This window comes from Scleropages formosus, chromosome 2, assembly GCF_900964775.1.
Source record: "Scleropages formosus chromosome 2, fSclFor1.1, whole genome shotgun sequence".
NCBI lineage: Eukaryota > Metazoa > Chordata > Actinopteri > Osteoglossiformes > Osteoglossidae > Scleropages > Scleropages formosus.
In genome coordinates this window covers 15,943,531-15,995,627 of record NC_041807.1, presented here as the reverse complement: position 1 = coordinate 15,995,627, position 52,097 = coordinate 15,943,531, and the positions used below count along the sequence as shown (strand labels likewise).

Genomic DNA, 52,097 nt, shown 5'->3' with positions numbered 1-52,097 from the left:
TCTCCAGATCCCTCTTAGGTTCTCCCTCAGGAGGCCATCCAACTGCCTCTGCAGATCAGACTCATCGGCCTCCAGGAGCTTGAGCACCATCTTTTTCAGCAGGATCACAAATTTCTGGCATTTGTGCCAGCAGGCCTGCCAGATAAAGCATGCAGGACACTGATCCCCCAGCCATGACCTCCATGTCATAAAACTCATTGAAGTCCGTCAGTCTGAAGTGCTGCAGGGAGATGTTTGACCCGCGCGTCATACACACTGATCCACAGACTCTAATGTTATCTGGATGAGCTGAATGCAAGCATGGTGCCTTGAGACAAACAATGCTACAAAACAATGGTTGATATGGCTTTTATTGATAGATAAAATATTTTTCTTAATCTATTATCTCAGCTGCATCTGCTAGAGGGTAGAATGTAGCAATTTATGATTTTCAGGAGTTACCAAATTAATATTTTCCTGCCGACATAGTCTGTGTATGTTTGGCTGTTACTATTTACATCAGAAAATGTAAACGTAAAATTAAAATATTGACAATACAGTTAGTTAGGGGCGTGGTGGCACAGTGGCGCAGCGGGTTTGATCAGGTCCCGCTCTCTGGTGGGTCTGGGGTTCGAGTCCCGTTTGGGGTGCCTTGTGACGGACTGGCTTCCTGTCCTGTGTGTGTCCCCTCCTGTGTTGCCGGGTTAGGCTCCTGCTTGGGACAAGCAGTTTCCGACTATGTATGTAGAATACAGTTAAAAAATAAACAAATATGCCCTGCCCTGAATAATAAAGCACCCCTTAAGTATTTGTGCTTTCTAATACTTTTTAAAACTCAAACATTGAAATCTTGTTTCATTATCCACATTTACATTTATTTATTTAGCAGATGTTCTTCTCCAAAGTAACTTCCAATGAAGTCTATGTAGTGTCATCAGCCCACACACCTTATTCACTGTGGTCACTCATCCATACATCAGTGGAACACACTCTCTATGGCACTCACACACTATGGGTGAACATGAACAGCATGTCTTTGATCTGTGGGGAGAAACCAGAGCATCCAGAGGAAACCCATGCAGACACGGGGAGAACATGCAAACTCCAAACAGGCTGAGCGGGGATCGAACCCATGTCCTCTTACACCACCCAGACTGTGCTGCCCAAAACAAGTTAATTTTTACTGGAGCACTTCATGAATACTACCATGATCAAGGGTACAGAAGAATATGAGACTCAAACCTGCAATCTTTGGGTCCAATGGCAGCAGTCTAACCAGCACACTAAACGCAGCTCTAAACAAAGCATGTAAAAGTATGTAAATGTAAGGGAGATTTTTAAGGCCTCCCTGGGTTGGAAGAGCAGGAGAACAGGTGGGTGAACACATAAGAGGGAAGGACATTAAAGCCTTCTAGCAAGCAGGCGAGTTATTTCGCACCCACACATTACAGCCTGTGCGGTACGACCAGATTCACCACCACCCACGGCGGCCACTGAAGAAGTGCCATAAAAGCCAAGGCAGTGATGGTCCCAGGTGCAGTCTGTCCAAGTCCAGCACTGTTCTGTCACAGGAACGCACCCCACCGCAAGGTGTTTACACAGCACTACGGGGGGCCTCGTGTAACAACCCTGAATGACAGGCAGGAGTGTTCACCTATTGAATGTGTGATGTAATGTGGGGGTGAGATAAAGAGGGATCAAGCACCATGCCAGGGTACAGCCAATGACATGAAGACGGTGAAGTCATGTGACTGAGACCGCAGCTCCTGTCCAGGCCTGATTGCAAGCCATTTTGGATGCCAATGAAAACACAGTAACAATGATCTTTCTCTCCAAGGTGGAATAATACCAAAGGCAATGGCTTAACAAGACCTCACAGCGGACTGCTGGAACAGGGGAGTTTCCTCTTTCTGGTTTTACGATCTGTGATCTGGTGCGCTGCCGTTCCCCTCGTGCAAGAACGACGGTGATTCGCACCCCTGAAACGCGACGGACTCATGAGCTGACATGAACTAACCTCTCCCCACCTTAGACCTGGTAATTAAACGTTCATTAGAGGAAGCAGGGTGTCTGCAGTCATCCAACGAGTCCCTGCATGCCGCCAACGCGGGCCTTGCCATTTTCCCACGGCCGTAAGTCACGTTGCACGGTCGGTCACTGCTCGGGGCCTAGCGAGGCTACGACCGGCAAGGCGCAGGAGGAGACGGCATGCATGCAGCTGGAGGGAAGAAACATGTTTCAAATAAAAGTAAAATTTTTCCTCATCACGGTAATTTGCATTTGAAATGTGAAATGAAATGCATACAGCCCAACCGCCAGAAGGTAGAGCAGGGAGGAAGAGACTTGTTTTACAGCACAGAAAGCAACTCAGGGAAGAAGACATTTCCCTAATTAACAACCGAACGAATGGAACAAATTTAGAAAATACACAGTGGAATCCAAGGCAGGTGCTAAGAATATTTATCCTCCGTTTTCCCAGTCTAAACCTTTTAAACCTCCATGTTAAGCAAAGTCACAAAACAAGAAAATGATACCCTATCTCAACTGAACGTTTTTGTACCAGCTCACTCTGGGAGAATTTCCACTGCTTCTGAAGCACGAATCACAGTCATATTGTATTTTATCAAGTTGTGCCCCCACAGGTTAACGTTGTTATGGTGACCATAAAAAAGTTTCATGCGGTGGCTGATTGAGTTTGTGGTCTCCAGCCAGCTGTGAGCACTACTAAGTGCTCTTCTGCTTCTCATTGTCCTGGAACTTCCTACCCTGACAGCAGATGCAATTCACTGTGGTAAACGCAGCAGGGTACCCTCTGGAAGGTGCTGGGTGAGTGAGTGAGGGCATGACTGGAAATGACTGATGGTGGGTCATTTGGCTGAGAGAAAGAAGGTAACCGAAGTAAAACTGCAAAACTACAAGACCATGAATCCTTCCCGATACCTTTCGGACCTGATCCTTTGCTACACCCCAACAAAAACCCTACGGTCCTCCACCTCTGACCCCTTGGTGGACCCAGGCACAAGAGGTCCAGAATGAAAAGTCCAGAGGTTCTTGTTTCAACGCAATGGATTGAGCTCACTCACTCATTCAGAATTGCTGAATCCCGATTATTCAAGAAGCATCTCAAAGTACATGTTTTGGACTCACTTTTCTCCTATCTGCTCCATAAACAGTCATTACATCATCTGTTATAAAAAGAAAAACCTCCCTATCAATTGTATAAATTATATGGCTATATGTGCAAAGTATGCTCACAAAACGGTGGACTGTACATCTAGGATCGGGTGTCTGTACCTCTCCGATCTTGGTGAAATGCACTTTTGTTTGAGTTTTACATTACTTTGGAGAAAAGAGTCTGCGAAATGAACGCATGTAAAACTACGCTATAGGGCAAGAAAAAATACAAATGATGACACTATAGGAACAAAAAGAAATTAACCAACAGCAGACTGCACTACGAAACATGGCAGAAACACGCAATAATGTTCAGAACACTTAATAATGCACTTTATGTGTAAAAGACCAAATCAGACTAACAGTAGCAAGACTAAACGATAACATTTCACTGCTAGGTAATTTTTTGAAGCTTCCCCCCCCGCTGTGTACAAGACATAGAGACAGATGGCACATGGCTTAAGATGTGGGGAAGTCAAGGATATCTGGTTTTCATGGCTTCGCTGGAGAGCATCCCTGCCAAACCAGTCTTCCCACTAATGACCACCGTCCGACCCGGACTTCTGGGATCTAAGGAAGGAGAGCGATTTGTGTGGCCCAGCCGTCGCTGTCCTGCACAGGCCGCGTGGAGGACATCGGGGAAGAATTCCTGAGAAGGATGGATCGTACGTTGCCCCTTTCCGGAAACTCCCCGCTGAAACATAAACACTTTCTATTTTAAGGCCCAGGCGCTGTTAGAAGAATATTCTAGAACTTAACATGTTTGTGTTTCCCTTCTGATTGTGAGGACCAAGAGTAAAGGTCAGGTGACGCGCAGGACACAAGAGAATGACAAAAGGAGTGTAACAACAATTCCTTTGAACCTGTGACATTTACCTTCCATTTACCTCCCTAAGCAAAATGCCAGCCTCAAGAGGAAGTCTCGCCCAAAGTGAACGTGCGCGTGTGCATGCTGAGAATGCTGGGAAAGCGTCTCACGGACCACGCCATACATTCAAAGCGCCATACTTGCAACTTTAGCAAACAGGAAGGGCGTGTTTGAGCTACGGCTGCTCTTTGTCTCGACGCTGTCGTTGCGTACCTTCCCGCCGGCTGCAGCTGGGAGATTGGGCCCAATCTGGAGACTCGATTGCCAGCAGGACCCACACAGGAAGGGCTTTATTTGAAGCCTGGGGGAGACAGCAGGACAAGGCCAACCGTACGAGTCCAACTGCACGGCTCTCCAAGGGAGACCTATAAGGGGGGGGTCATACAGGCCATGCCCAACCCCACATAACAGTGCAGCAGAAAAGTGTCGATGCCTCCTACTAGGGATGTGAGAATAACTAGTTGAAGACTAGAGCACACTAGGGAATAATAAAAGAAGCGGTGGCTATTTAATCACGCATGCTGTGAACCCAACCCATCAGTACTGAGCCTAATAGGCCGAGTGTTTCTTTTAGACCCATTTAAATGATGAATGAGCTCATTAGTAATCAATCTGCATAGTTATGTTCTGCTATTTTGTTCAGATTAAACTGCAAATTCCATCTCTACAGAAAAGAGCCCCGCTGACTATACGATCGAATGCAAAAGCAAACAAGGCCAGAAATGTGACTGATAAACAACACAGCTCTTAGAATAAATAAAGCAATGGCATTGGCAATATGGAGATGTGATCTGATTGAGAACGGTTCCTTCCTGTCAATCGGCCAAGCTGTGCCCGTGTAGAGCGCCTAGATTAGAACATCCCAGCTCAACCATGACACAGGAAATGAGCGGCTTGACGAGCAGGAAAATTCCCTCGGAGGGAAACAGGAGATTGGCAAGGACGCAGAGTTAATGTTTCATATAGTAAATCATCTGTTTCGGTGGCAATCGCCTGTGTGTATCCTTAAGAAAAGTGGAGGGGAAGATGAACCATTTCCTGATCCTCATTTCAGACAAGCACGGTTCGATAGTCAGACCTATTACTTCCGTCATGTCAAAGTACCAAAGAAAAAAAAAACGTACGCAGGTGGTCCTCGACTTACGATAGGGTTATACACTGTGTTACATGAACCATGAGGAAATAGGGAGAACTAACACACAGGAATGCTATGTTGTACAAATGGGCTCTGTTATGGTTTTCACTAATTTCACACACACAATAACAATATAAATACAATACACAAACACATATTGTCTGAAACCGCTTGTCCCAAGCAGGGTCGCGGCGAACTGGAGCCTAACCCAACAACACAGAGTAGAAGGCTGAAGGGGGAGGGGACACACCCAGGACGGGACACCAGTCCGTTGCAAGGCACCCCAAGTGGGACTCGAACCCCAGACCCACCAGAGAGCAGGTCCCGGCCAAACATACTGCGTCACCGTGCCCCCGAATACAGTACAATATAATTCAATCTTCATGCATTACTTTTCTTTTCAGGACCCCAAGAACACTCAGGTTTTCACTTTGTAGGATATTTAAATAAAAAGCAACTTGAAGACGATCACAGACTAAAAGTTTTGTTACTCAAACTCTGACAGAGAACCAAACAAAAAGAAACATGGCGCCTTTACAGCATGTTATCGCACAGCATATGGAGCAGTCATTATTAGATGTTACAACCAAACGTCGGGATTTAAAAAATAATACAACAAAGGTAATGCAACGGCCCTCGTAAGACCAGCTTGTGATAAGCTGGCGAGTTTTAAGTGAAAGAGTACCTGTACATCTCATAACGCCAATATTTCCAACTATGCAAAACCTTCCAAAATGTATTGAATAAACAGTCCATCCAGCACCTGCAGTCACCACACTTTCTGTTTACGTTGTACACTCTCAGAATACCATCGCACTAGCGCAATCCCACAAACACCTCCTTGCACCACAAGCTTCCCAAGGCCACAGCTCCAACAGAGGAGCATTAGACCAAGCACAGGTGGCAAGGACCCCAAAACGTGACTGCGATCCTGCGGTCGGGAACAGAGCAGGTGCAGAGCTCCTCAAAGCCCAACATGCGCAAGACCTCAACCGCGTGGACTTTAGGTCAGAACAGCAGACGGATGGGGCCGTGGTGCGCTGCAGAGACAACGCCAGGAGGAAAACACGGGAAACACGGCTGCAGTGCAGATGGAAATGACTGCTGACGCATGGAGCCGAAACATCAAAGACGGCCTGCGGAAGACCGCCGGGCCCTGATTAGCAGCTATACGTCCAGTTAACCATGTATATTTCTGGGTCAGCGACTCAGACGTCAACTTCAACAAATGTCGTATTTTAGAGGAGAGCGAAGAACATCTCAAGCGTCGCACAGATGACATTTCGTTGCCGTTTAAAACAGCAGGAGGGGTTAAGAGGCAGAAAATCAGATGCGGGAGAATCAGAGCAAAAATCAAATTCGCTTCATGCCAAGTTTACAAGGTAGTCATACAGAGGCGCGTGAGGGGAATGAAAACGGACTAGAGGTGCAGGGATGGAGAACATGTTTAATCTCTCCGTGTACTGCCCATTTATACAGACCAAGTTCCACGTGGTTAACGCTACAGAGCAGCCGAACGTTGGAGCCCCAGTGGAAGTAAAATGGCGAGGAAGCAGTCCAGAACCTATTCTGAAATCACTGGGTTGGTACGCCCTAAATGGGATGCCAGTCCACCACAGGGTAGGCATACGCACACTCACTCACACATTACAGACATCTTAGCGTTGTCAATTCACCTGAACTGCAGGTCTTTGGACTGTGGAAGGAAACAAGAGCACCCAGAGGAAACCTATGCAGACCAGGTAGAACATGCAAACTCCACACAGTTTAAGGTGGATTCAAACAGCCTGTGCTGAGCCAGCAGCAATATACAGCGATGCTGCAGCATCATGTCATCCATGACCATAACTGAGGAAGTTAAACTCGGACCCTTGTGACTTCCTCAACTTCGCCTGGGATGACCTGGGACTTTCACCTGGAAGATGTTCTGCCTCTCAGCGGTTTTATCTTGGGTTAACACCCTTTCCTCTTGTAGCTCTAATGTGTTGGCTTTCTCCTGTGAAGGCAAACACCCTAGTGGCATGAAAGAACTCACTGTCCAGTGGTCTGTAGGTTCAAATCCCAGGAAGTTTATATCTTCACTACTGCAGTAAAGACCAGTAGGAGTGTGTGAGCCGCCAAACAGAAGCTCAAATGGTGTGTCCATTTTAAAAATCAACAAGTTAGTTTCAAAAACCACAAAATCTCTCTAACTCCTAACCAGTGAAACTGTGTGTGTTTCTCATTTCTGGCAAGCATTCAACTTTTCATGCTGCTTCACTGGATTTAGGGAATTAATCAATTTATCTCAGAGTATGACAAAATATTCATTTATGCATTCTTTTATTGCATTTACATTTTTATCATCCAGCAGCTTCTCTTACCATGCACTGATTATTGGGGCATCAGGAATGCACAAAGCCAGAGCACCATGGTAACATGACGGAAATTTGCCCCAACTTGTGTATAAGATAGAAATATTCATTATGAATAAGATCACAGAACAGGAATAGAAAAACACCACAGTTGGCAGTTTGTCAGAAAAATGAAAAGACCAAGAGCAGAAGCACTGTAACAGATTTCAGGAATACAACAGCATCCTTTGTACAAAATTAAAAGGTAATATCACATAACTATCCTCATAAGATGCCTTTTTCCAAAGCACTGAATGCATGGAGTAAAATCACACTGAAATATATGGTAAAGGGAAAAACAACAATCTGGACAAAATACCACAAGTAGCTGATGACCCTTTTATTCATACTACTTGGTTCTTTGGTGATGACAAAATATCAGATCTGACCACTGTCCATTAAATGTGCTGTTTCCCAAAAATTTTTACATTTTTAGATGGCCCAGAAAAAAAAGGTCTTCACACTAAGACATCCCCCAGGGGGAATTAGATTAACTGCACCCAAATGCTTTTTCCTTCTACTTTTTAGGTAAAAAATGGCAACACCCAGAGCCCCTAACTGAAAGTGACTTTGTGCTTGTATTTTTTCAAAGTATATTGAAAGAATTCTCTTCCTTTTTTGAGGGCTATCAAGAAGAGACTTTATAATATACATATAAACAAAACTCTTTTCTCCAGAGAAAAAGGATGGCAGTCGTGCCTACATAGGGTTACCTATAGAGCCTGAACAGCTTTTACCGGCTATGCCTGTCGCATGCCTGTGCCAAAAGATGTGATTGTATGTTGAAAAAACTGTAAGATCAAGCGTTTGCCAACAGAGGTTATAAATCTAGTACTTTACTGTCATTGATATAAAGTATTAAATATCACCAAAATCCTTAGAACATCACCTTTTCAGTTCAGAAGTGAACCCAACTTATTCAGTCTTTGTAATTATGCTGTTTAATTATGCAGGACAAAAAGCATGACAAACTCAACAGAAGACATTAACCAGTAACCAGCAAGTCTTTTGCGCTAAAGAACTGAAGTCATTCTCACAATGCAGAGAAGCACTCAGAGGCAATTTAGGCCAGGCTACTTTCATCAAAGCAGTTTCTTCCTTTCCTCCTTCTCTGGAGAAGAAGGTGTATCTCATCCAAGCTGGGTCCATTAATCTCAGGAGGCCAAAGAAGTGGTGAATCCTACTCCAAGTACCATAAAGACACAAAGTGTACAAAAACTGATTGGAAATATTCATCCTGATAGGTAACCCTGAAGATAGTGTTTTCCTCAGGGCTTGGGAAAAATCATTAAGTTTGATATGACGGTCAACAGAGACTTCCCAGACATTCTTGCTACGGCTGGAGGGCTCGCCTGCACAGAACAGAGGATGGTCTTTCAGAAAACAAACTGCAGCGTAAATATTTTTAAGAGTTTAACTCAACAGTGAAGACGAGTAGCTGTTCTGAATAGTTGATCTTTGCGGACACACTGTGGGAACAACATGCACTGGTCCTAAACAAGGTAAAAATAAATAAATCAGAGTTTACTCTGTACACTTCTGCAGGAGTACAGCTGACTGGTTGAGACTGAACAGAACTTAAAAATATACTCTGAAGGCTCGAGCATGTCATAAAGGACAAATACTGGCAAGTTGGAAATATTTTTTAGTCTCTTTCAGGCATCTCCCATGGAGTTGAAAGTGAGCCAAGAAGAAATCAGCAACACATTGTGCTGCAGCAAAGGGTTGTGATGGGTGGTCATGCATTAGGCCACTAGGCCTCTGCCACCCTCTAGTGGTTACAAAGCCCCCAGTGAAGTTAAGCAAGACGAGGCTGAAGGCACACACACACACACACACACACACACACATTGTCTGAAACCGCCTGTCCCATGCAGGGGTCACGGCAAACTAGAGCCTAACCCAGCAACACAGGGTGCAAGGCTGGAGGGGGGGGGCACACCTAGGACAGGATGCCAATCTGTTGCAAGACACCCCAAGCGGGACTCGAACCCCAGACCCACCAGAGAGCAGGACCTGGCCAAACCCACTGCGCCACTGTGCCACCACACCCCCCCCCCACGCAGCTAAAGGTAGCACATTTCAATCACAACGGTTCCATACACTGGACTTTGAGGTACGCCCAGCAGCTGGAAATCTAGCTAGACTTCATTAGTAGACTTCTCATGACAGACACTCAAAAATAAAGGCAAACAGTGCAACATAAAAACAGCCCTAGAAATGCTTTACACTGCGACAAAATTCAGGCAAAAGTTAAAAGAGGGTGCATGCTTTTCTTTATGACATCATTAATGTGAAAGGGAGAAAACCAACTAGCCTTCTTCTTAGTCTGAGAGTGAGAGCAAGGGAACCATGAACCGGACATAACAAAATCAGTCCCTAGTGGAGTGCGGAGACTGTAGAGCCACAAAACTCAAAACTTTGTTTATTACTGTCAGTTGAAAGATTTTTCGTCTTTGTTGTAACATTTTAACCAGATCTGCTGCGGCTGTTTCTACTGCGGTTTTTCTGAATATGAGAATGGGTAAATAAAACATTTGCTTACACTGGAGGCTTTTTGAGACAGTTCCCATACATAATAAGCACAGACTATGATTTTGGAGGATAATAGCATAACTTCTAACATATTTTTGGAAAGCAGTCCAGGCTTTCCCGTCTCCGTAGGACACACCGCCTGATTTTTACACAATGTGACAAACGACTAAGATGACAAAGCATCTCTCAGCTGTCAATTATTATGACAGAAAATGAATAAACATGAACACAATATACGATGTAAAAGAAGAACCCACAGACACCTGGAAAACTCACAAACACTTTAACTGAAACATACGCATTTAAAACAGCATGTTGTAGGACGGAGATATGTTTTTCTGACTATGTGTACTCATACAAGCTTATGGAAAAAGAGCAAGTGCTCTGCTTAGACACAAATCTAGCTGAATACTAAGTCGTTGGATTTAAAAAGATCTCAATCAGTAAGGAGGGAATAAAATCAATAATTCACTAATGGGATTGTACCAAAATTACTGATAGGAAATACTTTTAAAGTCCTCATGATGTTGGACAGGTTGGAACCACACATCAGACGACAACTATAAGCTCACATAAGTCTTTGCAAAGCCATGACACAAACCCTGTGTAGAGGCAGCATCATGTTGGGGTGGAGAACTGATGCCAGAGTAAACCCAAAATTCAATTGCATTTGCTCTCCAAATGCATTCTCTAAAATTATTCTCTAAAAGTTTGCAGTGGAGTAAACATAATCTGTTTTTTTATGCACCTGGTCAATAAACATCAATAAAACACACCCAAAACAAACAGGAGTTTTGGATTGATTTAAGTCACTTCCACTGTGTCTACAGCTTCTGTCTGGTGTTCCTGAGTTAATGAAGAACAAGATGAGGAACAGTGTGTAATTTTACGGGATGAATTGGTCAGCAATTGGCATTGAATAGGAGTTCATGGAAACAACATGTTTATTTCCAGTGAATTTACAGTTTTATTTGAAAGTTGTTTGTACTAATTTGAATGCAACTTGAAGATAAAATGAAGCTTGAAAGTAAAAATATTAGAACAAAAAGTCTAATGGTGTTGTTTCTTTTATTTATTACAGTTGTATCCAAACATTTCTTGCCATAAAACAAGGGATGGATGCATTACTGAGCTCGTGGTGGTAATAGTGACTGAATTTACAAACAAATCAACTTATGAACACACTTCTGGTCTCAGTTGCGTTAATAAGCCGAGGAGCCAAAGTAAGGAGCAAAGTTTGATGTGTCGACAGTTCCTACTGAGACAGCAGACTTCTGTGAGCCTCAGAGCTCAGCTGCTCTTAACATAGCATTTTTACTGCACCCTAAAATGTGCCCTTCTATTGTATCATATGTATTCATCACGTGATACATGTGTACAAAGCGAAGATGGAGATTCCCTTCTGGAAACTGCAAACAATTTTCACTCAAAACACCAACCCTGTTGGTCTTCCAAGAACATGCATCTTCCATCCCAAAGTCGTCAAAGTCTGTTTAAAGACACACTCTAACAAAGTATAAGTTTCAAATAATTACTGAAAGCAACACTTCCTTTTCCACAGATGTTCATGAATTGCAAATGGATGATGAATAGGGAACGAGATTTCATCAAACTTAAATTAAATTAAATGCTTTCCATGCTGAGGTGACTAAGCAGATCCAAACTCGAACATGCAACGAAACCTAGAAAGAATTTTAATACGCTGTTGTCCCACGGGAATGAAACACCTCAGATCACTAAGACCATTTCTACTTATGAACTAACTACTAAGCTGAAATTATTCACATTTTTATTTTATTTTTTATTCAACTTTGAGATGATACAACAACCTATACTTTTCCAATAGGAATAAAAATAGGGAGCTGGGGAGGAAATGAAAGAATATCAAATGTGACAGTTATGCAGATTGCCCACCCGCGCAGGAAGACCCCACAGGTCCGCCCGCACCGCAACCCCAGCTCCTCCGGTGTGACTGATTCCAAACCGGGCAGAAAACACATCCACCACCGAGCTGCCATTGCTTACATTTTAGGGCTCCGCAATCAAATCACATGAAGCTGTCTGCAGGAAACATCATTACCTGCATAAACCCAAATATGATTAATTTGGCGGAAATGTGGAATCAAAGAGGAATAAACAGCACATGATGCTGATACACCCAACCAGTTTCAAAGTGGAAATATTTCAGCACACATGTATTGCAGCACCCATGCCCCCCCCAACACACACACACACACACCCCAAGGCCTAAAACCACACGTTCAATGTACTTTGAAGTGTTTGTTAATTAGTATGGCAGACAGGGGGAAAACTTCTGCTTGCTTGGGGTTTTATTAGAGCTTCAAAGGCACAAGGGCATTAATGCAAAAAGTGGGGCAACAGCAGCATTCAAATGCTCCTTCTGCGTTGACCTCCTCTGCCACAAATTTAAAAGACTACATTTACTGACTATGTATTGTGGTGCAGAGATAAAGTCTACGAAATTTAATGCACTGAAGAAAATAAATCAAATAAGATTATATGAAAGAAATGCACCTTGAAGCAAACTCACCCAAGTGGTTATACGGTGCTCTGCGATGTAATGGATGCAATGGGATTAGTCTGGAGAAAAAGAGATCAACCGCAACGGCTTTGCATATTTCAGAACACCACCAGTTTTTGGTCATGCCAGCCACAAGCCATGACCATTCCTTGACCAGGAGCAACGAATGAATCTCGTTTGGTGCAAGAAGGGAGCCCTGCCTGGCCACCAACTACACAAAGTTCCTTACAAATAGCGCCACTATGACTGATCACCCTAAGGCAGCTGCTGAACCTTGAAGTAAATCTAAAAAGGGAATCCATTTTATCTCTGGTTTGGATACCTTGGATGGTCAGATCTGTCAGAACCCACACAAACACTGACTGAAACTGCTTACCCCACGTGGGGCTGCAGTGAAACCGGAGCCTAACCCGGCAACACAGGGCGCAAGGCTGGAGGGGGAGGGGACACACCCAGAGCGGGACACCAGTCCGTCGCAAGGAACCCCAAGCAGGACTCGAACCCCAGACCCGCCAGAGAGCAGGATCCAGTCAGGCCAGCTGCGCCACTGCGCCCCCGCGCCCCCCTCTCTCAGAACCATCATCTTAAATAAGCCACATCCCTTTCCCTCAGCCTCCAGCTGCAATAAATGGGTTAGTATGTTCCCAAAAATCCAGTGTCTGTATCAGATGGCCCACAAACGCGCTGTTAATGAGCGCCGCCAACAAGGCCCTGTTTCCTCAGAGACCTCCTCTCGCGGTGCAGAGCCCTTTGTTTCGCCTATTGCTGCTACAGGGGCCTAAAGGCTCTCTGAGGATGTGGTAGTCGTGGGTGCAAATGTGTGTTCAACCAAAGAAATTGCATAAAGCATCACCCACCCACATTTACATTTAACATTTATTCATTTAGCAGACGCTTCTCTCCAAAGCGACCTACATCTCATACATCTCACTTCTTCTACCTGGCGCTCGCAATCAGTCTGTGCGCAGTAAAACACACGATTGCTGTTCACAGTTTGCCGCTAAGCCAGGACACACTCGGGGGGGGGGTGCGACCCTAAAGCAGCATGAGCACTCTTCTCAGAACTACAACAGCAGAGCTCCTCTGACGCGGCTTCGCCAAGCACTGAGAACTTTCAACTCCGTGCTACGTGTAGCTAACCTATACGAGCATATAAAGTACGTCCTGCTATGGGAAGCTTTACAGAAATAACAAACACAAACGGCAATAAAACAGGAAAAATAGATACACAGCAGAGGATGGGGAGGGGTTGTCTGTCTCAGAAAGGAGCACCTACTGGTCTTCTCAGAGCCATGGCAGGGTCACAGGTACTTCAGCAGCACACACTTCTGTCTCCGGGGAGCGGGCAACACTCTTCTCCTAACGCCTGGCCCCTCCTGGGGGAAAATGGTCGGAAAGTTCTAGCAAATGCCCGTTTCGCTATCACAGTTACACATTTGAATTCATGACCGCAAAAGTGCTTCAGTGGCATCCGAATCACACCAGAATAACCGAAGCTTCATTTTGACTGTCCTTTGTTACGTCCCCACAATGCGCCGGGCCGACAGACGTACCGTGTGCTCAAGTATGGAACAGGAGAGCGTGAGTGCATCATCTTCAGCCGAGGCTTGTGGACGGAGATGCATCCCCGGAGCTCTGCTGAACTTCCTCAAAAGTAAAGAAAAGCAAAAATCTATCATCAAGCATCACATCACATCACAGCCAGTGTCACCTGTGGGATTTTGCCAGCTTTAGGTAAGCGCTCTTTTATGCTGACACTTGGGATGTCAGATCTCTAAAGCTTTTTTTTTTTTTTTATTTGGACTGAACGGAACATGAGGAATGCGGAATGGTGCTGGAACGAAGACAAAGGAATATATTCACAATGTGATTCCGAGCAACATTCCTTGTTATGTACACATTTTTTTTTGTGGAACCAAACAAAGGGAAAGGTGTAAAAGTCTTAGAAAGTAAGAGGAGCTGAAAGGAGGCACCACGTAAGCACAAGGTGATATTGCCTCCGAATGGCTTCTGCATCCAGCTGACGGTTTGGAAAAGATCATCCAAGTGAGCGGATAAGGTCAGCTTGGTCCAGCCTACGGGCAGAACTCGTTCACCTGTGCGCTCGATGTGGAACATGCTCCCAGCACTCATACCCTGCTCAATTGTGTATGACAGATTAAACTAAAGACAATGAACTGCAAGCACTGCAGTGCTCTCAAGGATAAACCACAGGTTAATAACGGCTTAAACGGATAAACAGCCAGTCGAAAACAGCTTAACAGGATAAAGTATCCAGCTGTAAATACAATCTGCACACCCTCTTAATAAAAAAGCAATTCCTATTATCCTCCTTCAGTTATATCACACTGCAGTGTGTATGCAGCAACAGCAGGGAAGAACTTATGACTATACGCATTTAATTATTTAGCTGATGCTTTTCTCCAAGGCGACTTACAGTTATTTACCCATTTATACAGCTGGGTAACTTACTAGAGCAGTTTAGGGTAAGTACCTTACTCAAGGGTACTACAGCAGAAGGTGAGATTCGAACCGACAACCTTTGGATCCGGAGGCAGCAGCTCCAAGCACTACGTGAAGAGCAGCCCCTGTAGACTTCCATTGCTGTGAGCTGAGGATTTTCGGCCGCAGCATTTTCAACGTACGGCAGTACACCTGGGTCATAAGGGACACTCTCTGTTAGTGCAGCCTAATTGTTTATTTCCATAACTTATAACCTGGCTACAAAAGTACAGCAAACACCGGGGTCTGCAAAACCGCAGGACGCGGGTACAAGATCCATTTGGGAGGGGGAACCGGCCCAGGATGGGACTCACATGTAAGGACAGGCCTCATGTGAACCAAATGGACCATGTAAAGACGAACACCCGAGGCTCCCATTCAACACAAACGAGTAAGAGTCTAAGCCCAGGTAAGGGACTGGAGGTCACATTTTTGTTACAGACATGCAGTAGATCTCCAGCCCGAAGGCAGAAAGTGAACCTTATTTCCTCATAAGTGGCCAGAGACGAAAGAGCTGTTAATGATACTAATAATAGAAGACAGTAATGTGTGGAGCAACTGTATCAGCCTCATGCAGCTTTCACTGTCCTGCATAGTAGAATCAGTTTTCTGCATTGTTTACACACACTTGTGCAAGCTACAGTAAAACCACCAGTTTGTGAGCTCGATGCCCCTGTTCTGACTGTTACCACAATGCTCCATACTGATTATCCACCACTAAATGATGCCCCCTGATGTCCCACAGGGGTGCGAAGAAATTAAAGGCACCTGGTCACAAGAGCTTTCTCCTGACCTCGGGTCTGACGCGACCTTGCAAACTTTAATGACTTTGGGTTTCTTTGATGTAGCTGCCTGTGTAAATGATCACTCCCCTTTTCCACTTTTACATCTTTTTCCTAAACATATAAACCGATTTCATGGTACCAGACTTTTGGAAATTACACCTGGGATCACCTTTAAGAAATGAACACTCCATGAAACGAGCCCTGATCCGCACGTCAACCTAGAACCTATAGAAATAAGAAGGTCGAAGAACTATGGGGTTTTTGATTAAGATGTTTACTTTTGCACCTACATCTCTCATCTAAAAGGAACTGGAGAGAAGGATGTAATGTGACTTCCAGAGTTGTGGTTCTCATGTTATTTTTCATTAGCTCACAGATTTCGAGAGGGGTGTTAGAAACATTTGGGTGAAACACACTGTCCTGCTTCACCCAGACATTTTTACCTTTAGAAATTTGCTGAAATATAGTACATATTCCAGTCGGAATTAATTAGTCTAATGTAACATAACACATGAGAACAGCTACAAACAATTACCATAAAAACTGGGAACGAGAAGTACTGCAATAACCCTCCAGATGTCAGACTGGATAAAAGCTTTTCCCTTCAACATATTACAGCTCTACCTCCAACATGACATCTTAAAAGAATTTTGTCGTCTTTCACTGCTAGCTAGGTGAACAAAGATTTGGGTGGACTCTGACAAGACAAGGCGGCTGGACTGGCCAGTAAAAGCCCAAAACTGCTTAAGGCAATTACGTGCAAGAGACATCAAGAGACAGTCCTGGCTCCCTTCATGTTCACCTTGTACACCTCTGAGTTTAGAAAGCAGTAGACCACCGAGGCTGCGGAAGTTCTCACATAAGACAGCAGCAGTTGGTTGTATCAGGGAGGGACGGGAGGATGAGCACAGAGGCTTGGTGAAGGACTTTGTTGAGAGGATGCAAAATGAACCAAGAGCAAGTGGACATTAGAAAGACTAAGGAGATGGTTGTGGACTTCAAGAGGCCTAAGGGTTTGGTGTGTCCAGTGACCTGTAAGTACCTGGGGGTGCACCTGGAGAACAGGCTGGAGTGGACATGGAACGGTGAGGTTCTGTAGAAGAAAGAAAAGAATCACTTGTATGCTCTGAGAAGGCCCAAGTCTTTAGGAGCGCGGAGGTCACTGGTACGGATGTTGTGCCAGTGTGTTCCAGCTGTGCTGCTCCAAAGAGGGCTACCTGAGGCCATTTCTTCAAGGAGTCATTAGGCTCTATAAATGAGTCCTCCCGCTACCAGGGTGGTGACCTGTTAACGACTGACTGGTGCTGAGCTACCTAATTTCACCCCCCACCCCCACTGCTTCTACGTTCACTTGGCGTGTTACTGCCAATAAGGTATATCTTGAAGATTGTGTGCATTAAAAATCATCAGACATTTTTATCCTCTAAAGAACTGAAAGCATTCAAGTTTCTTGCTGTCCCAACATGATCCTGCAGAACCACTCAGAACTGATGATCCACACCAATATCCACAAACACCCGGGGGAAAAAGGATGCAGAGCAGGCACTACATTTACAGGCCATTGAAGTCATAAGGGACTTTGATGGCTTGGCCAGGAGGAGCCCACGGTCGACTCAGGCTCCCTACGAGGGCCGGGCCACCGTAGAGTTCATTACTGGAGATCTGTCGCAGAGTCAAACGACACTAAACAGCAGCAGACTGCGGGGGCTCACGTGCCTCCACAGGGGTGGCAGACCGTCTGCCACGCATGCACCCAGCCACACTGCATCACACCGCACCACAACAGGCCCGGTGCACGATGACCGCACTCACAGAGTCACCCTGCAGTGCCCCCTGCTGGCTAGGGCCATTAGACCCCTATTAGAGCCCTCACCACAGCCTTACCTGCAAAGTGGGCCCAGATGGGCTCTCCACATGTGGCCTTGAGCCTCCCCTCCACTGCCATCCTGGGACAAGGGTGGTCTATATTTCAACTTCAAAGCTCTCCTGGGACTTTTATTTGCTCAGAGCCTAATAAAAAAGCAGCACTAATCATGCAATTAGAAGGAGTTTAAGAGAACGGCTATCATGTTCACGGAAAAAGCAGCTATGGCGGTAATTATCTTCAAACGGGAATTCAGGAGGGAAAATGCTGCAGACCCTTTACTGAACAAGTTCCTTCATATCCTACTTAGCATCGGCATCGAACAAGTCCATACCAAAGTTTTGTCCATGTTTTGTTCATGCGAGGGACTAACCCAGTCATCCACTCTCATGGGCACCATCAATAAGCCATAAATGAACAATTTTAACCTACGGATAAGAGGCTGATTTTGGACGGAGGGGAAAAACCACAGAGTGGCCATGCCAGCGTAGCCACTGCAGCATAACTGATTCCTCGCTTCCAGCTCTGTTCTGCGTGAACTTCCTGCCTGTGCTTCCAGCAGCGCTGCACTCCCAGTTCGAACCCGAGGTGAAAGCAAAGGAAGTAGACCCACAGGGCCTGGCTGATGAACAGATTAGTTTCAGACAGGCGTCAAGCCACTCATGTAGCTACAGCAAATCTGGATCAGCGTCAGCTGAGGATCGAGCGCTTCCTTGAGCGGGCCGCAGCTCTCCAGCTGGATCGCTCTTCACAGGAGGCCCCTTCAGCTGGACGCCGAACCCGACGTGGCCCCACTGTGAAAGGGCCCGTGGATCGGACTACAGGGGGCCTGGCCTTCAACGTACCATAAACCCAGACGAATGAACAAATAAGTAGACAGTACCAGCAAATGGTTTGGGCCGGCGTGCTCTCCTGCTTTCTCCACTGCTTCCTTCCACGAATTTGGCAGCTTTCCTTTCGTGGAATAAAAACGCTGCACGGTTCTGGGCTCTGCTCAGCTTACACACAAACAATCGAGAAAATCTAAGCCCGAACTCTAAAATAATCTAGGGTATCCTCGAGGTATGTACTTCTGATGCGAAAAAAATTCAGCTACAGAGGCATTCCAGTCACAAGAGATCCAGGTAAAGGAGGCTGAGTGGCAGAGTGTTACACCCTGAAGCTCTGCTTCCTGGCCTGCAGTCAAAGGGACCATTGTAATCTCAATTTTGATTTATGCTTCTGGTTAAGGGGAGATAAATTCTGCATGCAGGTCTACAAAATTCAAAAAATGCTTCTGACACTTCCACCACCAGAAGGGACACAGAGCCCCATTCTTTCAATCATGAAAACAGAGAGCCCTCTGCTTCCGCCCCCTGGTGGCCAGCGCAGGGAAGCGTCGCTCAATTATTTATCATGCATTTGCCTCTAAACTTGTAACATTAACTGTTATGCCACATTTTATCCACTTTATTATAAAAAATCTTGGACAGAAAATGGAATCCTGGCATACACACTTCAGAAAATTAATCTGACTGATCATACTCGTTCCCCTTTAAACAGTAAAATATATTTGAAAAATGTTCACATCTTTAAAATACCACATACGGAGAGGTAGAAGCAAAACCGCCAGCAACCATAACCCTAATCCTAACCCTAAGATGCTGTTCAGGTCTGAGTCAATAAAAAGAGAGAGGAAGATGAAATCAGGATACATTTACTTAAACTTCTGAGTCTACCTCTACACATTTCTCTACATGTGCTCTTTTCACTGCTTGTAAAATATACATGAGAGCTCATCCCCTTTTTTCCAATACAGGCCTTACACTCTTCTTCATACAAAAGGCTTCTGTTGGAACGCAGACGCATATATTTTTCTGAAGGATTAAAGTAATTAGACATATGGGCCAGACACCGGTGTTGCCAAGGAGAGAGCGAGTGAGCATCAACGGCCCGGTCCACATCGACGCTGTGAGCTGTGAGCCTTGCGAGAGCCCATGCTGTTTGGATTGGGTGTGTGCCTCCCGGCGCTTTCAAAGGGGCTGTTGTCCTCCCCGAACTGCGCTCTACCTGCATCTGCTGCCAAACACAGCCGACTTCTGCACATCTTTTGAAAACCTGCTTTTTAAGACAGGACCCGTGTGGAGACCCAGCTTCGCTTTCAAATCCAACAGGAAGTTCCAGGGAAATAACTGGAACACGCAGTGTGTATGCACAGTAATGCGTTTGAAGTGAATCCAGCATACATGTGGTACGAGAACAAGTAGGAACCTTGTCTGACCCCCCTCACACACGATATTATCATGTTCATAAACACTTGTAAATGCACTTTGGTATTTATAGCACGTAAGGTATAAATGATCGTGCCCGTAAGGTATACATGTTCATGATGATGCTCAGATCAATCCTTTACAGAGCCACTCCTGCAATGTAATGTAAATGTTTATATGCATCAAAAAAAGAATTATTACTAGGAAGGTGATCAGGAATTGTGGATATTCTGAAAGTTTTGTGCAGCTACTCGTATTATCAACATTGGTGCATATGGTGGAAAGAAACAAACTAGTTGTATTTAAGAATCACACGTCTGCATATATATCTGTTTTTCTCCTAATGTAATGTACACAGTGTATTTTGTATGAGATGTACGGCACTTTGGAGGAAAGCGTCTGCTAAATGAATACATGTAAATGCATAATCTCTGTTTCAGTTTATACACGCTTTAATTTCTGCATTCTGTCACTTTTCCTTGTACCACTGTAACCGGGGTTCTACAGAAAATCCTAACAACATTCGACTAAGACTTTGAAAAGGTGTAAAATACAGGTGGTCCTCCGCTTAGAATTAGCATGAACAAATGTTATGCTGTCTGAACAGGTGTTGTTATAACCATCCACAAGTTTCTTCAAGCGCTTGTCCCAGAGAGGGTTGTGCAGGTCTAGAGCCTATCCTGGAATCACTGGGCCCAAAGCTGAGGGGGGTATAGCCCAGAGAGGATGCTTCGCTATATCCTTTCACTAATTTCACACATTATTCATGTTAAAATAATACTAATACAAAATGATGCATGCACTATTTAACCACAGTACAGTTTCCCTCCTCCGAGACAGAAGACATAGCTTACTACTAGACACTTTACTCGATCTGCAGCTGATTACTCACCACATTTACATTTTACATTTTTTCATTTAGTAGACTCTTTTGTTCAAAGCAACGTACATCTCAGCAAAAGTACAATTTATGCATTACATTAAGAGAAAGAGACACAGCTGCAGACATGTGACTCAAGTAAACCTAGTTCATTCCCTACCACTTGCTGCACCGAGGTTCATCGTTCAAGTAGGTGCATAAAACACAGGATACACAAATCCTGATACCCTCCTACCATTTTTTCTTTTTTTTTAAAGATTAATATACACAAGCAAGCAAATACAATGTCGGAGTAGCGGCTGATAAAAGGCTTTATCTGGTGATGCTCATGAAGTTACAGTGTATGAAGATTCACACTGTGAGCTGGAGAGATCTTGGGCAAAATGGGTCTGGAAAAGGTGAGTTTTTAGACCCTTCTTGAATCTAGACTGAGTTTCAGCAGTTCTGAGTGAAAGAGGAAGGTCGTTCCACCACAACGGAGCCAGAACCGAGAACCTCCACGTTTTACCTTTTGTGCGCGGGACCACCAAGTGAAAAGAAGTAGACGAGCGAAGGGGCCTGGCTGGGGTGTAGTGGTTGATCAAGTCCTGTAAATAGCTGGGAACAGTTCTATTGATGCATTTGTAGACAAAAACCAGGGTCTTGAATTTGATTCTGGCAGCTATAGGAAGCCAGTGCAGAGAAGAGGAGATACATGGGAGCGCTTTGGCAAATCAAACACAACTCGTGCAGCAGCATTCTGTATCAGCTACAGAGGTTTGATGGCAGGAGCAGGAAGGCCACACAGGAGAGAGTTGCAATAGTCCAGACGGGACATCACCATGGCCTGGACAAGTAGTTGGGTAGAGTCAATTGTGAGGTAGGGGCGGATCCTACGAACATTATGCAGGATGTATCTGCAGGACAGGGTTGTGGCTTCGATGTGCTGAGAGAAAGACAGACTCGCGTCAATCGTTACTCCCAGACTCTCGCTAAAGAGCTTCTGGTGATGAACCTAGGTTTAACCTTGGCACTCAATATGGGCATCCCCCCCCTTGTCCCTGCACACAGCGATGTGCTCCCTCCTACAGAAACAGACAGAACACAGTAACACTCCCAAAAAGTGCGTGTCACTTTGTGAACGTGGACTGGATCCTTCTGAACAGAAGTCGACGTGTCTTAGGCAGCTCCCTGAAAACTTCTACACACCGTGCCCCAAGGAAACGTCACCCAAGACAACTTCCCCAAACAGGCGTATTAGCGTACTAACCAACACAGCTTCGTACCCTGACATTTTCTTCCCCTCTTTGTACTTTAATATCCCTGTGCTTTAAATTCAAGCACGTAGCACTTAAACTTCACAACTTTATTATTCTATTTCATAATTGTCTTGAATTCCAATTTGCTATTTTTTCCACAAAAGCTGGGACAGTAGGGACAATGTTTAAAACTCTCTCTTGTTCATCTCAAAAGCCCAAGTTACTCTAAGCAAAAAGAAGGGGCTTTAAAAAGGCACATTCCCTTCCCAGGCACTAGGTGGCGCTGCACAAAGCTTAAAAAATTTAAAAAAGGCACATTTATTTGCCAGGCACCAGGTGGCGCTATGGCAGCAGGAGCCAACAGTGTGACATTTGACCACAAGCGCAAACAGGCGAAAAATACTAACCTGTAAAAATGACGTTCATGATTTTCTCCGTAATGCAGAAGCTGCTGTTACAGTTTTGGAAAATGAGACCTGGAGAAGGACATTATTTATTCACCTAACACAGTACACTATTAATCTTAGGGTGCTTTTAATTTTTTTAACTTAATTTTCTAACATTTCTGTGACTCGTGACAAATTTAGCCGTAATTCACACTCACTGATGTTTGTATGGATCTGTCAATAACTGTTGGCTCTATTGACTTTAAAAATGAAGTAACGTTAAAAGTGAAGCAACATACATATGAAAATTTCATGTAATTATTATTGTAATGTATTAATAATCTTATGTTGCTTTACAGCCCATTCAAACAGTTTCAAACTGAATAGTGTAAAACCCTATCGGATGTGTCATTAATTTACCAGAATCAATGTGGTTTGTTAATATTGCAAGTATGACGACTAATGCACAGTAATACGATTATTAATACAACTTTTCCCAAAATGTGACTAATTCTTTCGGAAGAAAAAGCTACCACAATAGCTAAAACTGACTTCACAAACCTACGAGTAGTAGGCGCTGTACCGCATACTTCCGATACATGTCACTATTTCCGGTTCACCCATTGGCTGGAGTTCACATTTTACGTCATTTTTCAGCGACGAGAGAGTTTGTCAACAAATCTTGTAAAAGCAGGTAAATCGCAAGGTCTTCATAAAAAAAATCATTGTTTTGGTCTGGCTGCAAAGGATTAGGATTTTAAAGCAGTAGAATGTTTAAATAGTTGTTTAAGGTTTAAAGGTAAAGTTGTTTAATCATTAAACGTCAGCATTGTAGTTTTCAGATATAGCAGTGAGTGAGTGAGTCCAAGATGAGTGGAGGTTTGGCACCAAGCAAGAGTACCGTCTACGTGTCCAATTTGCCTTTCTCGTTGACCAACAATGATTTGCACAAGGTAAGTTTGCACTTACCTTGCAACCTTAACTTACTTTGGATTTGTACTTTACCCTTTTAAAAAATATAGCTTGATGATAGCTGTTCAGGTTTCCCCATGTGTGAGTGACAGAGAGAGAGAGAGAGAGAGAGAGTGTGTTCCACTGATGTATGGATGAGTGACCCATTGTAAGTAGTGTATCTAGCAGTGTAAGTCACCTTGGTGAATAAGGTATGTGGGCTGATAACACTACATAGAGTTCATTGGAAGTAGCTTTGGAGAAAAGTGTGTGATAAATAGATAAATGTAAATGTGTGTGAGGGTAATCCCAGCTGTGGCCTTACTGTTGTGCAACAGTATTTTAAGAGTTAAGTTTTTCTGTTAACAATATGAGACTTTCCTTCATGTTCTCTTTTAACTTTCCTCTTTTGACTTAATGGGATTCTTGATTTTGTCCTTGTGTTTTTCCCGTTTTTCTTTCAGATATTCACTAAATATGGAAAAGTTGTTAAGTAAGTAGCTTGACGCCTTTCTCTATTTTTATATTGTCTGTCACATGCGTTATAATGAAATACTTGTCTGTGTTTCCTTTGGACAGTTGTTCAATACTATATATATCACCTTTCAATTAATATATTTCGGTAACAGAGACAGGTTAAGTACACATTTCACATATGTGATTTCTGTGGAAAATACTAAGATTATTTTAAAATTATTCTTTACTAAAGAGATTTTTTTTTGTCCGACATGATTTACACTGTTAAATAATCAACTTTCCAGTAATTTGTCCACATTTATTTAGTGGGGTGTTATTACTGTATCAGTTCAGGGTGAGTATCTTGATCAAGAGTACTACAACAGGAGTGGGATTTGAACTGAGAATATCATGTTGTAAGGGTGTTGCAGTTAACAAGCTATTATTAATTAGTCACAAATATTCTGTTTTCAAGAGTAACAATTGTGAAGGACAAAGAGACAAGGAGAAGTAAAGGTGTAGCATTTGTGCTCTTCCTGGATAAAGAATCGGCTCACAACTGTGCTCGAGCACTGAACAACAAGGAGGTAACCCAGTCTCTATATTTACTTCTTATGTTGTAATTTTTGCAGCCAGCACACAGGTACAATTGCATTGTTATCCTCTCTTTTTCTACCCCTCACAGCTGTTTGGCAGAACTGTGAAAGCTAGCATTGCTATTGATAATGGGCGTGCAACTGAATTTATAAGGAGACGAAACTACACTGACAAGACAAGATGCTATGAATGTGGGGTAAGTTTTATTTTATATCAAATTCTCTTTGTGTCTAATATGTTGCATTCTGTGCAAAAACATTTTTTTTTTCTTTTTTTTTTTGCTTGTCCATTTTATGCTTTTATCTGTGTTAGGAACCCGGTCATTTAAGCTATGCTTGCCCAAAAAATATGCTTGGTGAGAGGGAACCACCAAAGAAGAAAGTGAAAAAAAAGAAGAAGAAGCAGCTGGAAGACAATGAACAGATGTATGTACATTTCTGTCACATTTTTTTGCTTTGGCTGCACAAAGTACCCTTCCTTAAAAAGTGGTGCTGTACAGTACCAATCAAAAATTTGAGTACACTTGCAGGATAGTGGTTTTTTTTTTTTTTTTTTTTTTTTTTTTAATATATATATTATATAACCCAAGGCATTCGGTAACATGTTTCAGCAGGAAATTAACTGACAGGTTTTCCAATTTCTTCTTAAATTTCTTTGAACCATGTGTACTCAGACTTTTGACTGTTTCTCAAAACTGTAACGAAAAAGTTAACATTTTACAAACGAGACTCAATAGTTTCAACTTGGTATGACCTGTGATCTTTCCAGTGAAGAGGAAGAGAGTGAAGAGGAAGGTGAAGACCCTGCAATGGACAGTCTGAGTCAAGCCATTGCATTCCAGGTAAGAGGACAGGCTAACAAACAGCATGTCAGTACAGTAGTCGCACTACTGTCGTTTTTGTATTTAGAAAGCAATTTGTGCAGTATGACGTTTTAGAAATATTTAGATATATTTCCTGAAATACATTTCTCTAAGTAAACAGGAAATACTGTACTTAAACCAGCATATTTTTGTCTCATGTTCTAGTTCCTACATGCTGGGACTATGCTCTGTCAGTATATTCAGCTGGAATGAACGGATGATTATGCTGCTGTTGTCTGACAGTAATTGCCATTTGCCACTACCCCCTGCAGCAAGCACGCATTGAGGAAGAGGAGCAGAGACGCAAGCAAATGGCACGGGACGAGAACCTTGTTTCTACATCGGAGGACTCCAAAAAGCCAAGAATCAAAAAGAGTGCTTACTTCAGTGACGAGGAAGAGCTCAGTGACTGAGATCTAAATGTGCGCCGAGTCAAAGGATTGTTTTCAACTTTTTACCTGCTTGTGTTTCATATGCCAGTAAAACCTTCAGTGTTCCCCCCCTTATTAAAATCCCTATAACATGATGTGATATGGTAGCTGCAAGGGATGCAATTAATATGTAAAAATTACACCTACATTCTTTTTAGGGGTACCTGAGCTGGCTCTGAATTGAATCTTTTACCTTACTTCGAGCATTTATGTTGGCATTTTATTCATATTGACTTTGAAGGTGGCTACTTAATTTTATTTCTTATGTGTGCTGTGTAAATATATGTCTGTTACAAAGTCTTGTCTTTATGATATCATTTGTGTAAATAAACTAAATATTTCAGAATCCATGTTAAAGTCAACAGGGAATAAAACTCTGAGTCTCACAAAAGAAAATTTTAAAATCTCATTTAAACAAAGGTGATCTGCATACCTGTAGCAAGTATTTCAAAGGTGGGCCTCCAGAATTTATATGCAAACAGTCAAATGTTCTAATCACAGATAGAATGTAATGAAACGTAATGACCGAAAGAATAAGATCCTGGATACAAGCAACTGCAATGAGTTTTCTCTGCAGACGGGTGGGACTCACTCTCCATGACAAGGTGAGGAGTTCGGACGTCCGGGAGAAACTCAGAGTAGAGCCGCTACTCCTCCACATTGAGAGGAGCCAGTTGAGGTGGTTCCATCTTGTAAGGATGCCCCATGGGTGCCTCCCTTTGGAGGTATACGAGGCACAACCAACTGGGACAAGACCATGAGGTCGGTCCAGGAGAGATTATATCTCCCAGTTTGCCTGGAAGTGGCTAGGGATCCCCCAAGGTGAGCTGGAGGAAGTTGGGGGGACAAGGATGTCAGAGCCTCCCTGCTCTCCTTATTGCCACCATGACCCTAGGAGGACAAGCGGGCAAGAAAATGGATGAATGGATGGTAATGAAACACACACTTACCACCCACTTTACTTACATCTGCATGTTTACTCATTCAGCATGTTCCCCTAAGCACACTCATTTAATCATGGCTCAGTATGTAAAGCATGCGTAGAGGGCCAAGAAGTCCAGTTACTGTTTGACTGAATGTTAGAACACAATGTGATCCTAGAGATGTTGAATATCGATGGTGCCACACACACCAATTCCAGCACCTAAGAAACAGCTGCCATTTCACTAGACAAATAACAGCTGGGAAATAACTGCTCATGCAACAGTGGTGTGCAGAAGGGCATATAACACCAAAATTTGAATAGAATGAGCTATGGCAACAGAAGACCATGCCAGGATCCACACCAGCAATCCCAGAAGAAGACAGACACACACACACAGGCTGAAACCGCTTGTCCCAGCGAACCGGAGCCTGACCCAGCAACACAGGGCGCAAAGCTGGAGGGGGAGGGGACACACCCGGGATGAAACGTCAGTCTGCCACAAGTCACCCCAAGCAGGACTTGAACCCCAGACCCACCGGAGAGCTGCACCACCGCACCCCCCTCAGAAGAAGAAGATGCACAAATTGTATTTTCTACGAGATGTACGTTGCTTTGGAGAAAAAGAAAAATGTCTACCAAATGAATAAATGTAAATGTAAGATCACACTACTGTAAAAACTATAGTGTGTGGCATTAGCAATACAGGCTGGCAATGATGATGTAATGGTGTTGGGATCTTTTTTTCTTCGACTTTCTGGTACCAATGGAGCACTGAATACAACAGTGTACCTAGACATTGGTTCTGGCCCTGTGCGTTCCTTTATATTAACTTCTCTTTTTTTCAAATGGAGATTTCCAGCAGGATATTACACCTGTTCATAAAGCATGCATCATCTAAAGACAATTCCACCAACATGACAGACTGACCTCTTTTCCAATGACTTTCACAGGCTCCGGTCCAGTCAATAGGGCTCCTTTTAAATGTGGTGGAGTGGAATGATGGCAGCATGAATGTGCTGTCAAAAGAATCAAGTCAGCATAGACCACGATCTCTGTGAAATGTTTCCAGCACCTAGTTGAATCAGTTGATCAAAGCGCCCATAGCATTCTGGAGGTAAAAGAAGGTCCTGCCTGGTACTACTTAGGTGTAAGCAATAAATCACTAAGTGATTGTATATGTTCCCCAGAAAAGGGCACTCAGGTGAGGAGGAACTGTTTCTGATGGTTCCGTAAAATACATGCCACATAGTATCAGGTACATATATAAAATAGATGCTTTCCAGCTCACCTGCAAGGCTAAATTGTAAATGTCAAGCTTGATCCTTACGAAATACTTATGTATTTCTGTGGTATGGATTTCTGATGTTGGACAGCATTGAAATAGATATTTTTATTTGCCAGCGATGCTTTGTCTTAGACGGTAGTTGTACCACATAAAACGCAACCGGACGCTGAGCAGTAGTGCAAGGTGATCCGAACTGCCACGTCCCCTGTGCCACCTCTTTTCCAGCGTAGTGCTTGACCGACCCAAGGCTTCAAAACCTGTGTGACTTTCCGCCGCGAAGCCGTCTGCTGTCATTCGGCAGCCCCGCAATACCAAATTCATCCCGTCCACCCGGACTGTCTGTTTTTGATCACAGCAAAAGGCTTGCTTTCATGCCCAAGCTGGTCTGGCCAGCGCTGATTTATACGTGTAAGGGCAAACTGACAGCTAAGCCACTGGAAGACTTCAAAGAGCCTCTCTCTATGTAAGACATGAGCTGTGAAGGATGTGAACCGGAGCCAGAGAGATGGGGGCCACATCTTTGCTACTAGACCTCCACTCATCTCGGACGCATGCAGGCTAGAAATATGCTATGGTGCAAGCTCCTCCTGTGTGTAAAGGAATGCTTTATTAATACAGGGTTACAAGTTCAAGAAAATAAATCTCTGCTTAAACTTGCCCTCTTTTTCTTTGATTATGTCACCTTCTGAAGATACTGATGAAAGAGAGTAAATTTTACAGAGGTGCTTTATTTTTCCTCACTGATACTGTCGGCTGAACTAAATCAAAGAAGGCGGCGGGGGGGCATTTCGGCCGTCCTTCTGACCGCCGAGCGCACGACTTGTCTCACTTCTCCCAGTGCCGCGGACACTCGCCGCCCGCAGCTCTTCTTTCAGGAAATCACCGTCCGATTGACTGGATAGAGCAGGACACGTGACCCGCGGCTCCAGTCTGCTCTTTCTCTGTCAGAAAATCGCGCTCGAAATGATTGGGTAAACTCGACCACGTGACCGGTCGCTCCAGCCCGTTTCTCTTTCAGGAAATCGCCTCCGCTTCGATTGGACGTGCTGCGCCACGTGACCGAGCTCCGACTGGAGTTTCCACGACAGCTGGAAGCTGCGCGATCCGGGCGCCTCGGTCGATTTTTCCTTCGTATTTTCGTCGAAAGCGAACACAAGTCAGGCAACATGGGAGACAAGAAGAGCCCGACGAGGTACGGTGCGTTTCCTGCTTGTTAGATTCGGGGGAGGAGGTGGGCGTTGTTGTGAAGGTGGCGTGAGATGATTAAAAAAAAAAAAAAAAAAAAAAGGCAGCGATCGCGCGCAGTGCGTGTGACCGCGGAGGTGGCCGTTCCAGCGCAGCAGCCATGGCGGACTGGCTGTTACGTTGCGGTGTCAAAGCGCGCACGCAGTGGAGCCGACCGCGCTCGCGCCTGCGGGAAAGGGCCGTGGGAGGGGGGTGTTTTGTGGGGAGGAGGAGGAGGAGGAGGAGGAGGAGAAGGAGGAGGGGGCGCGGCGGGGACGGCGGCGGCACGTGTTTACAAACAAGCTCGCGCGCGTCTGCACGCCGAGTGCCCTGTCAGCGCGCGCGCGTGTAAAGCTGTGCTCTCTCTCTCTCTCTCTCTCTCTCTCTCTCTCTCTCTCTCTCTCTCTCTCTCTCTTTCTCCCGCTGCTGCGTGTGTGGTGCGCAGGCCGAAGCGGCAACCCAAGCCCTCCTCGGATGAAGGATACTGGGACTGCAGCGTGTGCACGTTCAGGAACGGCGCCGAGGCGTTCAAGTGCATGATGTGCGACGTGAGGAAGGGGACGTCCACGCGGTGAGTGTTCTCCGCCAGTGACTTAATGAATGAGTGAATGAAATAATGACTGAGTGAGTGAGCGAGCGAGCGAGGCAGGGAATAGGTGAGGGCACTATGAGTGGGAAGGCCAGCAGTACTGTATGTTGTGAAGGACTAAGGTAAGGAAGCTCTTTGTGGCTGAGTAAATGAGTGTGGGAGTGAATGAGTGAGTGGGCTCTGGGATTGACTGAATGGTTCCTCTGAGCGAGTGAAAGAGTGAGCGGCCTTTCCCACCCAGGTGACCTGCAGGGGCGCGCACGCACTTACCTGCGGACGCGCGGTGATCTGCAGGGCTTCCTTGCCCTCGGTGGCCCTCCCCCTGCTGATCAACGCACGGTGCGGTCGACCGCTGACCGTGCGCACAGCGACCGCTTCCCTGGGGATGACAGCTTGGTCAGATGTGGCCAGCATTCTGACTTCACCTACAGCGCTAAAGGTCTTACTCATAACAACAGCACCTGTTATGAATAATCTATAAATTATGTCTCACTCTTGTGGGTTTTGGATCTTTAATGGGTAACAGGTAGAGAAGTCCTGCTTCTTTTTTTTTTTTTTTTTTCCCCCCTCCCTTAAGTTTTACCACTCTGAAGCGGGAACGCTGTTCGACACGTGTACCTCCTTCTTTCGGTAATCTGAGCAGACGGTGTTCCGGGGCGTCTGGGGAACAAATCATCACAAATATGAATTTCATATTCTGCATGATGCTCTGCCTCAGTCCCAATGAAGTGGACGCGGTTCTTTCTAGTTGCGGCGCAGCACGCCCGGCGTGTGTTTATCGTCGTGTTGCGAGGGGGCCGAGTCGGTCACCGTCGTACCCTCGCCATCCATCAGGATCGCGCTCCCGTGCTTTCGGGAGCGGCGTCATCAAATCCGGCTGGTGACACGGACCTCTAGTTTTATTTACCTTTGCATCTGCGTGTTCCAGGACACAAAGTCATCTCAGGGGCAAAAAGAAGGCAGGAGGTGGGGCGGGGCAGGGAAATATTGGTCTCTGATGATGCGTTAAGGCCCCCCACCCCCACCCCCACCCCCACCTCACCCCATTTCACTACAGTATGATGTCGTGTGGGAACATGGAGGTTTTTGCCCATTCAGAGCTCATTGACGTGGAACACCTTCATGAGCCTGCATCCATGCTGATGGGGGCTCTCCTGTGGTTGGGTGGTTGCGTGGTGGGCTTTCCTTCACTGACTGAGGTGGGCGTCTCAACACACCTGCCTAGGAAGTGCTGTGTCAGTCGGCGAAAACCATTATGATCAGGAGTGGGCTCATCGCTGTTTGACCCGTTGGGTCGCAATCACTCACACCTACATCTTTCACTTACAGCGATTTAACACGGGGTTTTTCATTGCACTTTGCTTTTTTTTGTGATTTTGTGCTTTGCTAATGTTTTCTGTTTTGCATCACAAACCGGGATGTGCATTATGAACAATATCCTCCTTCAGATAACCTGTGGAAGAAAACAGAGTAATCATGCTTTCAGCTGGAAAATCAGACACCCTTTACAGCTATATCTCCCACTTTCTTTAGAAAAGAACCAGTAGTAGAATCCAAAAAAAAAAAATCTGTGATTTACAACAAAAAAACCATAGCCAGAAGTATGGGCCCTGTGGTGAAATGGAGGGAACACCAGAGAAGGTGCAATTATGGTCACAGATGTTGAAATATGAAGCCTATTTTTGGCATACAATGTCATAATTTTTATGATGGAGTGACTGGGCTGATGATGGGTTTGCTAAGGTGTCATAATGGTGAACCCTCAATGCAGGGTGACTGGGGTGAACATGTGGTCTGTGGGCAATTGTGTTGGACAGTACCATGGTACTGCTGAGTGAGATCAGCACCCTTAATGTCACCTTTACGCACCGTGTATAGCGTAAACGTGTTCGTGAAGATTGAGTTGCTTTTGTGTCTCGGCGAGGTCACGGTCATTGGGTTTCTTCTGGTACCAGCTGTCAAAGTTCTCTACTGCCTGCGATTTACTTTCCACCGAAGGAGCAACAAGTTGTTTCGTTCAGTTTAATGAAACGTGGATCTACAACTGAGTAATTAGTTTTCTTCAGTCATCTAACTCTTTTCAAACCTGTGCTGCTGTCCTGAGTAGTGCTGTTGTTGATGCATTGGAACGACAGATCTTCACCGTGGTAAGCAGATTGTAAAACGCGTGTATTAATGTTTGGAGATCGGGAATCCATTTAAATGCAATTAGCAAATGGCATATTATGTGTATTGTGTATGTATATATTGTGATTGAGCAGACTGCGGAGTAATGATGATGTGGAAGCTTGGAACGCAATTATTAATAGTGCTTTTCCTTGTATTTTTGGGGAATCCTCTAGCTAAGAAAATAAGTTGAGGTTCTACTGTTGCTGCATAGATGCATTTTTACGTTCTCTCTGCACAGAAGGTGCAACAAGCCGTAAAAGCAGCAGACAGGATTTGCCCTGGGTGATTTAAATGACCTCCGCTGGTTTGCAGAGACTCAGTTTGTGTGTGTGTGCGTGCGCGCGCGCGTTGTTTGATGTCATTCAACAACGGGGGCATCACTAATTTTATATAAAGGAGTCAATATGAAATATTAATGTGCACGGATTCTGAGAATTGAAGCACGAGCCCTTCTCTTTGGATCCTCGCACGGAGGCGACGGAGGGGTGGTGGGGGCGGTTAGAAATCTGTAGACCTGCAGTAAACCGTGGGAGGTGGGGAGCCATCTGTTTAATGTGCAACGACATGGAGAGGATGGTGTGGAAAATGGCGCGGCCGTCGCACATTGCGTGAGGGCAGGGCTCCGGAGACATTAATTACAGCCTGTCAACCCCCCCCAACAGCACCACCCCCCAGCCCTTTGAGTCCACATTTGCCACAATAATGGAGGCATTTTAATGAAGCGGTCCAGGAGAGTATTGCTTTACAGCGATCAAAAGAAGCAGCTGATTAGCAGTTTTACTTGAGTAATTAAAATAATGGATCTTTATCAATACAAAATCCCCAGTCCTCTGTAAATATTAGATAAGTGTTGAGTAATTAATTCTCTTTGGTAACGTAGCTGTCCCCTACTTACACCTTAACAAGTTAAAATGCAGCATTTCCATTAAGCTGCATTTGTAGATAAATTATTGACCTAATTTAGCACCATATTTTGTTCCATTTATGGCACTGAGCTAGGCTGACACCACATCGTGTTTAATTTCCGTTCTAAAAAGGTTTCATCATTGATTTAATTTGTCCACAGCTCTGGTTCTTTGACCACATATGGGGGTGTGGAAAACATGCTGCCTCTGACACTGGCGCTAAGTGGTACTGTTCAGATCAGAGTCAGGTACCCCGGGACCGTGGCCAGGACTCTCCCAAGCGCTTTGCCAAAAGTTACGGAAAGATGACGACGAAGGCGCTGCGTGCATGAGAGCTGACATCACTGAGGTGTGAATTACAGTGTATTACAAAGGCATCTCTTGTTTGCAGGTCCGTCTTCTAATGGTGAAGTAAATGCTTCTTGATTTGCATACATCTTTGAAATGCTATTATGGCAAAAAAATAAGGGTTGACTGCAGGCCGGGGCTTCTGAACGATTCAAATGGGGAAATAAGACACACCGAGCCATTTATTCACCACATGTGGTTGAAGAGCGGAGACTGACCACACACTTTGCAAACGCCACACACGTTTCCGTGTTAACGTGCAGTACTCTGTCTGTGTGCTACAGCTGAGCTTTGCAGCGGGTCTAGTGAAGTGTGCGGTAAAACAAAGGACTCTCTATTTTAAGCAATATTTTTACTATGGTAATCAAATATATAAACAGTCTTTTGTGAATATACGGTATATCATTAGGGAAAAAAAAACTGATCTAATTTCAGCCACTATTTGAACACAGTGGGAATGAAATATTAATTGGCACAAGTCACATTGTTACAATGATGAAGTCATGTTAAGGAACCTTCCAGTTTCTCAGGGCTGAGCTGTGGCTCATGGCCAGGAAAGCAGAGTGCTCACTGCAGGCTGCTTACACTCGCACACGCCTTAACAGCACAGTTACATCAACTGAAGAACGGTGGATATTAACCTAAATGTGGTCATTTAAAAGTGCTCAAGGACAATGTCTGGGGGGCCTGTTTTGTCTTAAATGACCTCTCGGAGTGTAGAGGATGAACGGAGCACTAGAGGGAGGGGAAAAGGCTGATTTAGATTAAATGAGAAATGTTCGCCGAGGAGGAAATATATCTGTGAAGCTGGCAGAGATGTGTTGGCTGGATGCTTTTAAGGGGGGGGTGAGTGAGACCCTGTAGCCTGCCAATAATGTATTGAAGAAAAAAAAAAAGTGTCAGTATATATGAAGAAGGCCTTTAGAATGCATGCTAGGAAGCAGAAAGCAGCGGCCCTAGGACTAAGCCTTGGGGTACACCTCTGTCTTTTCTCTGTCTGCGGACGGTTGCCAAAAGGGAGACCTGATAAGAGAGGTAGGAGAGTAAGCAGCATTAGCAGCAGCACAGCATTCCAGCGTGGGAGGAGTTGACAGCTAAAGTGAGCGTGAAAAAGTGGCGATCGGCAGGGATTAGAACGGAGGCGGAATGGGACCAGCGGTGCCGGGGGATGAAAAAAGGCCTGTTGCGTTGAGTCAACTGGGAGAGATTAGAAGGCAAAACCACAGATTGGACAAAGCGCATTGAGAATACAGATCAGCCCCCCGGTGTCATTCCCTGGCAACAGAAATGGTGAAAAGGCCGAATTTCGAGGACTTACTTTCAAGTCATTTAATATTCTATTTCATTACTTTGAATATCGTCAGGCTTCGATTGAGTTATCTAAAATAGACCGGTGGAGCACTGATGGACATGTTGCACTCAACCTTGGGGAAATGTCTCTAGATTCATAGCTTTTGTGGTTTCACCGATTGTACCTTGCTGATTTAATGCACCATTAGCATATCTTTTTATACTAAAGGTTCTGTGTGGAACCGTTTACAGGCAGATCCAGTATAAAACATATCAGTTCAAGGAACAACAAAAAATGCACTGGAAGATTTTTTTTTTTTTTTAAAATGACAAAATAAGCTTAGTGTAAGAATAAGACTGGTGACCATGCAAGCGCAGTTTACTGTGGTCTCCTGGTTTATTGTCAGGACAGATGTGTGGTGATGCTGAGCATCGCATCCTTGATGGGCTCATCTCTTTAATGTTATCCGGAGAAATAGGGTGCAGGGTCACTGCACAGACGTGGAGCGATTGAGGTGAAAGGATCCTCCCAAGGACCTGACCTGTGCTGTGTTCAAACCACAGAAACGCACTCCTCTCTCTCTGGCTCACGCATCTGCAGCATTTTGATTTTTTGAACAGTTTCGGAATTTCAGCGTCGCGATGATCTCGAAACAGAGGAGGAATGAAACAGCAGTCGCTCTGTAGGACAAGAGAGTGTTCCTTTAAATAACTGAATCGAGGTCATCAGCAGCAGCAGAAAAATTTTATTTCATACTTTTCTGCTAATTGCTGCTTACTTACCAGAATGAAATGGTAGTCCCAGAATTCCGGAAGGGGACTGTCCAGTCACGGGGCAGGGTGGGATAGCAGAGGACCTAACGGCACCCAAGGGAACTCGCCAAGCCTGTGAAGTTTTTTTTTTAGGAGTGCCGCACAGTCCTCCCACCCACCTTCCTAGTGCAGGGATCGCTGAAGCGCCGAGCTCCACGCCATCACAACGGCATTCCTGCATTAGACACTGCTGGCATTGATTGAACTGATGTCACTGTTTGTTTTATCTGCCACTTGACTTGCTGCTTTGCAACACAGTAATTCAATACAGGTGCATATAGATTCTTCCCGATAACTGGCTTGACAACGGCTGCCTGTTATCCAGACTGAGAGCGATGTTAAATCTAATGTACGAACACTCCAACCTAATTATCAGCTACAAAATGCACCGGTTTCTCTAGACATGGTTCCAACGGCAGCGCACAACTGCTGCCATTAGTACGCGGTTTATCGTTACGATGCTTTCGTCGGCGGCCTAATTCAATACGGTCCTTTTACGCGGCTCAGCCTGCTTATTATCCACGAGGCCATAGCTGTACCATGAGGTCATTCCTGTCCGTCTCTTGGTTCCAGGAAGCCCCGTCCGGTCTCCCAGTTGGTCGCCCAGCAAGTAACCCAGCAGTTCGCCTCCCCCACACAGCCAAAGAAAGAGAAGAAAGAGAAAACGGACAAAGAGAGAAATGAAAAGGAGCCGGTGCTGAAGAAGAACAGCCACAAGAAAATGAGGTATGCGGCTCCAGCGCTGTGCAGCAAATGAGTACGAGTTTTCTGTTCTTTATCTTTGTTACGCAAAATGGAAAATGCACGTGGCTTGCTATACGTTTGTGTTTTCATGCGTTCATTCATTATAAACAAACTTTCCACTTTTGCATTTAAATTAGTGGAGAGTGCTGCTGTTGAACCCTTGAGAGGGTATTAAGAATACCATAGCTGATTATTTTTCTCCTTCAGACATTTCAGTTGAACTTTGCCTTCACTTGACAGGATAATCAGAAGCCAATGAAAAACAGAGGTATTTACTACTTTATTACACACTGCATTTATATGTCATAGCATTGTGAGGCACGTGACACTGCAAGACTGTTCTTCACAACAGCAAGCCACTGTTGTGTCTGTCTGCTATTTTTCAACAAAAAAAAAACTCAAAACACAAAAAAGTATTGATCTGCCGCATGGTAAACGGCTAGACCTGCGTATGATAAGTGAAATACAATTGTAGCATGATTCCATTGGCTTGTGCGCTCTTTGTCCCGTATCGTTGTGTGACCGTACTCTTCGGCTACATGCAACAACAGTTGTCAACACGAGTCAAGACTGCTACTCTTCGGTTTTTTCCTTGACTGATCGTTCTTTATAAGTTAAACCTATTTAATAAAAGATAGATGCTGATGTCATTAATAACAGCTCATGGATCCTGTCACACTGTGAATTCCTATGATTCCTCCAGGATCTGGAAAGTTCAGCAAAAAGTCATACAACTTGGTAAATCGCACTCACAGAACGCAATAACTTGTGGCACAGTTCACGGAGTACCAAGAATAGGGCAAAAAAACTGACAAGTCAGAGTAACAGAGTTGACCCAATATGTTTGATAGTTGCTGACATGTCAGATATAAACCATGAGAGGCAGCAGAAAAGAGTTCGTCAGCAGTCTGACAGCTGTAACTGTATGACAGTATTAATAAGTTGATATGTAAATTCATGTGTTGTCAATGCAGTGAAAAGGGAGTGACAGTGGCATAGCAGGTAGTGCTAGGCGTCCCACAGCATCTGGGCTTGTGGATCAGATCTGGGGTTTGATCCCTGCTCATTCTGTGCAGACTTTCCATGTTCTGCCTGTGTTCGCCTGGGATTCCTCCTACAGTTCAAAGACATTTGGAAGGAGACGATGGTAAAGCGCTTCCGTACCCTCCCTTACCTTGGTGACCTCACAAGCGGCCTCTAAGAGTCGACTTGATGGCACTTATATGGGCTGTCAGTGTTATAGTATACATGAGAAACAACTGGCGTGAAAACAGGGTTATTGTGAACAGAAGATTCATATTGATTGTAATTCCAAGGAAATGTAATGGTTTTCCAGCACCCTTGGAGACTTTTCACCCTGGTAACTGGTGTAGAAAGTATTGACATTTACATTTATTCATTTAGCAGACACTTTTGTCCAAAGCGACGTACATCTCAGCAAAAGTACAATTTATGCATTACATTAAGAGAAAGACATGCAGCCACGTGACTCAAGTAAACCTAGTTTGTTGTTTGAGGCAAATGGGTTGGACTTATGAATCCCAGTCGTCACAAGAAGCAGTCAATCTGACACAAACATCAGTACTGGATCGTCTCTGTTAATTGACTGTCTGGCTCCAAGACCCTTCCTGTACCGCAGTAAAGCAATCGGTGGAATTGAGCTGGGCTACTTGAACAAATATGTTCAACTGTAAATGAAACAGTGCAGGAAATGGAAAAGTGTCACATCATACAGGAAGCTGTTTGTACATGGATCCAAGGTGATTGCTCACTTCAACTTTAATAGCAGTCTTTTTATCAGGCACAGCAGCTTGCAAAAGTATTTAAACTTGGCACTCAATAATGTTGTTTCAATGGAAGCTGTACTAATGGTCATAATGTAGTAAACATATGACTTGATAAACAAAACATTTTGTAAAGCTGCTTCTAATCAGCAAACATTCAGCAGTGTGCGGTTCTGATGAAAGGACACAAGTATTTATTACAAGCCTTTGTCACGTGCTTGTTTGTGAAGGATCGTGTTTTGCTCATGACTCGCTCTCCTTCTCGATTGCTGTAGGCCAAGATTAAAAAACGTGGACAGGAGCAGCGCGCAGCACCTGGAGGTCACGGTCGGAGACCTGACTGTCATCATTACGGACTTTAAGGAGAAAACAAAGCCCCCGGCATCATCCAGCGCAACGTCCGCAGACCAGCACAGTCAAAGCGGCTCCAGCTCGGACAACACCGAACGGGGAATCTCCAGGTCGTCCTCGCCCCGGGGGGAGGGCTCGTCAGTCAACGGAGAATCCCATTAGCCCCGCCCCCAGCCCCGGCCCCTCCCTGCTCCCCGTCAACCCCTGTTACTTTAGTCATTACGCAATATGCACATGTTGTATAACTTTTGCCAAGATAGACCACAAGTCCCCATTTCAGGTGAGGTACACCACATTCGTGACATGCAGCCATCGAGGTGGGCATATTGGAAGTCTTCCACTATGTGTTCTGTCCTGGTCAGTTTATTTTTTCAAGAGACCCCTATCCTGTTGACATTCATAGTAAGTGAACTGTAAAATTTGCTTACCCTTTGTTTCTGATTAAAATTAAACTATATTCTTTGGGGGAACAAATTAGAGTATAAAACGTATAGTGCCATGTCAATGTGGTAGTATTTTACATCAGATCAGTGTTATATGGTCTACACGCATACTCATTAATTTCTCTTTCTGAAATGGACTGTTTTCGTGGTGTGAAATGGGTTAGAGTTTTAAAAAGTGTTTACGACAGAATATGCATTACGGCAGCAGAAAATGTGAAGAGACAATTTCTGAGGTGTACAGTGATGTGGATGAAGAACTGTGATGGCGACTCAGCTATTTTCCTCAGTGGCTTAAAATGCACCTGCTGGTACTTGGTGTGGTTTAACAAGAAAATATTCCTTAAAAGCATTTGTATTTGATTACGCCAATATCTTACAGCACATGTCATTTTAACGTTTTTTTTTTTTTTTTGTTCCTGGTAATACCAGTCTGTGCTGTTAAATGTGTATGAACATCTCAGTTAATTACATTGTTTTACTGTCTGAAGAAATGTTTATAAGTAAAAAATGAAATTATGAATCTGTTGTTACAAGGCTGATCTCGGTCTGCTTATTGTTCTTTCATAGTTCCTAGCTTGTTATCTTTAAAAGTGGTTTATATTATAGAAAATATCACAAAATAAAAAAAGTGACACACTTGTTAGTAAAATGCATTGTAAATAAGTTCAGGCTGGCCTCTATTTTTGCAGATTAATGTTTTAGTGTGGTCACATAGTGAGGTTTTACAGGTACTTGTTCTGCTCCTGTTTTGACATTGTGATTTGGCTATACTTAAGTTTCCACTCAACAAATGAACCTCGTACCCAAGACTTCTAAAACAACGCCATAAAAGAACCGCCGCTGGAAGACATTTTATCGGAACGATGGTACTGGAAGACAGTAATTGTCAGAGCCACTGTGGACATATTGTTTGTACACAATGTCTTTGTTATAATTAATGGATGGGGGAGGTGTAAATGACCACACCATGTCCTTTCATAAAACATAGGATACAGACTTAATATTTAGACTTAAAGACATGACAAAAATGACCCAGTTTTACAGCTGTTGCCTTTTTTCAGACAACGGTTTTAGCTAGTCTTCTGTAATTGAGGTTTTTTTTTTTTTATTTATTATTTAAAGCAATCGGCAATATCCGATGTCCGGGGACAGATATGTAAAAATGCAATGTACTAAGAAATCCTGGCTGCAAGTGTATCCTAAATAAGAATTTGTGGTCTTTTCTCCTGAAAGAATGTATAGTTTTGACAGTCAGATTGACATTTGTTTAGCAGATGCTTTCCTTAAAAACAACAATCAGGATATACAGACACGCACCATTACGTGTAAAAGTATACAGGTGGTCCCCGATTTACGATGGTTTGACTTATGATTTTTTTTTGACTTTACAATGATGAGCTGGCGATAGATATTCAGTAGAAACCGTACTTTGAGTTTTGAATTTTCCCTGGGCAAGTGGTATGTGGTACGATGCTGGGCAGCGGCTGCGATCCGCATCTCCCAGCCTGCCACGCACAGGTGTGTATTAAGTGTATTAAATGCATTTTCGACTTACGGTGGGTTTTAAGGAATGTAACCACCTGTAATGCAAGTCCATTGACACTTTTTTTTTTTTTTGAGTAAATGCCACATGCATTTACGTTTATTTAGCGGACACTTTTATCCGAAGTGATTTATAACGAACTCTACATGGTGTCATCAGCCCACACACCTTATTCACCAAGGTAACTTATACTGCTAGATACACTACTTACACTGGGTCACTCATCCATACATCACATCTCTTTCGATTTACAGTTGTTCAGATGAGCAGTCTTACCTTGTTCCTTAATTTGGCCAAGGTCCTGAGCTTTGCATCCACATTAAAGATGTCACGCTTTAGGGCCCTGCATCACACAATGACTGAATTATTCCACAGATTTGAGGGATGACTTTTTAAATTCTAGTCAGTGAAAACGATCAAAAATTACAAGTGTGGTTTTGATTATGAATTTACCAAAAGATGCACAGAATTATTAGCAAACTATGTGTATGATATATTTTCAATATAAAAGAACAAGCATTAGCGCATCAACACAAAGTATGCAAAAAATGAAGATGGAACAATAGCCCCTGGGCATCAACTGACCCATTAATGTGCCAAAGTGACTTCTTTTTTTGCCTGGATCTGTTTGCACTCCCACATCTGTTTTAGCAAGTCTTAAGGACTGTAACGGAAAACTAGGCCACTGTCACCATCTGGAACAAACTGATATTTTGCTGGAGGTGGCCAATTCTGATCCAGTGAGATGCATATTTATTAGTCTTAATCCTGTAGTCTGTTACCACAAATCAGAAACTTATGTCAGAATGTTTAGACAAAATTGGACAGCAGGTAGGGAAGTGGTCCAGGCTGTCACTTCACAAAAACCCATGAAGCTCACCAGAAACTGACAAGCACTGACTTGACGTTAAAGTCAGCGGTACTGAAGTTTCCTCCATCGAGGCACTTAGATTGAAACAATACCCCTTTGTACACAGTACATGTATAAGTATCATCAGTCAAGAGTAATCTCAAAATTTGCTGCAACAGTAATCTGGTATGTTGTCTATTTTCATTTTTCCATGGGTCGCCACAACTTCCAGTCAGCCACCCACTTCTCACTCAACCTTCTGGCTCTCACCAAAGGCCTGATCATCCTGGACCAGCAGTCCGAGCAAACTTTCCATCACTTTTACTTCCCTCCTCTCCCCTTCTTCTCTTTTCTCCATCCTCACTGCTAAAAATTTTGCCTTGTCCTTCAGAAACAAAGTTCATTCCATCACAAACAGGTTTTGGACATCTACTTCCCTCATCCATGCCAAGACTCACAACAAAACCCCATTCTCTGCACTTCAGCCCCATACAGAAAGCGAAGTGTCTGATGTCCTGCTGTCACACCGAGATACCACCTGCTCCCTGGATCCCATCCCTTTTCCTGTCTTACAGTCCATTTCCCACAACTCATTTCTCTTATTTCTCCTGTGATTAATTCCTCACTTTGATCTGCTTGTTTCCCACCTGCCCACTCATCACCGCTGTTGAAGAAGCTTTCTTAGAGCCCAATCTCGGTTCAGAGTTCAAGGCCGAGCCCTCGTCTCCATTTTCTGTCAAAAACTCTTGAATGTGCCGCTGACAACCAGTTGCTCACGTTGGTGGCGCACAAATCTTCTTGATGTAAATCTCTCTGGATTCAAGAGAAGCCATGAGGAAAGCTGAAGAGGATGGCAGGCCTCAGATAAAGATTGGGTCCACAGCTTCATTCCTCAGGACTTTGATGGATGGATGAATGAATCAATGAATGAATGAATATTGATACAAAGTACAATATACATACCCATGTAAACTAAGTAACCAACTGAGTAAAAAAATTTGTTTGCAAATGAAGTAAGTACAAAAATAAAATGCAAATAAACTTTGAAGTGACAAACCTTTCCATTGTTGGGCCTCTCTCCAGTTTTCGACGTAAAAAAAAAAAAAAAAAACAAAAATAAAACAGTCCTGATTTGTACCAGATGTAAGCAATAGCCTGGACTTTCAACCTGAACGTTCCCATTCCATTGTGTCTTGATGTTTTTAGTTCCACCAACTGCTAAAATACCGAGATATCTGTGAATACAATACAAATACTATAATTTAGACAAATAATTTTGAGTAAAAGCGTATGCTAAACAATGAATTGTTGTAATGATTTACAAATAACGAAAACTTTCTTTGTAAATCGATCCAACTCCCTTAATATAATTCGGATTTAAGGCTGCACGGATGGAAAGCAATAGCTCAGCACATCACCACCCATATTCCGCCGAATTAAACTGAGCCGAGCCGAGCGGAGTCATTCCGGGCCAAACGTCCGCGCGCGCGCGCTCCCACAAAGCACTGCATCGCGCTCGTGCTGACGGCGGCGGAGGAGAGGGCTCGTCACTGCACTATTTAGTTCGGCCTTGGCGCGCTGCTGTTCTGCCGGGTTTCCGTCGTAGCGCCTCCGCCTCGCTATGTAGTGCGTTCACGCATTTTTTAGTGCACTTGGAATAACAGTAAACACATAAGCGGTAAAAGAGAAAATGCGGCGGTACGTCCGTGCGCTGCTCCTGTGCGCCGTGCTCGCGCTTCTCTCCGCACTCTACGTGTTCAGGGAATTCGTCACGTCGCTGGAGCGACCAACCGGCGGCGGAGCGGAGGCGCGCGGAGCACGGCACGCGGCCGCCCTGCAGCGCCACCACGGTGCACGCGGAGCCCGCCCGGGAGCGGCCGGAGGAGCAGGCCGGGAGGAGCCGCGCTGGTACCAGAGGTAACGTTTGGCGTCCTCCGATCCCAGGCCGCGGTTACTGTGGTCAGTAGACTGGAGCTCGGCGCTATGGGACATGATGATTGATGATGGTGGGAGCACCGTGCGTGCGAACTCTGCTTTAAGCATAGCAGGCTCTGCAGAAATGGCGTATACACTCGGAGCCGGCCCAGAGGACTTGCCCGTACTCTCACCGCCGGGCCGCTTCTAATGCGGGCACCCACGTCTGCGGTGTGTGTGTTCAAGTGCGCTTATTATATAATATAGGTGCCCACTGACTGCTGACCCCCTAAGGCTTAGTTTTCACCTCGCTACTGTACGGTAACGTAAGTTTACTTCGCAGAGCTGCCGGCGTTTCACGCCTCAGGTGAGTAACTCGTGTGTGTGTGTGTGTGTGTGTGTGTGTGTGTGTGTGTGTGTGTGTGTGTGTGTGTGTGTGTGTGCGTGCGCGCGCGCGCGCGCGATGCGGACCGGAGTCGCTTGAGCGAAGTGTCCTCAGGTGACGTCATAGCCCTCGAAACTCCCCTGAGGGGGTTTTCGCGTAATTTCTCAGCATTAATAGTTATGCAAATACGGCGTTTAGGTAGCTTTACTCTCGAAAGCTGAAGGGAAACGCAAACAGGGCGTTTTGGTGTCACAGGAGAGCTGGTGTGACGCGTGGAGGGTGTGGGGTCGCATCCCGCCCTTTCTCCGTCTCGCTGTTTACACTGCGCTGCTTCTGGCTCTATTGGAGCGACACGTGGGTGAAACCTGTTTACTGCACTCTTGATCATCCGCGCTGGTCTAAGACATCTTGGGGTTGCCTACTAATGTATTCATACGTGCACATGAGTTCAAGGTCAAATCCTGTGCTTTAAGTAATAAATTATTAAACTTTAACATTCACTCAACACAAAATATTGTCGCTCTATATGCACTCCATGATTTAAAACATGGCTCAACAAAGCTAGACTTCTGGGAAATGATCATGCTGCAGTTTTGTATGCTCTTACTTTCTCAGGGGGAGAAAGGCTATGCAGGCTTCTTTGTAGTGATTTTTATTTCTAAAAGTCAAGTGCTGTGTTTATGTAGTTTTGTTCTTTCTTGTCCTGTCAGGTGTAACAATTTGTCAGTGTCTTACTGGAACCCCTATTGGAGGCTGCCCCCTGGTGTTTGTGCCATGAACTGCTTAATGGAATCATCTTTTAGGTAGGCTTGGCAGATTCTAATCTCCTTGGCTGCAGCAAGCAAAAACTTTGGTCTTTAGTCAGATTAACTGCTAAAGGCTGATTGCAAGGTGGACAGTGATGCCCTGTTGAGCTGAGCAAGGAAGAACAATGCATAGTTTTGAGGGTTTTCTCAGAGACACAAACAGAAGTACAGTTCCACAGCTTAGTAAATCACTGTCAGTGTACTTGGTGGTACTTTCTCTTAAGGTTATAAGGCACTTGCCGGAAAAGAGTAATCCTGGAGCAGCTGCTTAAAGGGATTAGGTTCTTAAAACCACTCTGACTCTTTGAGAAGGTCATCTTCCAGAAAAACAAGAGAAGAATCGAGACATCACATCAAAGCAAACGGGTAGCTCTGGGAGAAAGTCCAGCATTCAGACAGAGGCTTTAAGGCCTGTTTTGTGCAGAGGCATGAAGGTAACCATTTTCAGTTGCCACACAAACAACTGAGAAGTGTTTACTTGTATTCCAAGTGTCCAAGACACCTTAATGTTAGGGTTGTTGAAAACAAGCGTTTAATGAAATATTCTGCTACACCTAACATCTGATTAACCTAGGACTAGACACTTATTGAAAGTCAGTAATTTCATACTACTTGGTGATGGAAAGCACAAATATAGTAGAATCTGACAGACTTCCAAATAGCTTGAGATGTGGAATAGTGGAACATTAATATGGGTGTAAATATTTCACCTCTATATGGTATGGCCCAAATGTACAAATGTAGTGTACTGGGTTCAGTGTTTCTGCAATAAATCTGTGGGGAAAGGTTCAGTGCTGCAGGTGCCAAGTCAAGACAGATTAGCTAGTAAATCTGTTGTAGAAAGATGGTCTTAGAAATGGACCAAACATGCCACTCTGCTACATCATGAAAGTAAACCACATACTTTGCTTTTTTTTTTTTTTTCCCCCCTTTTGCTTGAGTAGTAAATATTTGTAAATGCTTTTGAGCAGATTTCTGAGTTGTGAGCCACCGGCAGAGAAAAATAATTAGGAATTTTTTTTGTTGTTGTTTTTGAAGTGAAAACCTAGTACAAGCCAATAATTGGGCAAACACTGGTTCAGTACAGCTGAAATGGCTGCTTTCTATAGACATGTTAACTTGGTCACTTCATTTAGAGTCAGGGTGCACAGCTCTGGTCCTCAAGGTTTTAGGCTCCAGACCACTTTGCCCCTTGAAAGCACATGTGCATTACAGCTTACACTTATTTGTTTAGCTGACACTTCTCCAAAGCAACATACAATGTTAAGCTACTAACCCCTTTTTACAGGTAGCTAATTTTACTTGAGCAATTAGGGTAACTACCTTGCTTAAGGATACTATAGCTAGAGGTGGGATTGGAACCTGTGACCTTTGGTTCCAAAGGTAGTGGCTGTAACCACTATGCTACCAGCTGCCCCCTTGTGGTTATTGGTAGTAAGTGGATAGATTTTAATGTGTTAGGGACTTGAAGTATCCACTGACATAATATGCTATCCAGGTTATTACCTTAACTTAGCTGTCAAGAGTGGCAATTGAGCTAAAACAGTCTGCAGTTCTCAAGGATAATAGCTGTGCACCCTGGCCTCACTAGTTCTCAGTCATTTTTATGCTATCATTCAGGTGAGCAGGACCAGGGTTGAAAACAAATGCTTCTGAGGAATTAAATATGGCTAGATGCATCTTCACTTTGCTCGAGCTTTGGGTCACTGCAGAAAATGATTGGGGATTTGAGTTTGAAGCCCAGCCTTTTCAGTAGGGTACTGCTGGGTATATTACAGGTACATCATGAGGAAGGTGGAGCCCTCCCAAGTTGGAGTGGTAGCTGAGGAGTCTACACACCTGGCTGTGGTAGCCTGTGGGCAGAGGCTGGAGGAGACCCTCACTATGCTGAAGTCTGCAGTCATCCTTGGAAAACGACCACAGCAGTTCCACATCTTTGCTGAGGATGAGCTCCACTCTGATTTCAGATCGGCTGTAAGCGCTATAAATGTTGTCAACACCTAATGCCAACTTTGAATCGTTACTCTGTCACAAACAGTAGTTTATGCTACGAGGTGCCCCTGCCCACAGTGGTTAGAGCTTCCAGTCCCAGTTGTCCTTAAGTTCAGAAGTCAGTGCATTTATCACCAGTAATTTGCATCATGTTGTCTTAACTCATGCATTTGACTTTGTTCGTTCTCATGTTGGGTCTTTCTTGTCCTATACTTAGCTGGACTTGTGGCCAGCCATGTATCGATCCAGGTTTAGCTACACAGTCTATCCCATCACATTCCCCACGGAGAATGCTGGTGAATGGAAGAAGCTCTTCAAGCCCTGTGCTTCCCAGAGGCTCTTTCTGCCTGTGAGTTGTTAGTCTCTCTGTCCTTCCCCTGTTTCCCAGCCTACCTTCTTCCCTTATGGAAGTACTTTCCATTCCGAGCTTAACTGTTAAGTGTATTTAAGGCTGCCTTAGGTTCCACAGGGGAACAAAGTGCAGAAGTGCCCCAGTTATTCCACTCTCTTTGAGCGTAGGAGCTTTACTGACAGTAGTGTTGCTCTTTTCAGCTTATCCTAACAGAAGTGGACTCCTTGCTGTATGTGGACACGGACATCCTGTTTCTGCGTCCTCCAGAGGACTTGTGGTCCTTCTTGGGCCAGTTCAACTCAACTCAGTTGGCAGCCATGGCTCCCGAACATGAGGATCCACGCATTGCCTGGTATAACCGCTTTGCCCGGCATCCGTACTATGGCAAGACAGGCCTCAACTCTGGGGTCATGCTTATGAACATGACGAGGATCAGGAAGAAGCACTTCAAGGTAGAGTACATTTCCTGGTCTCAGTGGTAAATAGCAGAATTTCCAAAACAAAATGCTAAAACTGCTGCTGCAGTGGAAAGTTATTCTACTATTCTCTCTTATGCCCTGTTCTTCTGTAGATTGGTTGTAATTCAGTTTTTGACCACTTGAGGTCACAATTCACATGCTGAAGGGAGGATGTGATCAATGAAACCATTAAGAGCAGAGATGTAGAAATTCAGTTTCAGGTTGCTGTTAGGCAAACTTGGGTCTCAGCACTTATCTGTTGCACAGGATAAAAATAACAGTTCAGTGTTGTCAGTTTCCTAATTCCCTTGTGCTGTACAAAATATTTTACCCATAGAAGTAGCTATTCAGCACGTCTACCCAACTCTCCAACAGAATGACATGACCTCAGTTGCACTGCGATGGGAGGACCTGCTGATGCCACTTCTCCAGAAGTATAAGCTGAACATCACTTGGGGAGACCAGGACCTGCTCAACATTATCTTTTATCACAACCCAGGTTAGCAATGCTTTTCTACTTTGCCCCAAGTTAGGTATGGTCCTGCATATTAAGTTTCTTGTGAGATTTGCTCTTTTCTGTACCTCTATTGTATAGAGAAATCTGAGCATATTTACAATATTCCTCTTAAAAAGATAGTGACATTCTGATGAATTTGAATAAACAGCCAAGACTTGCCTGTTCTCTGCAGAGAGCCTTTTTGTATTCCCGTGCCAGTGGAACTACCGGCCAGACCATTGCATCTACGGCAGTAACTGTGTCCCTGCTGAGCAAGAGGGTGTCTTCATCCTCCATGGCAACAGGGGAGTGTACCATGATGAGAAGCAGCCCCCCTTTAGAGCTGTTTATGAGGCCTTCCAACAGGTAAGAGCTGGCAGACTCATGGTTGCTGCAAGAGACAGGTGGCTTTAGAAGTGCTCTCACACAGTGTCACTTTGTTAGCTTTGCAGTCAAGCTTATTTTGGATGGTCCCTTTTTCTCCTGTACTTAAGCATGTGTTCATCTGTTTTGTTCCTCTGTCAGCTTGCTTTTAATTTGCCTGTGTTCAGGGTGCTGGTCACCTTGAAATGTCTTATTTTGATGCTAGGCTATTGGTAGTGCAATCAGCCAACAGGTGTGTGAAGGACCCTCTTCCTCAAATCACTTGAGCAACCCTACACCTCTGCCAAGAATGAGACCCTCCATTTACCTAAAGTCCAACTGTCATCAGCAGCCCTTCACCCACTGAGCTCACAATGGGCTAATGTGAGCCAGGTCTTTGGCCATTAGGTTAATGAACCACATTCATTAGAGGAGCCACCCCTCCCTCACCAAAGGTAATCAGCCTCAGACAGTTGAATGTACTTGTGAGGCGTGAGTAGCTGCTCAGCTCTGCAGGGAAGCTACGTGCAAGTTGGGGCCACTTCTAGCATGAACTGTGGTACATTCCCATGGCATGTTCTGGGACCTCACACCCTGCTTCTCACATCAGTCATGCTGGCTTAGTGTACCACAGTGTTCTGAAGGGGAAACTGAGTGTATACAGCTGTGCTTTAACCTTGATTTCTATGGGAATCACAAGAATGTAAAAGACCAGTCAGCCTTTGCTGAATCCTGGTGGTGGAGGGGGTCATGGGATGCCGTTTGTGCCCAGGGTTTCCCTGTAATGTGGTGTTTGCAGTATGTACTCAACTCCCCTCCACATCAGCCTGTAATGTTGTGTTATGATGTGACCTTGCAGAAACATTATTAATGTTGTGTGATGGCACGTTAAAAATCCCGGATGTTAGCTGGACAACGTCACTGTCTGTGTAAAATTAGTAGCAGACATTAAGTGGTGCTTTAATGCTCGCTGATGTATCCATCCAGTAATATGACTGTGTACTTCTAGTGACCTACCACAAGCCCACATTGGAACCAAATGATCTTCCATAAGTGTAATTTCTAATTTCCTGTGAGCACTGTAAATGGCCATTCATTATTGGGAGGAAAAGGAGCTTTTTTCCCTTTCCTTCTTTGTGACTTTGACAGAAAGTTGCTCCACACCTCTAGGCACTGTTGAAGGCTTTATTGTAGTCCTTTATAGGGTGAGATCCTACCCCAACATACACACAGACCTAGTTGGGTCAGATGAAAGGAAAGCTTGTTCCTATTAAAATACTAGCTGGGGTATCTATCATTGTGTTAGTCATTGCTATAGTACCTCTTTATCAAGGTTCTTAAAGTGTGAGTCTTCTAGATTTCCATAAAGACTATTGTGGCTTGAACCAACAACCTTCAGATTATTGGTATGTGTTCACAGTGAAGGCCACACACTGCCCTTGCACATATACCTGTCTTACAAAATGCAGTTAGCTTTGTGTTGTGGAGGTCTCTTCCAGACCAGGGAAAAGGCATGGAAACACTACTAGGTCCCTGCCCCCCCAGTTCTTTCTACACTACTGGACCTGAGAGAATTCTGATCAAATTTTTTTCAAAAAAAAAAAGGGCAGAAAATTGGGAAGAGGGGAAATGTAACACTACAGAACACAACATGGTGCACCCTGCATTGACATTTTGGTAAGAACTACAGGTATTTGTGATGAAATGAATTTCACAAGATCACTGCAGGTTTTTTTTTTATTTTTTTTTTTTTTTTTTCCCCCCCCCTTTTCTTCCCTCTGTTAGACTCAGTGTAGCATTAAGATGTTTGAAACTAGATCTTCATTGATGGTAAATTAAACAATCTAGCCCTGCAAGTCATTGTTTCCAGAGAAATGTAGAGATTAATACAGGATTTAGAAGAAAATAGTATTGTTGTCTCAAAGTGTGTGATAATTGGTGATGCTCTTTTACAGCATGAAACACACCCACTGTGGCAGTTAAATGACTGAATAATGGAAGGGAGGAAAATGTCCTTATGGGATAAGAGTGTCGGGGGGGGATATGTATACATTTGTGACGTGTGTGTGTGTGTGTGTGGGGGGGTTCCTTTGGTCAGTGAAATAGTGCTAAAAAAAAATCGCTTTGTATTAAGCACTACTGCCTTTTTTAATTAAACTGCACAATCAATATAACGGCTTGAGAGCTGTTTTTGTTTTGTAGTAATGTAAAATCAAATCGGACACTGAACCTGAAATTAACTGCAAAATTGACTTTTTGCTTTTTCTCCACAGTATGCTTTTGGGGATGACCTTGTGACCTCTATCTTACTACCTCTTCAAGAGCGCCTTCAGAAGACCACTCACACATACTGTGGCCGTGTTGGTCACCTGTTCACCAAGAGGCTCCAGCAAAGCCTGAGTGCACTTCAGAGTGGTTCTTCCAAGGGAAGGTGATTGTCGGCCCCTTCCGGGAACTTCCTCCACAAGAGCCCCCTCAGCCCTCTGGTATATGAATGCCATGGACCATTCACTGAGCTATGATGGGGCTGCCTTGAGAAAACAGGTCCTTCTATATCCTCATATATGAGGAAACAGAAGGGTATCAGCCAGAAGCACTAAGTTCACTTTGCTTTGGAGGGAACTGCGGGTTTGAGCACCAGAGAATTGGCCTCCACCCCGACAATCACAAAGTCTGACATTAAGCCTGACAATCAGTGATTGCATCAATGGTGGCCTGCAAGTTGGTGAAATGTTAGGTTAATTGTGTTACCTCTAGGTGGAGGTCAAAATGTAGTGAGAGAGTCAATGACTACATGATTTTTTCTGTTGACAAACAGCAGTTTGGGCTTTTATACTAAAAAATGCCTTAAGTCCTTTTCCCAATTCTCAACTGTAAGGCTGGAACTGTCACAACTGTACACTAGTGGTGTCAAGCACTCTTCATGGAAGCCAGTGTGTGATAAAGTGCCTTCAGGAGGACTAAGTTGTATGATAGTGGTTTCCCCCCCCCCCCCCCCCCCATGTGATATTAATGTACTGGGACTTGATGTGATATTGACCTGATGAGCACTGAGGGAGAAGGGCTTGAGGGATAAGCCCGTCAGATTTCTACTCTGCTGAACTACACACTGACTTCAGAAGAAACAATTTCTGTGGTTTGTCAGGAATAACAAGAACATATGCTGTATTTTTCTCCAAATGACATATCAAAAGTGCCATACTTGCAGTTTTTAATTGAATGAAACTTTGTATATTAAAAACTGCTGTTTAGAGTTGCCAGTTCTTTGTGATTACCACTGAGGATTTTAATTCCTACAGTGATTAGTTGGCAGTTGCTGCTTTCTGACAGCTGTGTACACAAGTTACTTTAACATCATGTTTACTTGTAGGGTAACAGTGCCTTTAGAGCATCAGTCTTTTTGTTCCAGACACAATTTTTGTGTTTGGACTGTCTGAAATCAGAGAATTCAGTTTGGTAGGGAAGGGTCCACTCTTCCTATAGGGACCTATATCTTAAACTGTAAAGCCTCAATGAATGTTGTCTGACATTAAACCACTAATTGTTTTGTACTGTAGTGAATTGATTTTCAAATCAGTGAAAGTAAAATTTTCAAATGAAGTGTCTTTTCTTTGAATTTTTTTTGTCAAACATTTTAACTAATTCCAGAAAGTGTTGCCCATATCTAATTGTAAATTAACAAGGTAAGAAGATATTCTGAAGGTAAATTGTAATGTTGAATGGCTTCAGAGTGTTAAACTTGGCCACAAAATTCAGTAAATGGAAGTGAGTGTATTCACTTTTTACAGTGAAGGTGAGATCCCACTATTAACCTCCCTTTTCTCTAAAGCAACTTGATTTATCTGTTTAAAAATTACCCAGCAGTATAATCTAGGTTAAATTCCCTGGTCAGTGGTACCATACAGCAACCCAGGATTTGAACAGGGGACCAACAGAGACAAGGCGCCTAAATGTGCCAGCTATTGTTCCCTAATGTTAATGTGCCGGTAAGGTACAAGTGCAAAGAATTTGCTATGAGGAGGTATCTTATTTGGTCAGCATGAAATGTAGTGAATGTTGTTATGCTGTGCAGGGCAAAGTAATTAGGGGATGTGAAAGATGCTGTCCAAAATGGGGCTGAAAGTGCAGCTTTCAGAAACAGTCCGGTGCTGTGAGGAATTCGGAACTGACTTGAACTGTTTTTCTACCTGTAATGAGGAAGATGCAGCAGAGCCCCAGTGGTGGTCAGAATTTTGCTTGTT

At 44.2% G+C, this 52,097-nt stretch overlaps 3 protein-coding genes and 2 long non-coding RNA genes across 6 annotated transcripts; 3 read left to right on the top strand and 2 right to left on the bottom strand.

The window, feature by feature from the left end:
• Positions 1-13,650: 13,650 nt before the first annotated feature.
• LOC108931509 (uncharacterized) lies at positions 13,651-23,111 on the bottom strand. The gene is made up of 4 exons (XR_001965909.2): positions 23,092-23,111; positions 22,552-22,620; positions 14,180-14,273; positions 13,651-14,002 (listed from the first exon to the last, which is right to left on the bottom strand). It is a non-coding gene; the product is annotated as an uncharacterized LOC108931509 (long non-coding RNA).
• Positions 23,112-23,199: 88 nt separating this feature from the next.
• On the top strand, positions 23,200-26,179 carry zcrb1 (zinc finger CCHC-type and RNA binding motif 1). The gene is made up of 7 exons (XM_018747256.1): positions 23,200-23,483; positions 23,946-23,974; positions 24,413-24,524; positions 24,623-24,730; positions 24,847-24,959; positions 25,303-25,375; positions 25,669-26,179. Exons 1-7 carry the CDS (start codon positions 23,400-23,402, stop codon positions 25,807-25,809), a joined length of 660 nt encoding a protein of 219 aa, XP_018602772.1. The 5' UTR covers positions 23,200-23,399; the 3' UTR covers positions 25,810-26,179.
• A 2,935-nt stretch (positions 26,180-29,114) lies between these two features.
• Positions 29,115-39,229, top strand: yaf2 (YY1 associated factor 2). Its single transcript, XM_018747493.1, has 4 exons — positions 29,115-29,229; positions 29,707-29,832; positions 35,949-36,101; positions 38,179-39,229. The coding sequence occupies exons 1-4, from the start codon at positions 29,204-29,206 to the stop codon at positions 38,414-38,416; spliced, it is 543 nt and encodes a 180-aa protein (XP_018603009.1). The 5' UTR covers positions 29,115-29,203; the 3' UTR covers positions 38,417-39,229.
• Positions 36,401-42,176, bottom strand: LOC108931608 (uncharacterized). Its single transcript, XR_001965929.2, has 3 exons — positions 42,148-42,176; positions 40,517-41,988; positions 36,401-37,233 (listed from the first exon to the last, which is right to left on the bottom strand). It is a non-coding gene; the product is annotated as an uncharacterized LOC108931608 (long non-coding RNA).
• Positions 42,177-42,546: 370 nt separating this feature from the next.
• Positions 42,547-51,453, top strand: gxylt1b (glucoside xylosyltransferase 1b). Of its 2 annotated transcripts, XM_029248435.1 has the most exons (8): positions 42,547-43,007; positions 44,100-44,192; positions 45,974-46,169; positions 46,405-46,536; positions 46,740-46,991; positions 47,373-47,496; positions 47,687-47,859; positions 50,130-51,453. In XM_029248435.1, exons 1-8 carry the CDS (start codon positions 42,781-42,783, stop codon positions 50,289-50,291), a joined length of 1,359 nt encoding a protein of 452 aa, XP_029104268.1. In that variant the 5' UTR covers positions 42,547-42,780; the 3' UTR covers positions 50,292-51,453. The 2 variants fall into 2 exon arrangements, with proteins under 2 accessions (XP_029104268.1, XP_029104271.1); XM_029248438.1 differs by lacking the exon at positions 44,100-44,192 and having other exon boundaries at positions 42,548-43,007.
• Positions 51,454-52,097: the final 644 nt, after the last annotated feature.

Bases quoted from the DNA above. Each gene is read 5' to 3' on its own strand.
- yaf2 (XM_018747493.1), top strand. From the start codon at position 29,204: ATGGGAGACAAGAAGAGCCCGACGAG. The intron at 29,833-35,948 runs GTGAGTGTTCTC...TCTTGGTTCCAG, and splicing joins AGGAAGGGGACGTCCACGCG to GAAGCCCCGTCCGGTCTCCC. The intron at 36,102-38,178 runs GTATGCGGCTCC...CGATTGCTGTAG, and splicing joins AACAGCCACAAGAAAATGAG to GCCAAGATTAAAAAACGTGG.
- gxylt1b (XM_029248435.1), top strand. From the start codon at position 42,781: ATGCGGCGGTACGTCCGTGCGCTGCTCCTGTGCGCCGTGCTCGCGCTT. The intron at 44,193-45,973 runs GTAGGCTTGGCA...GGTATATTACAG, and splicing joins TTAATGGAATCATCTTTTAG to GTACATCATGAGGAAGGTGG. The intron at 46,992-47,372 runs GTAGAGTACATT...ACTCTCCAACAG, and splicing joins TCAGGAAGAAGCACTTCAAG to AATGACATGACCTCAGTTGC.
- zcrb1 (XM_018747256.1), top strand. From the start codon at position 23,400: ATGAGTGGAGGTTTGGCACCAAGCAAGAGTACCGTCTACGTGTCCAAT. The intron at 23,484-23,945 runs GTAAGTTTGCAC...TTTTTCTTTCAG, and splicing joins CCAACAATGATTTGCACAAG to ATATTCACTAAATATGGAAA. The intron at 24,731-24,846 runs GTAAGTTTTATT...TATCTGTGTTAG, and splicing joins CAAGATGCTATGAATGTGGG to GAACCCGGTCATTTAAGCTA.